This window comes from Gracilinanus agilis, chromosome 1 (assembly GCF_016433145.1).
Source record: "Gracilinanus agilis isolate LMUSP501 chromosome 1, AgileGrace, whole genome shotgun sequence".
NCBI classification, from domain to species: domain Eukaryota; kingdom Metazoa; phylum Chordata; class Mammalia; order Didelphimorphia; family Didelphidae; genus Gracilinanus; species Gracilinanus agilis.
Window position 1 is genome coordinate 229,215,585 of NC_058130.1, and position 72,089 is coordinate 229,287,673.

Genomic DNA, 72,089 nt, shown 5'->3' on the forward strand with positions numbered 1-72,089 from the left:
CCTTTTAGTGGAGAGGCCCAGGACTGTCAGACTTTATCTCTCCTGGCTGTGCTCCTGATTTCAAAACCATGCTCATGTGCTTGGTATTAAATCCGCTTTTCAGCTCCCTTTCCTATGTTTTCACCCCCTATTAGAATGTAAGCTCCTTTACAACAAGGACTTTTTAAAGATTGTAATTTGTGTCCTCAGCCATCCTTCTTTCCCTTCCTCCCTTCATTCCTGATACGATCTAATTTTGAATGGAAACTTTTAGTGTATGTCTTAAATTTGTCTCTTTTAATGCTTCTTGGTTGAAGTCAATTTTGGCTGAAATAGTTATTGCAAAAGTACAGTAACTATATACAAAATTTTATCAAAAGACGCACCATTTAATTCAATTACAACCTTGCTACTTCTGTCCGCATACATAGAAAACAGATGAAACATTTATAAGGATCAAAAGAATAAAACTGAGAGGCCAAAGAAACAACTTCAAAAATAACTTTTGTCTTCCCTTCTCCTCATAGAATATAATGGACACTTACCATCCTCAAATATGTAGAGGTGGGTCCAGTCATACAATTTTTAGTTGTTCTTTATTGTAAATAATAATTAACTTCATGAAGCTACTGATTAAAATCTAATTTTACAACTCTAGGCATGGGGACTTAAGCTAGTAATGACGTGTTGAGGTCTTTTTCTTATCAAAGGCTCTAATATCTCATGAAGAAAATGAAAAAGGGAAGCAACTAAAAACAACCTCAAATTTTGGATATTAATATAAACAACCCTTTTATAAAATTCAGAAAGAATGCCATAGACTTATTTGGCCAAACTGTTAACAACCATAACCACCACATCAAAGAGAAAAGAAGTCAAGCTTAACAACTAATTCATCCTGTTAGATCCATACAGTATGTAAAGAATATACATTTATATCTGAAAGTGCTTTATGCTTCTTATGGCAAAGTTTAATTCCTCGAAACATCGTCACTGGCTAAGAAGTCATATTATTATGACTGTGGATAAGTCAGTCAACTTCTCTGCATGCTCCAGTTTACTATAAAATACAGATTTTAGATTAATGATGAATGTTTGAATACTTATGGTACCTAGAGAGCACTAAGAAAATTTTGCTCAAAATACCCTACAAAATTCCATAGAAAGATTCAATTCGAACTTTTAACTCCACTTTTAGTGTTAATCATTTTAAAAACGGTGGAGCTCCAAATGTTTTATAACCTTGTAAGCAGTCTTCTAGGCAGGTAGGTGGCACAGTAGGTAGAGTGTTGGGCCTGGGAGTCTGGAAGACCTAAGTTTAAATCCAGCCTCAGACACTAAATGTATGACCCTGGGGCAAGTTTTACCTCATTTGCTCAGTTAGGCAAATCACTACAGTATCTTTGCCAAAAAAACCCCCCACTAAAATTACCCAAAGGGGTCACAGAGGCAGACATGACTGAAAAACAATAAAAACAAAGAAAAAAACCAAATCATTCTTCTAGTCGAATGCCTCATAAATACTCACTGTGCAGAGTACTGAAGGGAAATGTTAAGAATTAGAAATATTTCCTGCAACCTAATGGGAGAGATTAAACACACGAAACAGGCAAAAAAAAATCACATACAAAGAAAGCAACCCAAAGAATAAACTAACCAAAGTTGTCAGAGATTGGTTTAGTTTGAGATTGACAGATGATGATGAATGTATCTGTTACCAAACTTCTTAAGATATGAACAGGAAAGGATGGTAAGGTTAATATGCATGTGACAAGGACTTCTTTTGGCAGTATGGTGAGGCCTACTGGTCTCTTCTCAGAATAATGCTTTATTAAACATATAAAACTAAATTTATTGGATTGCAAAAGATTTTCACAATTGCCAAGGGTTGTTGTTGTGAAAGTCAAATGAAAAAGTTTTTGCAAAGCACAAATCAATGTGCCTTGCACATAGTAGGTGCTTAATACTCATCATCCACCCCATTCCCTGAAACTAATTATTTTTGAATACAGCTAACAAAATATTTTTACAAAAAGTTTATTGATCTCAAGATCAAGTCAGAACACTGATCTCATCTAGTCCTTTATTTTACATATGAAAAAACTGAGGCCCAAAGAAATTGAAGGATTTGCCCCAGGGTCAACTAAGTAGTGAGTAAGTAGCAGATGAATGGAGATCTCCTAATTCAAAAGGCAATGTTTTTTTGAGTTACCACATCCCTAGTGGAAAGGTTTCCTCTTCCAATTCCACCATTGTGTGTGGGTACAGGTACAAAGGGGAGCATATGCCTGCACTTTTTTGAGAGCATTGAGGGGCATGAAGTAGTAAGGCTGAATGTTGACCTGGGTGGTTTTGAGGTTTTGATCCTAAATGGAAAAAGGCAGTGGCCAGGACGAATATGTTCCCATGTGGACAGAATATAAATAGGAGAGGCAGTGGTAGCAGTTAAAATAGATATTTCAGGAGTGCTCTAACAGATGAAAAGGAGAATGAGGGCGAAGGCTAGGAGCCCTTGGCACTATGGAACCACCAAGGAGATGCTAATTCAACATGGACCTCTAGGTTTATGTACTTTGAGGTAAGGCCTGTGGCCTGGTTGTCAATGCCCTTACCAAAAGTATATCGGTACGGAATGAAAAATGATGAAAGCCAGAAGATTAAATTTAAAAAAATATATAACTAATGTCCAGCTTCAATAGCTGAGACTACTTTTGGGCATGCTTCAGTGGGAGGTTTCCTGGGGAGGGAGATAGGAGGGAAAGGAGGTACCTTAAGAGTCAGAACCAGAATTGTAGTTCTGCCATTTACAATTTGTGTGACAATGAACAAGTTTTAACTTTTAGTTTCTTCTTTTACAAAATTAGAGGGTTAAATCAGAAGAATCTCTTTCAGCTCTAAAAATATGATCCTGTGCTGAGAAGGATGTTAGCAAGAAGGAAGGGAACAAAACTGAACAATGAAGAGTGGTCCATAGGTAGGATCCACATTTGGCCATCTTCCATACCTAATTATCTTCCTGGAATATAATGACATGTTTTCTTTTAAATTAATTCAAAATATTTGGAATATTAAATAAAAAGAGTAAATTGATGGATTTGCCACTATTTTCTTGTCTTTACCTAAACAGAAATATTTGTAGCTGGTTAGAATCCTGGGCTAAAACTAAGGTCATGAATTGGAACCCTGGTTCATCACTGAACTTTTTTACATTCCACTGCCACAGATTATTCCTCTTACATGACCCAGTGATCCATGTTGCTTGGATTCAAGAATCAAAAATTACTTGAAAAAGGGAGCTCAAGAGCTATTTTAGATCTTGCTACATCCTACACTTTCCTAGCAAGCATATTGGATAGGAGGTCATATTAACTTTGTAACGTTGGATAAGTCACTGAACTTCTCTGCATTCCCCAGTTTACTATGAAATATGGGATTTAGAATAATGATGGATGTCTGAATTCTAAAGGTACCTAAAGTCCACTAAGAAAATTTTGCTCGAACCACTCTACAAAATCCTGCAGAAAGATCTTACTTTAATTTTCATCTCTATCTTTAAGAAGAAAAGAAAAGAGGTGAAGTTGGCATACTAAATTTTAAGCTAGAACTGGAACTTGAGACTTAGGTCCTATGACAATGGCATTAATAAATAACAATATACAACTCTTGAGCATAACACCAAAGTTATTGTCACAGCAGCTTTTAATATCATATGTGTTAACATCATTTACATAAGCTTCATATTTAAGAAATACTAAAAAGAGGTATAATATTAGTTTGTAATTTAGTCTAACTTCTCTCTTCTAGGATTAAAATTGAGACTAGGAAAACCAGAGATGAGGCCGCATAAAAGATTTTGGGACTATTTTCTAAACCAATTATGTTGAAGAATATGAATTCAACAGGTACATTAATAATAACAGTCTGATAAAACATCAAGAGGAATGATGTTTTCTATGGCCAACACCATTTGTTTAGAGTGGAAAATGGCAATTCCTTCAAGTTAAGTTTTTCTATTTTCTAGCCTGGTCTTATTGTGTACTTCATCCTACTTAAAAGTAAAAAAATATTTAAGGGAGTCAAACATGTTGGTATAAATAAATGAAGTGCATTACAGAATGGTTACAGACTGGATAACATGCACCATTTATGTACATTTCACCTGCATAGATGTAAAGTGCCTTTCTTGAAAGAAGGCATAAAATACAAAATCTCACGCAAAAAAATGTGAGTCATTTCTTAGCACAGAGTGAATCAGAATGACAGTAACTTTGGCAGTTCATTTTACAAAGCTATTTTTTTCCCATTGTAAATATTTCCTTCATTCTGGGTCAAGTCGAGGTAAAACAGGAAGAATGAGATTTCCAAATGCAGAGTCCTGAGTTATGAAGTATCCCGAAGAATGTGCATGAGCATGCTGTAAAAAAGAAAGGGAAGATTAACAATAAGAATTTCTCTCCAACAAGATAAAAACACTTGTCCTATATGAGGAATTCAGAAAAAACACAGAAAGACTAGTATGAACTAAAGTGGTGATGTACTAGTAAAAGTAAAGAAAGACTAACCAGAAGAACAATAGAAACAATGACCTGTGATAATTAGATTAAGTCGGACACTTCCCATCTTTAGATTTAATCACCAAAGGTGAAAGCACCTTCCAATTCTGGGAGGTCCTAACCCCCGTGTGCTAGAGTGAGTGATTGGACACTCAGGCTAGGGGAAGGCACAGGAAGTGATGCATACGTGACCCCTTTAAAAGACGGAGTTGAGTGAGTGAGGCGGCTTCTGGTTTGGTGAAGGGGACCTGAGGGAGCTTTGCTGGTTCGTGACTGAGTCTATTCTATGTGGTGAGTCGAAAGACTGAATCTTCCTGAATTTCTATTAAGAAACTTCCTTTTATAGACTCTGTGAATGAAGTTTGCTCCATTCACCTCTGGGCCTCCGGCCCTTTAACCCTTGGCTGAGGGTTAAGATCTACCTGGATTAATTAGTGAGACAGATTCTTATTTTCTTCCTCTCTCTCTTCTCTCATGTAAATAAACTTCCATAAAAGTCAATTTTGATTTGAGATTATTCTTAATTGAGGACTGATAATAGTTCAATCCTCTGGCGACCATCTTTAATATATTGAACCCACAAAACCCTTTTTTCACCCTTACAGACCACAATATACCAAAAATTATATAACAGTAGTTACACAGTCTCAAATTCAATGTAATAATCAATCTTGGCCCTAAAGAATCAATGATGGGACCAGCTAGGTGGTTCAGTGCATTGAGAGTTAGGCCCAGAGATGAGAGATCATGAACTCAAACCTTAAGACACTTCCTAACTGTGTGACCTTGGACAAGTCAATTAACCCCCATTGCCCAGCCCTTACCACTCTTTTGCCTTGCAACCAATATATAGTATTGATTCTAAGATGGAAGGGAAGGGTTAAAAAAAAAAAAAGGAATCAATGATCAAACACCCTTCCCTCTTTTTCAATGGGGACATGGCAGATTATGAGTACAGAATGTTATAAACAGTCATAGCCACTGCTGTCTGTTTTGTTTAACTTTTTCTTTGTTACCAAGAAGGTTTTGGAGATGTGTGAGGTGAGAAAGGAAAGGAACACAGAGTGAGTGTATAAGGAAGCAACAATGGTGTAAAGTCCAAAGCCATCAATAACATTTTTTTAAACTGTTACCTTCTATCATAGAATCAATACTGTCTATTGGTTACAAGGCAAGAAAGAAGGGCTAGGCAATGGAGATTAAGTGACTTGTCCAGAGATCTCAAAGTGGCCAAATTTTAACCTAGGACTCTAGGCCTCGCTCTCTACCTAGTGAACCACCAAGCTGTCCTCCAATAATATTTTTAAGATGAGAAAACAATCCATCCTTTCTAAAATGAAACGATATTTTTAAAGGAGTTTTTGTTTTTAAAGTTTTTATTTAAAAATAAAATAAATTTAACAAAAGCTTTTATTTAAAAAAAGTTTTAAAAGCAATATTTACTTTACCAATAAAATTTTAAACAGACAGCAGACATGTTGCAATCTAGTCATAATGTTAATCAGCTGAACTAAGTACTCATCTAATTACCCTTGTGATCCAAGTTGCCAAAGGAGTAACATATATGCTTTGTTCTCAAAATGGGTACATTTTAAAAAACACAGATCCTGTAGTACCACCTCTGGGGTTAGGAGGTCAGTCTTGAGTTCATATAACAAGATTCTGGATTTGCACAGAAAATTTTCTAAGACAACGTAGTAGTAGCAAAAAACAAAACAAGCAGAAAAGTGATGATTCTGAAAATCAGGGAAAGGTCTGCTTTAGTCTCTCCCTCGTTCTTTAGAATCTCCTAATCTATTGGTTGCTTCCCATCTACCTTCAAATATGATCAGATAATTTTTAGAAGAGCATTCACTAGACCCTACCACCCTCTTTCCTCCCTTTCTCTATTTTCTGGGAAAAAGTTCTCTATACTTACTGTCTCTCTCCACTATCTTTCCTCTCATTGATTTCTTAATCTTTTGTAGTCTGGCTTCCAGCCTCATCTCTCAACTGAAACTGTTCTGTATAAAGCTACCAATTTGCCAAATCTGATGTCTCTTCTTAGTCCTCATTATTTTTGACCTTTTTGATGGATTTGACATTGTTGCCCAAAGTCTCCTCCTAAATAATCCTCTCCTCTCCAGGTTTTCGTAACATTATTCTCTCCTCCTCTTTCTACATGTCTGGTCACTTCTACTAAAGCTCCTCTACTATTTCTTTAAAAACAACTCCTCTTACCTTCTGTTTTAGTATCGATTCTAAGGCAGAAGAGTCACAAGGACTGGGAACAGGGGTTAATGACTTGCCCAGAGTCATATAGCTAGAAAGTGTAGGAGGTCATATTTGAACCCAGGTCCTGATTCTAGACCAAGTCCTCTATCCACTGAGCCACCTAGCTGCCCTGCCTTTATTAATTCTTCATTCATATCACACCAAACTCTGGGTATATTCTAAGGTTCTGTTCTGGGCTCTCCTCCTCTATCTCTACACTGTCGCGATGGCCTTACCAGCTCCCATTGGTTTGATGATCATTTCTATGCAGATGACTCCCAGATTTTAATATCAGGTCTTGATCTCTTTCCTGATCTGAATCTTAGTACCACATCACATTGGATATTTCAAACAATATCCTAGAGTAGTGACAGGCAAACTTTTTAAAGAGGGGCCAAAGGAAAGGAAATGCTCATCTGTCAGTCTGTTTCTAAGGCAACTCTTTCAAAGTTTCATTGTATTGTATCCTATTCATTGGATTCATCAGATTAGGAATAATGTTGTGTGGCCAGATAGAACATTTTGGGCAGCCGCATCTGGCCTATGAACCATCACTGTCCTAGAGGCATCCCAAATCCAACATGTCTAAAACAGAACTCATCATTCCCTGACCCCTCCATCTCATCCCCTTCTACCAAACTTTCCTATTTCTGTTAAAGGTACTGGTTTCCTATTTCTCTTAATGTCAATGACTTATTAGAGGTCATTGGGCTAGTCAATGACTGAGCAAGGACTAATGGAGTTTTCCTAATTCCAGAACTAGTACTCTAGTATAAAATGCTATTCGGCAGTATCAATTGAGAGAAATTATTTCACTAAATTAAGGAATATGGAATAATGGAAAAATTAAATAGCAAAAAAAAGCCCCCCAAAAGGGTAAAAATAGCAAAAGAAAAACCTGTTTAAAAAAAAATTAGAATGGAAATGAGATTATTGCCAGAAAGAGGAAGGATAAGACTTATTGTTAGACCCTTCGATTAAAAAAGAAAGGGGACACACCTGACAAAAATTAGGGAAATTGAAAATAGTTTACGAGTTATACAATTATATATACATTGGGAAGTATACATTTATTGTTTTAAAATACAGTTTTGTCTAAGACTTCAGGACACCTTAAATTAACTGAGATCAAAGTGACATTAAATAACATCAGTTTATTACTTTGAAAATAATGACCAGATGTAATAAAATTTATGTTTCAATATTACTTTTCAACCTGTGCTAAGAACTAGTACTCAAACATCTGCCAAAGAATAGGCTATACCCACTATTTTTAAAAAATCAAACCACAACAGTAAAGCCACAGAATATGATAAATTTGTTAAGAAATTTACTGTTCACATTTCCTATTTTAAAGTTATTAGCTCCTTTCACGTAAGTACTGTGAACTCTCAATATCCTGTTTTCTAAATGCAACACAGCTTGGTCCACCTCATAATGAAATTCTAGGATCAGAGAATAATTTATTAGAGTTGAAGAGACTTTTAATTCCTTAGTCCAGTTCCCTAGTATTACAGATGAGGAAACTGAGGTCCAAAAAACTGCCTAAAGTCACAGAAGTTGCCTTGTAACAGTTTCATCTCTATGACCAAAGACACTTTCATTATTGCAATACTGAGGCAGCTCAGTGACAATAGATAAAGTTTTGGACCTAGAGTCAAGAAGACCCAATTTCCAATCCTGCCTTAGTCACTTACTAGCTGTTTTACCATGAGACATTTTACCTGTTTGCCTCAGTTTCCTCATTTGTAAAATAGGGATAGTAATAGTATCTACCTCTCAGGGTTGTTGTGAGGAACAATGCAATAATATCTGTCAAGTGTTTTGCAAACTTTAAAATGATCTATAGAAATGTTACTTATTATTATTAGATATTATGTATACCTGGGTACAGGTACTTTGGGCCTAACTAAACGTCAGTAAAGCTCCTGGAATTATAACCTCAAATGGAAAAATTACCTAATATGCCCTAAAAAATTGAGGAAAGTACAAGAAGAAAAGCAACTTGAAACAGCATCTTCACAGGCTGTAAGTAATATTTATGAAACATAAAGGACTTTACATAAGCTGATGTCTTTTTCTGAGTATCCCAGCTAAGCTTAAGGAATATACTGAAGAATGGTCCCTGCCCCAAGTCCAGTGAGATCCAAATGCTCACCTGTAAGGCAGCCTTCTGCTGCGCTGCAATATGCTGCTGTTCAGCATGATCACGAAAATCTTTGTTAAGGGGGGGCCTGGAGAGGGCAATGCTGAAAACAAACAAAACAAAACTTACTTGGTTTCTTTTGAGGCACAGAATTAGTTATGATTCACAAACCACATTTTTCACTACATTTGTTATGTTTTTTGTGGGGATGCAAAAGATCTTTCCAGGACAAGGATTTTTTTTTCTAGTTTACCAAGCCAATGTTAGTATGGTCATGAAATCAAAACCACATGAAATTATGGGTTTTCAAACTATTACTAACTCTACTGAAATTATTTTTAAAAAGCAGTTCATAAATAGTTCTAATATTCAGATAGAATAAAATAACATGTGTATTTGTGTGTACTAAGTTGTATTTATAATATGACAAAGAATTTAGATGCTGAAGAATCTATTAGGAATAAAAGCCAATGAATGAGCAGAGCCTCTCTCTCAGCAACCTGAATAACCATCTCTATTATAGTGACTATGACTAAATTCCCATAAACTCTTTTCTCTTCTGAAAGAAAACTAGTAAGATGGAAAAAAATGTGATGAACTTTCTTCAAATTCTACTGGAGGAAAAAACTCCCATCATGCTACTGTCTGAGTTAAAAAGCTCAAAAATTCTGTATTCCCAAAATATGGTTAGAAAATGCCCAAACCATTCAATGAAACCAAAAATTCAATGTTCAGGTACTTTAGCTACTGAAGGGCAATTAACCAGAATGACAGACTTCTTCACAAAAACTGACCAATTATACACACATGGATGTGTATATGTTCTTTATTCCTGTATTCCTTCTTAAAAATCTGTGTGGTTGGGGCAGCTAGGTGGCTCAGTGGATTGAGAGGCAGGCCTAGTCAAATCTGACCTCAGATACTTCCTAGCTGTGTGACCCTGGGCAAATCACTTAATCCATTGCCCAGGCCTTAGCATTTTTTTGCCATGGAATCAATACAAGTATTGGTTAGAAAATAGAAAGTAAGGGTTAAAAAAAATAACTGTGAGCTAAACATAGTATCTTGTTTCTCAAAAAACATGAATTTTTTCAATTTTTGTAAAGGATCACAATAACCTACTGTAGATCATGGTTTCAGACTTTGACACACACCGGCATTCAACAAGTATATATAATACCTGGCTCCAGGATGATTTGTTGAAGATTGGTTTTGCATAAGTAATTTTCTTTTCTCCTTGTCTAGTTCTGCCAGGATTGCTACTCGGTTCTTATTTTGAAAACCTAGGGGAAATAAGGAATAAGAAAAATTTCAGTTTTATTTTATGACCCCAGGCCACCTGTAAACTTTGAAATTAAAACCTCTACTCTTTATGACACTGTGATGAATTCATTATTCTAGTTGGCTCTGCTTATATTAAACTTGCCTTCCCTAGGCAGGTATTATGTTTTTTTCTTTAAGATGTAAAATTTCTTAGCAATTTCAGTTATAAAACAGACACATAATCTATATGTACATATATAGTGCTTTGCTCTGCTCTGCTCTATTCTACTATATAAACTTTCCTCTTCAAGTTAAATTTTTTTTCTATAAGTTTTAATCACCAAGGTAGCAATCATGCCATTTGTGTCTTTGGTTCTACGTAACCACTACTAAACCTATCTCCTATTCCCCACTCTCAAAGAGATCAGAGAAAAAAAAGGGCCCATATGTACAAAAGTCCTTGATCTCTCTTTTCCCCTTTATTAAAGTTTATTTGTTTAATTAATTTAGAATAATTTTCCATGGTTACATGATTCATGTTCATTCCTTCCCCTCCCTCTGTAGCCATTGAACAATTCCACTGGGTTTTACAGGTGTCATTGATCAAGACCTATTTCCATATTATTAATATTTGCACTAGGGTGATCATTTAGAGTCTACATGCCCAATCATATCCCCATTGAACCATATGATCAAGCAGTTGTTTTTCTTCTGTGTTTCTACTCCCACAGTTCTTTCTCTGGGTGTGGATAGGGTTCTGACTGACATCTCTTTTTGTAGTGGCAAAGAACAAGAAACTAAGAGCAATCCCAGTTAGGGACTGGCTAAACAAATTATGGTATATTAATGTAATGTAATATTTTTGTGCTATAAGAAAAGATGAAAGGAACAGTTTCAGAGAAACCTGGGAAGACTTGTATAAAATGAAACTGAAGTAAGTAGAAACCAGAGAACAATTTAAATAGTAACAACATTATTAAGACAACTCTGAAAGACTTAAGAACTTTCATCAAAGAAATAATCTGTCATGTTCCAGAGGACTCATGATGAAGCATCCTACTTACTTTCTGACAGGGCGCTAGCTGATGGAATAAAGACATTACTATACGGGAAATTTATTTTCTTTGACTGTACAGAGTTGTTACAAGGGTTTTGTTTTTCTTCTTTTTTTTTCCAACTGGGTAGCAGAAGGTGGGAAAAGAGAGGAAGAATAGAGACAGACACCACTCCCCCAGATCTGAGAACAGAAGAAAGGTCAGAAGGAATCAGACAAGCAGACAGCTTGAAAGTTTATGTTGAAGATATTCCATGTTTAAAAGGAAAAGCAAGGCCTACATAACAGATTTGTAGTTTCATGTACAATCTGCTTCTATTCTGCAATGAATATGATAATGCTCATTTTATGTGGTGTTTATATTCAGAATTTTTAAAATGAAAAAAAAATTTATGTTAAATTCTATGATTTCATGATTCTGGAGGTTGATAAAACACAATCCTCTCTCCCAACTCCTTGAAGACTAAATCTTAATTTTGTTCCTCCTTGATTCCTTGTTTGTCTCTATAACAATCAAATAAATGCCAATTTCAACAAATCTGGAACTAAATGGTATCTGGCTTGCCTCCAGGAAGCCAGCTATGTGCTGTTAATTGTTCGGTTCATTTAGGGAAATCAGTCTTAGTTGAAAAGTAACTTACATCACAAATATTGGATCAGAGATTTAGAGCTCTCCACAACACTTTATAGATGAGGCATCTGAGACCCAGAGAGGTGAAGTAACTCAGCTTAAGAAAATAATTCTTGCCCATTCAACTAACTTTTTTGCAAATGCTGTTACTAATCAATAATCAAAAGAGTACTACTACTTGAAATGCAATGCTGAAAATGTACTAACATCCAGTAAAGGAACTCTGAAGTAATCTTTCAGTTACACTGAAACAGACCTTTATTAGAATACTATTCAATGTGGAGTTCTACAATTATGCAAATTCTAATAAAAAACTACAGAAAGGGAGACGATCACATGACTAATAAAGATAAAGAAATTATTCTACAAATGTTTCCAACTGAAAATGTAAAAAGGGGGAAGCAAAGTGGAGGGGTGGAGATTATATGCTATCTAAAGTAATTAAGAATTGAATCTACAAACAGAAATACCATAAGGAGCAAAAATTCATGAAATAAGATCAGAGAAAGAGTATCGTTAACCTCAACCCCCAACTCATTTTATACGCAGGTCCAATGAATATTAAGCATAAGCAACCTTTAATTTTTTCTTCAGGTTATAGCTATGGTTGGTCCCCTCCTGCAAAGCAATGCCTAAATTCTGCCACTGATCACCCACATTGAGCTGTAGACACTGATTCTGCCCAGTCACTGAAAGGAAAGAAAGGGAAAGGGAGAGTTGGAAATGTGATTGGGAATATAAGAGCTTGAAAGATCAAAAAGTCAAGGAAAAGGCCTAAATAACCTAGCTCACAAGCATATAAACCAGTACAGAAACTTTTTCAGGGATGGACATGATAATTACCCAACATTCAATTTGGGGTTTTGCTATCAACTTGTTGGAGACATTTTTATATATTGCTTCAACTTCTGTGCCTTCCTGTATTCTTTGTATTCATTTTCTTGATAGCAAAAATCTCACTAAAAATATTTAGCCATTCTAAATCAATGAATATCTACTTTTCCCCACTTCATTGTTACTGCAGTAAAGTGATGCTACAAATATTTTGTCATATACTGATTCTTTTTATCTTTGACTTCTTGAAGATATTTGCTTGGCAGTAGGATCTACCTAGAGGTTAAGGCATAATTCTAAATAAGCTGTCTTTTAAAAATAAAAGTAGATAGATGTCTGGGCTTGGAATCAGGAAGATCTGAGATAAAATCTTACTTCAGACATTTATTAGTTATGCAAACCAAGGTAAGTCATTTAACATTTCTCAGCCTCAGTTTTTTTAATCTATAAAGTGGGTTTCTGTCTTCTCATTTGTAAAATGAAGGGTTTGAACTTGATGGCATCTAAGATCCCTTCTAGCCCTAAATGTATGATCCTATTAACTGAAAGGAAAAAGAAAGATCAAGGGACATACATACATACTTTTAGAGATTTTGACAAAAAGGTGAATCAAAAATGAAAATAGAAAATTCTTTAACCACAGACAGAAAAAATATTCAGTGGTTTCTAAATTAAAGCATGATCAGCAAAACACCTCCTTACACTAGAAACTAGTAATATTCTAGAGAATATCAATTTTCCTCAAAATAATTTTGAGAAAAATGGTTTTGAAGATTACTCTCAGTAATTACCACAGTTGGAAATTAAGTATTGAAGCACACCAAAAAGGGAAAGGAGAATTAAGAAAGCTACATAAAAAGTTAAATAAAAAAGTATTTCAACAATATTCATATGATCATAACTGAAATTTTTCATTTATATGAAATTATGCAAAAAAATTCTTTGTATGAAAATAACACTTCTGCCTTTGCAAATTTACTCTTATCCATTCTGGCACTAACACTTAATTCTCCCAGAGCACTTTAAAAACCACCAAGAAGGGGCAGCTGGGTAGCTCAGTGGAGTGAGAGTCAGGCCTAGAGACAGGAGGTCCTAGGTTCAAACCCGGCCTCAGCCACTTCCCAGCTGTGTGACCCTGGGCAAGTCACTTGACCCCCATTGCCCACCTGTACCAATCTTCCATCTATAAGACAATACACCGAAGTACAAGGGTTTAAAAAAAAACAAAAACAAAAACAAAAAAAACAAATAAAAACCACCAAGAAGTAAACTGCAAAAACTCATAAATAAAATGAGGAAGTTATTGCCTTACCAAAATTCTTTAGTTCTATATTTAAAAAATATTAAAACTCAGTATAAAAAAATTAAGATCTAATGGAGGAAGATATGACACATAAAAAGCAGCAGAAAAGAGGGGAGTGGTAAGGAAGGAACACATGGCAGGGGCAAGGTAAATAAGCCTAGAGTCAAGCTCATAACTGGGAGAAAAGTGAGATATGGATAGTACTGATCCTTCCTCAAATGGACTCACCAGTGGAGGAAATCACCATGGCCATCTTCTTGACATCTACTGCATCACTTTCTCAGGTAACAGTTATCAAATCAATACGCTTGCTTTATGAAAGAAAAGTACCCGTATCAACTGACCTAGTGCTCTACCAAAAACTTTCCTGGGACATTCCATACCAAAACACCCTTCCCTGACTACTATTTCCCTACATGCAGTTATCTTCTCCCATTAAAATACAAGTTCCTTGGGGGTCGTGGAAGGGGGTGTAGAGACTTTTGATTTTGTATCCCCAGCACTTAAGCCTAGTGCCTGGCACATAGTAATGCCTCAATATTTTTTTTATTCATTCAATTATTTATTCAAGACACAAAGCAGAGAAGAATAACAAACAATGGCTAGCAGAGTCAGAATTAAAAAAAAAAAATCCTAAATGGCTAGATTCCTGGGTTGAACCTAATTAAATTAAATAAAGACAAATAGAAAAGTTTTACACGGGTTCAAAAATCAACTTCACAAGTACTTGATAGGGGAAATACTTGATAGGGGAAGTTAAATAAATTTGTCTAAAAACATTTATGATAGACCACAAATTCAAAGTAAAATCAGTAAGGTGATGTGGCAAAAAACTCTGGCAAAACCCAAAAAGCAAATGTGACCTTGGACTGCATTAAAAGAGGTATTGCTAATAAGGTGGCAGTTCATATGTCTGTTAAGAGAACCCTAAATGGGATCATGAAGAGTTGTACACAGCAGAAATGACAAAAACAACAACAAAAAGATTATTTATATTCTTCCCTGGGAAAAAAAATACATTCAATTCTGGGTGTCATTTTAAGAATGGCAGTGATAAAATAGAGAGTATCCAGAAGAAGGCAACCAAGACAGTGATGGGCCATAAGTTTATGATATATGAGGATTAAAGGAAAGAGCTAGGCATGCCTATCCAGAAGAAGAGAAACTCTAGACTAGGGGATAAGCCTTCAAAAATCTGAAGGTTCATTACAAAAAGGAGGGATTAGACTTATTCTGTTTTACTCCAAAAGGCAAAACTAGGAGTAATGGATGTAAATTGCCAAGAGGGAAGTCAGAGTTTGATGTTGGGGAGCAAATTTCCTAACAATCAGAGCTGCCCAAATGTAGAATGGGCTACTTTGAAAGATGTTGGATTCCTCCTCCTTGAAGGGCTTCCATGTTATAGAGAGGACTGTTTGGCAGGTGCAGTTTGGACCACTAATTTCTCTCCAAATTGTAAAATTTTATGATTGTGTAATAAAGAATGTAAATCTAAGATAAGGAGCTAGTTTAAATATAGCTTGTGGAATTAGCATAATTATTTTATAGTTATATCTCATGGTAATGGTGTCCTGGTCATTTGTGTTATGTGATATTTATTTACATATATAATGAGTTTTATTTAAAACATGACCACCAGTTCCATCATAATAAATTAAAGGTAATTTTTCCCAAGATAGGGTTAATGTTGGTAGGTAACAACAGCTAATATTTTTATGGTACAAGGAGCTTTACAGTAAGATACACATACATGCGAAATCTCCTTTGATCCTCACAACAACTCTCAGTTAATCAACTATCATTTATTAAGTACTTAGTATGTGCCAGATACTACACTAAATGCTAGGGTTGCAAAAAAAAAAAAAAAAGAGCTAGTCTCTGCCTCAAGGAGTTCAGTCTAAAGGGAGACATGACATACAATTATGTACAAACTACATTCAGAATAAACTGGAAATGTTCAATAGAAGGAAGGTGCTACCATTAAGAGGGGTCAGGAAAGGCTTCTTGTACAAAGTGGGGTTTTAATTGGGACTTAAGGAAGCCAGAGAAGCTAGAAGATAGAGATGAGGAAAGAGAGTTCCAAGCATGGGGCATAGCCAATGAAAATCCCTGGAGTTGGGAGATCTAGCATCTACTGCAAGGAACAGCAAGGAGGACAGCATCACTTTATCACAGAGTATGTGGGAGTTGGGGGAAGTATAATGTACATAAGAATACCAGAAAGGTAGGAAATGGCCAGGTTAAGGAGGGCTTTTACTGAAGGGGGAACAGCCAAGAAAGCAGAGAAGGCATAGGGACCCACTTGATTTCTACCAAATTATCCTCCAAAAAGCAATGATATAATATCTCAAAACATAGTCTAGAGCAGCATAAACCACAAAAAGAAAAAGTGAAGTAATTTTCCAGCCCAAAACAACTTGGAAGGTTGACATGAAGGATCTAGTGCACGGTAGAGGTGAGTGCAGCCAGTGTGCCAGGGCAGGCCCCACCAAGGCAACAGGTTTTAGGTACAGCTGAAGCAGCAGCTTCTAGAACTCTCAGCTATAGATAGTAATGGCAAGGGAGGGAGAGGGAGAGGTGTCAAGACAACTGCTCAGAGGAAGATTACATGGGTCCCTTTGCTGGCTCTGACATCTGTAGATTTCAATGCCAGTTCTGAAGGAAACTGCACAAATAACTTGAAGCTTGGAACAATGCTCCCTTCACCATAGTCACTTAGCCCAACTATAACAGTTTTTTAAACTAAAAGAAAAGAAAGAGGCAGGAAAATGAGCAAACAAAAAAAGAAACTCAGTGTAGAAAGTTGTTTTGGTGACACGGGAGGCTCAAACTCACAAGAAGACAACAAAGTCAATAGTGTTGCATTCAAAGCTTCCAAGAAAAGTAGGAATTTCTCTCAAGACCAAAAAAGAATGGAGGAGCCTAAAAAGGATTATAAAAATCAAATAAGAAAGGTAGAAGAAAAATTGGGAAAAGAAATGAGAGTGATACAGGCAAGTCATAGAAAAAGAGTCAACAGTTTGGCAAAGGGGGCACAAAAAAAATACTGAAAAAAAATTAATACCTTAAAAAAACAGAATAGGCCAATTGGTAAAAGAGAAACAAAAACCCAAAGAAGAGAACTGCTTAAAAAGTAGAACTGACCAAATGGAAAAAGATATATGAAGAGAAAAACTTCTTTAAAGTCAGAATTGGCACTTTTTAAAAAAGGTATAAAAATTCACTGAGGAAAAAACTCTAGAGAAAGTAAAATTGGCCAAAAGGAAAAAGAGATACAAAAGCTCACTCAAGAAAATCTTGCCTTAAAAATTAGAAATGGACAAGTGGAAGCTGATTCCATGAGACATCAAGAAACAAAGTCAAAAGAATAAAAAAAATAGAAGAAAATGTGAAATATCTCATCAGAAAAACAACTGACCTGGAAAATAAATCCATTAAAGATAATTTAAGAATTATTGCACTTCCCAAAAGCCAGCTTAGACACCGTCTTTCAAGAAATCACAAAAAAAACCAAAACAAAAAAAAAAACTGCACTGAATATTCTAGAACCAGAGGACAAAATAGAAATTGAAAAGAATTTACTGATCACCTCCTCAGAGAGATCTCAAAAAGATAACTACCAGGAATATTCTAGACAAATTCCAAAACTCCCAGGTCAAGGAGAAAATATTGCAAGCAGGTCAAAAGGAACAATTCAAATATTGTGGAGTCACAGTCAGTATAACACAAGACAGCATCTTCTACATTAAAGGGTTGGAGGGCCTGGAACATAATATTCCAGAGGGCAAAAGTTAGGAAGTCAACCAAGAAAGAGGAGCATATTAAGGACAAGAGGGTGATCAATAGCATTCAAGTCTGAAGAGAAGTCAAGAAGGCTAAGGATTGAGAATAGGTCATTGGATTTGGAGAGATTAATTTCAGTAGAATGATGAAGTTGGAAGTCAGACTACACAGAATTAAGGAGTGAGAGGAATTGGAGGCATCAACTGCAGACAGCATCCTCAAGGAATTTAACCAGAAAAGGGATAAGAGATATAGGAAGGAAGAAGAGATATAGGAAGATGGCCAGCAGGGAAGGTTTGATGAAGTAAGAGGTTTTGGAAAATAGGGGAAATATGGGTATGTTTGTATGCAGTAGAAAAGCAACTAATAGATAGGAAAAGACGACTTAAGATAAATGGTAAGAGTGAGATAATAACATCAATAACATGGAGAAAATAGGATGGAATGGAATTGCTTACACTTGGCAAAGAGAAGGACCAACTCTTCAGGTTAAACAAGACTAAAAGGGAAAAAGTGAAAGACTGCATCTTAGTGATGAGAGATAGGGAGGAAGGAAAAAGAGGAACTCCAGGCAAATGTTCTCAATTTTTTTCCCCAGCAAAATATGAAGCAGGATTCTCAGCTGAGAGAGTGAAAGGAAAGGGGAACCATGGGAGATTTGAGGAGAGATGAAAAAATCAATTTGGTAAAAAGGAAAATGAGTTAATTAGGGAAGAGTAAGAGGATTACTTTTCCCCAGTATGGATCAGTTGAATTTAACAAAACTTTGCAGTGGAGGGGGCAGCTGGATAGCTCAGTGGATTGAGAGCCAGGCCTAGAGACAGGAGGTCCTAGCTTCAAGTCTGACTTCAGACACTTCCCAGCTGTGTGACCCTGGGCAAGTCACTTGACCCCCATTGCTACCCTTACCACTCTTCTGCCTTGGAGCCAATACACAGTATCCATTCTAAGGTGGAAGGAAAGGGTTTAAAAAAAAAAAAAGAATTTTGCAGTGGACACAGGCAGCATAGTTTTGTGATCTTCTCCAGCATCATTCAATAGCTCTAGAGGCCAGCAGATAGTAGGGATAATCTAAGGCTGAGGCTTGGCAGGGCAAGATTTTTGTAATGGGAAAGGGAAAAGAGATTTGAGAGAAGATTTGAGAGAAGAGGCCTGTGTCCAGGAAAGAAATGAGAGGACTAGAGATTGGTGATCACGGTAAGGTTGAAAAACAAGTTTGAGGATAGCAAGATGGAGGAAAAGGTAGAATTACAACAGATTGTGATCAGATAAATTAATTTCAGAATTTTATGATCATGGAAGGAGAACATTTGTGAATGATGGCAAGATCAAGAGTATGACCATGTTTGTGTGTATCTTAGGTGAGGTAATGGAGAAGGTTACGGGGAATGAGTAAGTTGAAGAACTTGGAGGTTGAGATGCTTGTGGGATGATAATTGCCCTAGGATGAGGGAGGGAAGGAGATTTGAAAAAGAGACTGTAAGCCCAGAATTGAACTCACTGAGGAAGGAGAATGTCGTGGGGATTGATCAACAAATACCACCAGAAACTTGCTTGGGCGATAAATATGTAATGTATGAATGAATCTTAAAGGAAGAGACCTACTGACTAAAGTGGTAAAAGAAGAGTCTGGAAAAAGTAATGAGGATCAAAGAGTATTACAACTCCCCCACCAGGGGCAGGCAGTAAGGGGGTAGGTTATGAATGAGAGTATCACTAGCATTAGAAAGGGTACCTAGGGAAATCATGATAGGTGTGACAAGTACTATTATCACCGTCTTTATAGATGAGGAAACTGAAGCTATGAAAGGTTAAGTGACTTATTCAAAGTAAGACACTAGTGTCAGTTTGAATGGAGACATTCAATGACTTCAAGTACAGCGACAGTAGGCATCTACAATCTCCTTCTTCTTTGGTCTCAACATCACAATATTCATAATTGTAACACTCTACTTGTGTGAGAGTACAAGTGCATGCTGTGGTATGTATCCTTTCCAACTACCAATAAAGCTATGCTCCTTATATAAATGTCTGAACTGTTTGCCCCTTTTGTTTCTTTCTATTAAATGTTCCATTTCCTCAATGCTACTTTAAAAAACGACAATTCAACTCTAGAGAACTTATTAAGGTGGAGTGGAATAGACTAGGTATACAATACATGGTAATAAATGATAATAGTAATCTACTGTTTGATAAACTCAAAGATTTAAGCTTCTGGGATAAGAATTCAATCTCTGAAAAAAAAAACTGCTAGGAAAACTAGAGTAGCTTGGCAGAAACCAGGTATAGACCTAGTTTCACACCATTTACCAATTATAAAGTCAAAATGGGCAAATAATTTGGACATAAAGGGTAATAATAACAAGAAAACTAGGGGAGCATGGACTATTTTTCCTGTCACATCTATGATTAAGGGAAGAATTTATGACTAAACAAGAGACAGAAAGAATCATGGGAAGTAAAATGGATGATTTTGATTACATTAAGTTAAAAAGGGTTTGTACAACCAAAATCATTGAAGCCAAGATTAGAAAGAAAGCAGGGGAGTAGTTAGGTGGCTCAATAGATAAGAGAGTCAGGCCTAGATTTGGGAGATGCTGAGTTCAAATCTGGCCGCAGTCTCTTCCTAGCTGTGTGGCTCTGGGAAAGTCATTTAACCCCCAACTGCCCAGCCCTTACCATTCTTCTGCCTTGGAACCAATACTTAGTTAGGGAAGGGAAGGGAAGGGAAGGGAAGGGAAGAGAGGGAGAGGGAGAGGGAGAGGGAGAAAGAGAGGGAGAGGGAGAGGAAGGGAGGGAGAGGGAGAGGGAGAGGAAAGGAGGGAGAGGGAGAGGGAGAGGAAGGGAGGGAGAGGGAGAGGGAGAGGGAGAGGGAGAGGGAGAGNAAATAAAATAAAATGACATCTTATGGGAGAAAACAATGAAATTTAATTTAACAAGTATTTATGTGAATATGTGGAATGTTCTAGAATTACAGACATTAAAACAATATACCCTTTACTCAAAGAGTTTAAAAACCTGCTGGGAGAAGGAGTGGAATAAGAAATGTGCATAAATGAATATGTACATTGTATTCAAATATGATACAAAATAGAATGAAACAAGAACAGAGACCCAGAGCATTCTACAAAAATTTGAATGAGAAATCATTTTTAGCTGAGCAACTGAGAAAGGTTTCAAAGAAAAAATATGCTCTGAAGGGTAAATTTTAATATTTCAGGAATGGGGAATGACCTGGAAAAAGCACGGAAGACAGGGAATCATGAGAAATGAGCAGTCTAGCTTGTCTGAAATGTATAATGCATAAGGAAAAGTAATGTGAGACATAATTAGATAAAAGGTAAGAGGTAAATTAAACATACAGTTAAAAAGTTTTCATCCTCTAGACCAGTGATGGGCAAACTTTTTAAAAAGGGGGCTAAAGGAAAGGAAATGCTCATCTGTCAATCTATTTCTAAGGCAACTCTTTCGAAGTTTCACTGTATTGTATCCTACTCATCATATTCATCAGACTAGGAATAATGTGGCCTGGCAAGATAGAACATTTCAGGGGGCCCCATTTGACCAATAGGCCATAGTTTTGCCCATCACTGCTCTAGACCCTTCCTTGTTGGCAAAGACATGCCCCAGCAACATGGAGGGAGCTGCTCCATTCTCCATCTCCACTGCACCTGGGGAAAATGTTCACATGCCCCCACCCCTCGACTGAGCAGCTTGAAGGTGCAGTTTGGGCATGTAATCTCTAAAAGTTTTGTCAACACTGTGGCCAATGTTCTCCAAACTTGATTGGTCATGCATCACTGAAAACTTCTGGACAAATTTCTTCAATATGTGTGTATTTACTTATTTAAAAGAATACACATGTGTTACTGTTCTAATATTACAAGTATATTATAAAGCTCAAACAAAAAATATAAACTCTTAAGAGGATGAGATAAAAATGAAACAATAAAGAGGATGAGATAAAAATGAAATAATATTTGATCCTAGAAAAGGATCAAATCAAATCAAAAGGAAGCCACTGAAGTTGAGTAGGAAAGTGGCATAATTACTCTTGACCTTTATTTGGTAGATGTGTGGAAGATAGATTAGAGTGGGAGATCCAATAAGAAAACTATTGTAATAGATTTAAGTGAGAAGTAATGAGTTTCTAAAAGTGGTGACTATATATGCACAGAGAAAGGCTTGATATAAGAGTTATTTTGAGGGTAGAAAAACAAAGATTTGTCAACAGAATGGATCTGTAGGGTGATATTCTAATTTGTTTATGATGTGACTTTTATATCTACATCAGGTATTCATTCTGAACTTATCTTAGTATATGGGGTGTGACATGTTGGTCTAAATCTAATTTCTGACAGACTGCTATCCAATTTTCACAACTTTATCACTAATCTCATCACATTATTTTTTGTCAAAAATTTACCCATCTTTCTAAATTTCAAATGTAAAACCAAGCTTCTAGGCACCAAGGTTCATAACTTCATGTCACCCTCATTTATTTTGTCCAAATCACCCTGCAAATTCATATCCAAGTGGCCAAATCCTGTTGTTTGTATCTTTCTAGCATTAGATTTCTATTTTGTTTCTCTAATTCACCTGTCCCATCTTCAACCTATCTTCCACACTGCTGCCAAAGTGTTTTTTCCTAAAGCTCAGGTCTAGATATTTTTTTAAGTGGATCTGTTATTTCTTCAGAGTAGGAAGTTCTTGGTGAGGAACCTCTACCAGTGACAAATAGCACCTAAAAATAAATAAATGCAAATACTGGGGGAGGGAAGAAACCCAAGAATATTTTACTGAAACAACTGCTTGATCACATGGGTCGATGGAGATATGATTGGGGATGTAGACTCTAAACAATCACCCTAGTGCAAATATCAATAATATGGAAATAGGTCTTGATCAATGACACATGTATAACCCAGCAGAAATGAGAATCGGCTATGGCAGGGGGGTGGGAGGAGAAGCAGGAAAGAACATGAATCATGTAACTACGGAAAAACTTTCTTAATCAATAAAAAATATTTTTAAAAAAGAATATTTTACTGATAAGAGTACATAATCAAAAAGTTTGAGGACATGCTCTAGACAAACTCAAATCCAAGATCATTGGGTTTGAAGTCAAAAGACCTGGCTTCATACTCCAACTATACTACTTGTATGGCCTTAAATCACGTAACTTCTCAGTTCAGTTTATTCATTTGTAAAATGGATAACCACTGAATGGTGGCAAAAATCAGACCCATTCAGTAAGCAGGTATATGAAAAAATAGATTGAAGGAAAAACTAAGCTACTAAAATGCTAAAGATTTTATTATATAATCAATTAGATGGCTTACAATGTTTCAAATTATCACATTTATTCAATAATTATTTATTAAAAACTCAAGATATGGAGTTTGCTTTTGTGCCAAGATAAATAAAATCCTTGACCTCAAGAAGATTAAAATCTAGTCATCACTCTTTTTCAGATGTTAATATCTAAATATGAATCCAAGAAATCACAAGAACAAAAACTATAAGCTATCAAACTGTATATGATACTTGGGTAATTATACATTGTTTCAAACTTTGGATAGGAGCTTTAATCACATGATATAAAAGCATTACTTTCTAAAATGGCAAGATTTTTTTCCCACAAGATTATTCCATTTTAAATCCAAGAGAGATAGATTATCATATCCCTACACTATGACTATTGTTTCAATATTTAATTTTAAAATAATAGTTTACATTTATATAGCACACTAAAGTTACAGAATGCTTCACATAAGATATTTCTTTTGATTTTTCCCAAAATGGTAAAGTAGGGAGTAATAACAGCAAGAAACAAAGACTAGGGTTAAATGTCAATACCATTGATGACAGCATCAGGATGAAAACCCCTGTAGATAATTTTACTTTTAAATATAAAACCTTCATTTCTTAATATGTCATACTGTTACTCACATGTATGCTAAGTATTCTAAAGACCTTACCTCCAAAGTGATTATATTCATTAAAAACTGTCACAATGAATCATGCCTTCTTTCATTCTTAGTAGTATGAGGGTGTTGAAGACAGAGATAACTTAAGATATTGCTCATACAAAAGAAGAATTCTTTGACATTCCCATGCAAGTAACCGGCTTAAAGTTAGCTTTCATAAAATGTTATTTGAACTCATTAAGGTAAAACAGTGCACACAATATGCTTACCTTTTAAAAATATGTCCATTTGCTCATTATATAAATCTACATTAAAGCTTACATTAACAGTTATCTTTAATAAGCTTCCACAATTTCCTTGTATAAACTAGTTCAATGAATTACACATAAATATTAACTCTATCCTAACATTACTTTACTTAAAAGAAAGATTTCATCATGTCATAACAAATTCCTGCTATTAGTTAAAAAAAAACCTATATGTGGCACTATCTAAATAGATATTTATCCTTCAAACTCTCCTATTCACAATCTTATGAAAAATCAGATTTATCTTTATTATTATTAAAATCCTTACCTTACATCTTAGTATCAATACAGTGTATTGGTTCCAAGGTAGAAGACTGGTAAGAACTACGTAATGGGGATTAAGTGACCTACACAAGGTCACACAGCTAGGAAGTGTCTGAGGCCAGGTTTGAACCTTGGATCTCCTGTCTCTATGTCTAGCTCTGAATCCACTGACTGCACCACCTAGCTTCCCCCAAAGTCAGAATATCTTTAAGACACTAATGTTCAGTATTAAGTGAATAATAAATGAATAATTCTGAATTTTAAGGGGAAGTAGAACATTCTCTATAGATGACTTTTGGGTTTTTGATGTTTTTAATTTCTTAAAAAACTTTACCTTTAATTTTAATAGTATAAGAAATTGTTGGCGAGGAAATTTTCTCTTCCAGTATAGATGAATGCCTACTCTGTAATTCTAGTTTTAATTGCCTGGGGCACTGAGAAGAGGAATGTACAGGTTTTCCTGACTCAAAGATTGGTTTCTCTATCCACTATGCCATACTGCTTTTTGACCCAATGGAAGTGGAATTCAAGATTCTATTCAAGGTGGAAAAGTTTTGAGTACTAATAAAGAATCAAATTATGCCTGCTATCTTAGGATCAGCCTTGCCAATTATCAAATACTCCATTGCCAGATTATGAAGACTTATTTTTCTCCTGATTCCACAACATTAGGTCACAGGTAGGCAAAAAAAGGGGACAGAATCATATACAGTTAGGTATAACTGTTGGTGCTTTTTTAATGGTTGTTAAACAAAGATCTCATGGCAGATGCCCAAAGGAAATGAGCCACATTTATGTTCACATTCTGAAAACCAAGTTTCTCTGTAAAAAAGGCAGGTAAAGGAGTCAACAGAATTGTTTCTTTCGTGTCTTAAGAATAGAAGAAACATAATTTCATAAAATTTTTGGTCGTCATGTCTAGCACTGCTTACAAGAAGTATGAGGAAACAGACCATTATAAAGATATGTAAACAATGTATACTAAGATTTGTTGGATGATGAAGAACTTGACAAAGTTATCTGATCTAAGTCAAAATATACCTTACAAGTACCTTGTGAATTCAATGAGATATTAAGCTTAGGGGAAAAGGGCAAAAACTATCAGAAAAAAAATCTGAGATAAATAAAAGAGGCTTCAAGTCTATATATCATGAATACTTTTCTTTAAAAAGAAATATGGAGGGGCAGCTGGGTAGCTCAGTGGATTGAGAGCCAAGCCTAGAGACAGGAGGTCCTAGGTTCAAATCTGGCCTCAAACACTTCCCAGCTGTGTGACCCTGGGCAAGTCACTTGACCCCCATTGCCTACCCTTACCAATCTTCCACCTATAAGTCAATACAAAGAAGTTAAGGGTTTAAAATTAAAAAAAAAAAAAAAAGAAAGAAAGAAAGAAAGTAATATGGAGGGGGCAGCTGGGTAGCTCAGTGGATTGAGAGCCAGGCCTAGAGACGGGAGGTCCTAGGTTCAAATCTGACCCTCAGACACTTCCCAGCTGTGTGGCCCTGGGCAAGTCACTTAACCCCCATTGCCTACCCTTACCACTCTTCTGCCTTGGAGCCAATACATAGTATTGACTCCAAGACGAAGGTAAGGGTTTAAAAAAAAAAAAAAAGAAATTTGGAAGGTGTTCTAGATGATGATTATAGAATATCAAATAAGTGATACTGACAGATACAATAAGTTGTCTATATGTAGGCAAATCATCAGCTGGTTGGAAAAAGTTTCAAAATTAGTAATGAATTAGAAGAGACGATACATTCAATCAGCCAATAAACACTTATTAAACACTTACTATGTACCAGGCCCTGTACTAAGCAGTATATTTTTAAAAAGGCAAAACAGTCCCCTGGTGGAAGCAACAAAAAAAACCAGATATATGCAAAGTAACCTAGATAAAGGATAAGTTAGGATTATTATTTTTTAAAGAATAGCATTAAAATTAAGAGGAGTTAGGGAAGGCTTCCCATGTAGAAGTTGGGCCTTAAAGGAAGCCAAGGAGGCCTGAAGTTGGAGTTGAGTGGGGAAAGCTTTTCAGGGATGGTGGAAAATCAGATAAAATGTGCAGGCCTGAGAAATGGACTGTCTTATTCATTGAATAGTCAGGAGGCCAGTATCACTGGACTGGAGAATACATGTTGGAGAGTAAGGTGAAAAGAAGTCTACAAAGATAAGAGAGGGCTAAGATATTATGAAGGGCTTTGAATACCAAAGAAAGCAGTTTGTATTTGTACTTTGAAACAACAGGAAGCCACTGGAGATTACTGAGTAGGAAGGTGACATGATCAGACCTACATTTTAAGAAAATCACTTTAGTGGCCGAATGGAGAATGGATTGGAGCAGGGAGAGACTTTTGGCATGCAAACCCACCAGCTGGTTATAGTCATGAGGTGATGAGGACCTGTACCAGGATGGTAGCAATGTCAGAAAAGAGAAGGGAGTATGTTTGGGAGATGTGGCAAAGGTGAAATTGACAGGCTTTGGCAACGGCTTGGATATGAGAGGTGAAAGAAAATGAGGAATTCAGTATGACTCCTAAATTGCAAGCTTGAGGGACTGAGGAGATACATGGCTCAATACGCAATTACAAGCTGTTGACTCTGGAAAAAAGGAAAGTGAAAATCATAAAGACAATGACAATCATCATTCATAGAAGAGTTTCGCTGAAGCAAAATAGTCACAAGGAAACCCCCCAAAAAGGGCGGGGGGGCAGGGCGGGGTTTGGACAGAAGTAACCTGATAGGCAGATATTAAATTCATCTATTAGTAAAGATACTTTGGACAAGTGTCTCTAAAGAAGCAACGAATTTGGCTTAGATTTGAAAATGAGGAAGAGATTAGGTTGAGTCTCATTTGTGAAACTGTACTCTTAATGATCCCAAGCAGCTCACATTATTGCGAAAAGTCTATTTCTTTAGCTGATGGTCTTACATATATGAATAAAAATCACTGAATTTTTATCTCAGAATTTCAGGTTACTAGTGACATAAAAAAAAATCAGCAAAGGGGGCAGCTGGGTAGCTCAGTGGATTGAGAGCCAGGCCTAGAGACGGGAGGTCCTAGGTTTAAATCCGGCCTCAGACACTTCCCAGCTGTGTGACCCTGGGCAAGTCACTTGACCCCCATTGCCTACCCTTACCACTCTTCCACCTATAAGTCAATACACAGAAGTTAAGGGTTTAAAAAATAAAAAAAAAATCTTATAAAAAAAATCAGCAAAGATAACAATCAAATGTGACAATTCTGAGGGACTTATGGAAAAAAGAATGTTATCTACATCTAGAGAAAGAACTGCTGGAATAGAAATGCAGAAGAAAACATGATTTTTTTCACTTGTTTATTTGAGTATACGTTTGGGGGTTTAGGTTTTAGAAGATTATTCACTTACAAAAATGAATAACATGGAAATAAGTTTTGTGTGATAATACATATATAACCCAGAAAAAAAATCATCAAAGATGTTATCTATTTATCTATGTATGTATGTATCTATCTATCCCTGTCTTTGGTGATTTTTTTTTTATGCCACTTCCCATACACAACATATTATTGCTAAAATGCTTTAAACCTATTTATACCTACCATACCTTTTTCCATTTCCATTTGGGTAACATGCAACAGTATGAACTGCCTGGAATCATTAGGAGAGCTGCACAATTTCCTAAATGAAATCCAGCTTAATCTCCTTATTTTCAATTCTGAACCCAATACATTGTTCCTATATGATGATATAGCTATGAATATCTGTATTTATATAACTGGAAAAAGAAGCTTGTCAGTCATGAATCAAGAGTGAGAGATGAGATGAACAGTCCACTGCAATGCTACCCATTTTCCTCACTAAAAATAAGAAGAGTTATATAGAAAGATTTACAATATGATGGATTTTCATGAAATATTTACGGAAAACTATCAGCAAAATTGTACAATAGGAAATATCATAGAATTGTGATTTGTACCAGTGTAGGAAGTAACCATAGCAATAGTTCCATGTAAGGAATTATTTATTTTTTACTATCTAGAACTTTTTATAGCTGCAGGGTATCCCAAGTTGCCATGGGATCATAGGTTCTGAGTCAAAAAGGAACTGAGTTTTCTGAAGCCCAAGGAAGATACAGTAAACATCAGAATTAGGATTTGAACATAGTTCTCATGACTCAGACAGTGTTCTTCTATACTATGTTAAATTTTTTTTTACAGTGAACATAATCTTGAGAAAACTTTTTGACATAAACAAGAGGCACTTAAATTCTCTCTCACTCTGCTTTTATGAGTTCAATGATTATATCTATGTAAATGATTCCCACATCTACGTATCCTCTTTTTTCTGAGGTTGCTAGTTGACCCAATGGATAGACATTTACTAGCTGTGTAATGTTCAGCAAGTTACTTAATTCTATTTGTCTAAGTTTCCTCAACTGTAAACTAGAGATCATGAGACCATAATGACACCTAACTCCAAAGGTTATTGTGAGAATCAATAATATCTGTAAAGTACTTAGCTCAGTGTTTGGCACAGAGCAAGTACTAAATAAATGTTTCCCTTCCTCCTCTTCCTTCTTTCTCCTAAGCTTGCATTACCAACTACCTCCTAGATACCTTCATTTGGATACTCCATAATATTTCAAACTTAACATGTCTAAAACAGAATTCATTATATTCCCTCTTAAACCCACTTCCTCTATTTCTAGTTAGGGCAATAACAAACTTATAGTCACTAGGTTCAAATCCTTGGAGCAAGGATTCTTAACTTATATTCAATGAACTTAAAAAAATTCAGCAACTGTATTACAATGTAATTTTATTTTCATATATATCTTATTTTGTAAATTTAAAAATATTCTAAATCAGAGTCCAAAATTAAAAACCAAACCAAACCTTAAGAACTCCTTTCTTAAAGTAATCCTGGTTTTCTCTCCCTCACTCATCCTTCAGATTATCAAGTTGTCAAGTCCAGTGAGTTATTCCTCCAAAACATCTTTTATATCTGCTTCCTTCTCTTCATTCAAATAAACACCATCACAGAGATGGCCCTCAATATCATCTAGGCCAGTGATGGCGGACCTATGGCATGGATGCCAAAGATGGCAATAGAGTGCTCTCTGTGGGCACTCAGCCACTCCCCACCTCCCCCAGTTTGTTACTAGAAAGAAGAGGGACTCTGGCAGAGATGCTCCCCTCCCCCTCCTTCACTGTGCCTGACATCTTTTCACATTCCTCGCCCCTCTGCCCAGCAGCCAATGGGAGAGCGCAGGAGGGAAGGTGTGGCTCACAGGCAGCAGAGATGGAGGGGGGAAAAGTGTTCAAGCCACTCCCTTTTCTGTCTCTACATTCACTAAGGACATTCCTCACTTCACCGACCCCTCCATGCAGCAGCCCAGTGGGAATGCTTTCTCCCTCCCTGTGTAGGGTAAGGGGGTGAGGGTGGGAGCATACCCAGCAAGTGGGGATGGGAGGGACCAGCACAGCACTTGATCTGAGGGTTAGGATGGGGGCGGGGCCCAGCAATTCCTCTCTAAAAGGTTCACCATCATTGATCAAAGCTATTATAATTGGTAATTAATTGATCTTCCTGTTCTTTCCTCTCCTCTCTCCAATCCGTCCTACAAAACTGATGAATTAATTACTAAAACACAAAAGTCACCATATCATAGCTAGGTAGTACAGGGGAACAATGGACTTGGAGTTAGGAAGACCTGAGTTCAAATCCTACCTTAGAATCTTAATAGTTGTGTGCCCTAGGCAAGTCACTTAACCTTTGCTTGTCTCTGTTTCCTTATCTGTAAAAATGAAAATATTAGTACATCTACCTCTCAGAGTTGTGAAAATTATGAGATAATACTGTAAATCATTTTGCCAACCTTAAAATGATAATAAATGCTAGTTATTATTATACCACTCTCCTGCTCAAAAAGCTTTAATGACTTCCTGTTACCTCTGGGTTAAAATACTAATTGCTCTATTAAGAATTTAAAGTCCTTGAATGGCTGAGCAAATTGTGGAATCTGATGGTGATGGAATACTATTGTGCTCAAAGGAATAATGAACTGGAGGAATTCCATGTGAACTGGAATGACCTCCAGGAATTGATGCAGAGTAAAAGGAGCAGAACCAGGACAACATTGTACAAAGACTGATACACTGTGGCACAATCAAATGTAATAGTTTTTTCTACTAGCAGCAATGCAATGAGCCAGGACATTACTGAGGAACTTTTGAGAAAGAACGCTGTCCACATCCAGAGATAGAACTGTGGGAGCAGAAACACAGAAGAAAAACATTTGCCTGATCACATGGTTTGATGGGGGATCATGAATCATGTAACCATGGAAAAATATTCTAAATAAAGAATTTAAGGCCCTTAAAAATTTGGCCCCCAACTGTCTTTCTGGACTTATTTCATGTTACTCCCCTTCAGGCAATTGTTGTTCTAAACCAAATAGTCTACTCAATGACCCCCTTTTCAAAATATTCTATCTCTCATTTCTATGCCTTTGCACAGGCCATCTTCCATTCCCAGAATGCTTTCTTCAGCTCCATCTCTTGAGATCCCTAGTTCCTATTAAGGCTCAGTTCAGGTGCCATGTCTTACCAGAGTTGTTCCTGACACTCCTATACCCAACCTTCACCTTAGCAACTAGTAATTCTTCACTCAAACATATATTTTATATGTACTTTATGTGTATATATATCTATCTCTAAAAAAGATGAGAATTTCTGGTGTATATATTTTGTTGTATATTTCATCTAGTGATACCTCTTGCATAGTACTGCAGTACTCTTAGATTATATACTACAGTTGGGCAAATCATTGACTTATCTAATTTGCGCTGCGGTCTATTTAAGAATCAAGTCTTTTTTTCCTATTGTCTGGATATATATGTTCCCAGCTACCCATTTTGCATTTATACAGTTAATTTTCTGAATCCACTAGTAGGACCTTATATTTACCCTATTACATTTTATTAAGTTTGGATCATGACTCTATCCCAGTGATGGCCAACCTTTTAGAGACCAAGTGCCCAAACTGCTATCCTCATACCACATGAGAGCCATTCCCTATCCTAGACGAGGGAGGGAGGAAACACTTCCATTGGGCTGCTGGGCAGAGGGGCAGGTGATTAGAGAAATATTCTCAGGCATGGTGGAACAGGGGAGAGAGGCAGCTCCCTCCAGCATGTGTGCCATAGAGTCAACATGGCTCTAGCCTGTCTAGACTTTTTTTTTAAAAAATCCAGATTCTGTTACCAAATAAATCTATTATACGTTCCTATTTCAAATCTTTATTAAGTTGATCAGGATGGAACTTTTTTCTTCTTTTTAAAAATTCTTTATTATAAGGGACAGCTATCTTGGGAAGGGTACAATATACTAGGAAATATGGCTTACATAAATGAAAAAAATTACAATAAATTTTCATTTTTTTAAAGATTCTTGATTGGCATAGCAACTCTGACTTCATTCACATCACTAAAAAATTACTGACTGGAACAATGTCAAGGCCAGATCCTCAATGCATTCTATTAGATAACTCCCTTCAGAATAACATCAATCTATTAATCATTACTCTTTAGGTATGGTCATAAAAAAAAAATGTGGTGACCCAGGAAGTCAAGTAATTAGCTCAGAACTAGCAAAGAATTAGCTAAGAAACTTCTATGTAAGTGATATTAAATAATACAGGTCACAATCTCAGATTTTGGGGGCATTCTAGATCTCCAAGCCTCTCATCTTCTGTATGTGTGAGCTATATCTTGGATTGGATATTAGTATTAAAGGGCAAGGGAACAAAGGGAAAAAATACTGAGTTCATAGCAGTGTAGAGAGAGGTAGACAAAGTTGGTACACTTACATGCTATCTTTTAATATGTATATGGTTTATTTTTCCAAATGAATTGTAAATTAATTTAAGGCAAAAAATACATTTTATACCTCTTTAGGTCCCATATTGCTAAATAATACTTTATACAAAGTACATGCAATAAAAATTTTTAATAGGCCAAAAGAAAAGAAAAAACTATTCTATAGTTTCTAAAGTTCTGGAACTGTTAACTAATTTTCCACTTAGTTCCTTAAGAAAAATTAATTTCATAATTGAGTGCCAATTTGAACTGTTACCTTTATTTATGCGTTTCTGTATACAGACACACAGTTAACAGTATTAAACATAGTGAACAATATGTATGTATGTGTATATAAAAAAATTCAAAAGCTTATAAAAGTTCTAATTTGAGTCAAGTGTCCAAGTTGCCAAGATTTGCAATAAAGGTATATTATTTTGTTTGATAAGTTTTTTAATTTCTTTCCAAAGTTGTAAACTCATCTTATGTCTGCATTCTATTTCTTCTCATTCTCCTAAAAATACTTTTTAAAATCTTTTATCTTGATCTACTCTGCTATACTTTGAAATAGAGGGTGCTTTCTAACTTAGGAAATATTGCCTTTCAATGTGGAGTAGTCATTTATTTTTCAAATTTGAAGAAATATAAAAACTATAGAGCTAAGAAGAAAAAAATCTTCTAAAATAATACTGTAAAAAGGCAGATTTTAATTTTGAAAGATAGAAATAGAGAAAGAGAAATGGAAGGAGGGACTTTTCAGGAAAAAGGAATAACATAGACAAATGCATGTAAACAGGAAAGAGGAAGGTATGCTTGGTTAAGAGCCCAAAGTCAGTTTGGTTATGAGTATGATAATAATAGAAGAAGCATGAATATTCTGGAACCAGCTTTAACAGGCTTATAAGAGCATTTACTAAAATTTCAATGTGATCATCTACACCAGTGGTTCCCAAACTTTTTTGGCCTACCACCCCTTTTCCAGAAAAAATATTACTTAGCCCCCTGGAAATTAATTTTTTAAATTTTAATAGCAATTAATAGGAAAGATAAATGCATCTGTGGCCATTACCACCCCCCTGGATCGCTGCAGCACCCACCAGGGGGTGGTGGTGCCCACTTTGGGAACCACTGATCTACACAAAAGAAATCAGCAATTGCTACAAATAAGGATTTGATATATTATTTTGTTGATTTCTTAACTCAAGGAAATGTTAAAAGTACAACTTAAAAGTGTGAGAATACACATTTCTTTCAAAAGTTGTTATTACCAGTACATCCCTGTAATGCTCTCTAAAAACTTAGTACTATAGAAGGCTCAGGGAATGAAATCATCAACAGATGGGAAGCTGATGAGAATCATAATAATTAGCATTTATATTGTTCTTGAAGATGTGCCAAATGCTCTATACCTATTATCTCACAACACCTGGAAAGACCACTAGGAATTATTAAATACCTATTAGAGGACAGACCCCATGCTAAGAGCTGGGAACACAAAAGAAAAAAGAAAAGAAAAAGAAAAAACCAATCTCTGTTGCACTCTTAAGATATCATAATCCAAAAGGAGAGCCAACACACCAACGCCATGTACAAAACGGAGGTTGTCTTGGAGGGAAAGCATTAAAGTTAAGGAAGAATGGGGAAAGGTTTCTTGTAGGAGGTAGGATCTGAGTTGAGACTTGAAGAAAGCTAGGGAAGATAGATGGCAGATATGAGGAAGGGAAATGCTCTTGAACACTGAAAACAATCAGGAGAGGGAGTGTCATGTTTGAAGAATGACAAGGTCAGAATAGAGGATGGATTGGTATGAAGAGAGTTAAATGAATTGAGACAAGGTGTGAGGTGACAAGCCACTGACAGAGAAAGGAGAGATGTTATAAAAGTAGACAATGACTGAATGGATATAGGCTGAGAATGAGAGATAAGGTGGAAATGATGGGCTATGGCCAAATTGTGAAGGAGGTTAATTACCAGGCTACAGAATTTAAATGTTTACTCCATAGGCAAAAAATAATAATAATAATAATTAATAAGTCATGTGGATACAGGGTGCATTAAAGTTTAAAAAATGAAAGTAAATAGGATGAAATGGATGTGGGAGTCACTGAAGGCAGGGAGGCAAATTAAAGAGGCTATTTGAGCAGAACAAACAAGAGGTAATAACAGACTAAGCCAGGGTAATCTCAGTGGGAGTGGACAAAGGAAAGAATGAATTCAAGAAACTATTTTTAAGAGATTTAATTACATTTGACTTTTGTTCAGAAAGAATGGAAATCTACATTTCAGGCATCTGTTTTAAGATCAGAAAAAAATGGCATGTCAGATATTTTTGCTTCAATAACTCTTATTGTCTGTCTTGTCAAGAAACACTGGAGTACTACACAACATGGTCATTTGGTCGTTTTCACTGAAGTAATTATTATTCTCTGATGTGTCTAAAACCTCTGGGATATTGACTGAAATTACTGTTGATAAAATTTGAAGGAGGTCCTTCTGTGCAGAAACAAAGAAGACTTTCAATTACCCATAATTGTTAATTATCCAATAGATGATAAAGGAACAGGATATGTTCTTGATGTTTGTAATAGGTAGAAAAGGTATGGTTGGGTAACTGCCACTCCCCTCCCCACCACATGTATTCAGTTTTTTGTTGAGATTTTTTTTGGAGGGAGTTAAACAGAGATGGTAGCAGAATACTAGTGTGAAAGCAAGAGATAATCAATAGCAGTGTGAGCTTAAGATGACAAAGGCTGTAAGCAGGTATGCCTAATTTGAGCTTGCCCTTAAAAGTGAACTTTGATGAGGAAGGAAGTAATGATTAGGACAATCAATGTTCAGAGACAGTACCCCCCCCAACCCTGTAAAACTAGCTCACACTACTATGTGCATACTGGATCACAGTGCTCTGTAAATAGAGTAATCCCACTATCCAGGGAATAACCATATATTCCCAGGTTCCAGATTTGTTGTAATGTGTTTCATCTTAACAGAAGCCTTTTCAACATAGAAAATAAATTTTTCAACACCAAATAAAAGGAAGCCTACGGTTGGATGAAGATTAGAGTTTGGATGAAGGAGGATGACAGACCAACAACTTAGAGAAGGATTGAATGAGTTTTAATTAATTAAACAATATCTGCTTGTTAAGAGCTTACGAAATTTTAAAAAGAGAAAGATTCTTTACTCTGGGGGGGAATTTTGAGGTCTCCTACTGCTAAATATTTTTGTTATGGCAAGTTATCTTTGCATATGCACAAAAAATTACAATGGCAATAAAAATATGTTCAGCAGTGAGCAAAAATGATATGAATGCTATTCAAAACAACTACAGAAATAATGATTCCACAACAGAATTCTAGTCTATGTGTTTCATGTAAAAATGTCACCTCTGACAAGTCAACTCTGAATAGACTTAAATTTTCACTTTATAGAAAATGTCAATGCCATTAATAAATCTTAATTCAACAAACTATCATGTATGAATTTTCTATTTCACTATATAAATGAATAAAGATAATACAAAACTATTAACTATTTTCTTTTTAAAAATTTATATCACCCCTTTAGCTACATTTGTTTTTTTTTATATATACTACATATTTTATGTCAAATATTGTCAATTAAATCTATCACAAAAGATATTTGTTCTTATTCAGACAAATTAATCAAAGATTTTTTTGGATTTATTGTTTTTGGATACTTGGGATTTTCTTTTAACATTCTAAATCCACTAATTGTTCAAGCACTGATTTCCTATATCCCAAAAGGATGTCAGAAAAAATATATTTCTTATAAAGCATAAGTAAAAATAATGCCTATTTTATATTTAGAGTATCTTCATTTCTACATTTATTAGTTTCACTCTTTGCAGTGACCCATTTTCCTTCAAGTCACTTAATCTCTCTGGGCCTTAGTTTTTTCCTCAGCCATAAAATGAGATTGGAACAAATGATTTCTAAGGACCCTTTCCAGCCCAGAATCCTATGACATCCATTTTAACCTGAGAGATACAAATCAGTTCCCCACCCCCACCCCCCAGAAATCTGTCTTTGCTTTTACTGATCAATTACAAATTATCCCCTGCCATTCTCCTTTTCTTTGTCTTTCCATTTGCCTTTCTGAAAAGGTAAACCATGTTACACAAATACAAAGGATTAAAAATTATAGTAAATTCTTGTTTCATCAGCAGAAATTCAAATCATTGATCCATCTTCAATGTATGATATACAAAACATAATTGAGGACATGTGTGACAAGAAAAAGGGAAGGGTTAACAATGTATTGGAAATGAGAGACAACAGATGAAAGAAAGTCCCAACATAGTACTTGGGCTAGATGAATCCCCAATGAAGCACTCATGAAAAGATACATTCAAGAATCACACAGGATAAGATAGCATATAGGGGTTGCAAAACATATTAAGAGAAAGAAATATCCATATTGAATCACCAAATCACCAAAATACGGTTATATTGGCAGGAAAAATACTAAATGAAAAGTTTTCAAATTAATATAACACATAGCAAAGGTTTGAATAACAAATCTGGACTTCAAAAGGCATGGACCTTTAACCAGTACTTGGCTCCATGATAGATTTAAAAGTGGTTCCATAATAATTAAGAAAAATATTATTAATAAAAACTGTAGATATGAATATAGCTTTACATCCATTTGTTCACTTTATCCTCACAACAATCCTGTGATGAGTACAAATATTATTATACCCATTTTGCAGATTAGGAAACTGAGCCCTAGAAGCTTGCACCTGATTATACAACTAGCAGGAATCAGAAATCACAACTTTAAGTCAGATCTTTCACAGTAAAACAAATAGTTTTCTTGCTACAGGTTCTGGACCAGGCATAAAGCAAAGTTCCAGACTATCCCTGAGACAGACATTCCACCACTGCCTTGTACTTGGGAACTATCTCACCAATCAGAATCTAAAAATAATTCACAGACTGAATTATATATACATATATTAAATTTTATTATATATACCTAGTAACTACTACCATGCATGCTAACTATATAATAAACAATGTCATTAAAAACAGCATATTATATATATGTATATACTTAACATACTTCCCCCACCCTCACCTCCTTTCTAAGAGCTACTATCCTGTTCAATTTTCTTTTATTTGCTACCCAAAGTCAACTAATTACAGGACTTCAGCTGAATAAAAACTATTCAGGTTCTGTTTCAAAGGCTCTGAGTATCATTAGGGGTAATGCAACTGGTACCAAAGCGGACTTAAGAAAGCCTCAGCAAGCCACATCCAAGTTGGTATTCTGAGAAAGGCACACATTAGGATTCTAAAGGTTAAATAGGAGCAGAGTATTTGATTCTAGGCTTCCCTAGAAATTCTAAACTACTTCAGAAATGTACAATGAGGTTATTCTAATTTAGTTCTACCAAGGGAAGAGGAAAAGAAGAAAGATAAATTGTGCCCCATCCTTTGAATGTATGCTATCATTTTTATCATCATAGAATTTAAAAAATAAAATATTATAAATCATCTAGTCCAACAACACAATCAAAGCAGGAATCTCCCCTATAGCACCCCAGGTATTATTAAGTTCCTGGGATCAGAATCCAAAAGTGTTTAGAAGAAGGCCCTTCACCAACTATTCCGCTCTCTATAACAATTCCTAAGATTCTGATTTTCCTAAATTAGTCTCTAGTTCTCAAACGTTTATGATAGATCTCTACAAAGGATCCTAGATTTATTTTGCAATGTCAAATGTCTGTCAGGTGACCCCAGATCCCAGCATGTGAGGAGGCAAGTGTGACCTGGAAACATGAAGGGGTAGGGAGGAATCAATCAACAAACATTTATCACTATGTGCAGGGGACTTCACTACAAAAAAAAGAACGAAACAATACCTATTCTCAAGGAGTTAACATTCTAATGGGGAAAACAATAAGAACATAAGCAGAGACAGAAAATAAAGAGAATAAACACAAGGTAATTAGGGAAGAAGAACACTTAGTAGTTGAGGGAGTTCAAGAAATGTTTCTTGTAGAAACTGTTACCCAAGTTACATCTGAGAAAAAAAAAGAAGTATTGAATGAGGTGAAGATAAGAAGGAAGTAAATTCAAGGAAGGAATGAGGAATGACCAGTGCTAACACATAACGGCAGGAGATGCAGTGTCATGTGCAAGAAACAGAAAGAACAGTTTGGTTGGATCATAAAATGCTGAAAGGGGAGTAATGTAAAATGAGATCAGGTTGGCTTTAAAAGAAATGGAAAACTTTTTATTTCATCCTAGAGGTAATAGGGAGCCAAAATAAAACATAAAGAATTACTTCATAAAAACAAACCAACAATCATGTAATTTCTTTGCTTTCTCAGCACACAGATTTGTTATGATAATCATTCCTGAGATAGGTAGAATATTCAGTCAGTCAATAATTAAACACCTAACCTATATATGTGATAGGCACTATGCCTGTATTGGGGATACAAATACAAATTTGTTCAAAATTATTCACCATTCAAATTCCATATTAAAACTTCATATACAAAAATAGTTTAATATATTAAAACAAATGTGGTTCAACTTGTCAGATTCTGATAAATAACAAATACATTTAAAAAATTATTTCCTAGGAGTCATACAAAATGTACCATAGGCTCCCCCTACTGGTTATGAAATTCTTTACTGAAGAACAAAAATTAGGCAAATGTTATGTTAAATATAAACTTGATAAATTTTATTTAAATAAATATAAATCCCTGACAAATAATAATAAATAATCAGACCACAGGGTAAACTTTCCATTAAAACCTAATATTTAAACTACTTACATTTTAAGAAAAGATAAAGAACCTATAACAGTGATAGTGAACCTCTTAGAGACCAAACTGCACCCTCATGCTGCATGTGAGCCACCCCCTTATCCCAGACAGGGGAGAGAGGAAATGCTCCCATTGGGCTGCTGGGCAGAGGGGCAAGGCATGAGAGAAATGTCTTCAGGCATGGTGGAGAGGGGGAGGGGAGCAGCCCCATGAGTGCCATGGGTTCGCCAACACTGCCCTATAAGCATGCTTTTAAACAAAATTTTTATAAATAGATTTGTTCTGTTTTCTTTTGTGAATCTGGCTGTGTACTTATGAAGCTCTACTGCCTTGGTTAAAATGAGCATAGTCACTGTATATGCTGCTTTTATTCTTATGATTTTTCATTTAAGTCTTTCCACATTGTCTTGTATTCTTTCTTTTTCTTATTTTTATACCATAAAAGAGTACTGGTGGAACAGACAGAGACAGTTTTGGAGAGAAGTGTTATTTTTGGAACATGTTAAGCAATTTTAGGCCCATGAGTAATTTAGAGAAGAATTGCCAGTCTGCAGTGGTAGATTCAACAGGAACTCCCTACGCTATTAAAATCACAGGTCTGGGCAAAAAAAAAAAAAATTTCATATACTATAATTTAATCAGTCATTTCTTCATAGTCAAATTTACTGGTTGCTTCCAAATATTCAATAACACAAATAAAATAACTATGATATGTTTTTGTATATGTTGGCCTCTGATTTCTTTTCATTTTAATAGTCTTTATAATATCCTTGGACTGCTGGGTCCAAGGGTATAATCACTTTATGACATTCAAGGTACAATGCCAGATTGATCTCCAAGAAGTCTGTAGTGAGGCAGCTAGGTGGTTCAGTGAATAGAGTGCCAAACCCGGAGAAAGAGGGTCCCATATTAAAATCTGGCCTCAGGCACTCAGATACTTCCTAACTATGTGGCCTGGGACAAGTCACTTAACCCCACTGCCTAACTCTTACCACTCTGCGGCCTTCAAATTAATACTTAGTACTGATACTTTCTAAGATAGAAAGCAAGGGTTAAGGAAAAAAAAAGAAATCTGTAGCAATCTATCCCATCTAGGTGATACAGTATATGTTATACCAAGCCTGAAGTCAGGAATATCTGAATACAAATCTAAACTCAGATTCTATCTGTGTGACCCTGGGCAAGTCACTTAACCTCTCTCAGCCTCAGTTTCCTTAACTTTAAAATTAGATTAAAAATAGGGCCTTTCACAGCATTGTTGTGAGGATCAAAAGAGATATTTGCAAAATGCTTAGCATTGGTGGTTGGCACATAATAGGCACTTAATAAATAAATCCATCTATCCCTCCATTCTTTCTTCCTTCCTCCCTCCCTCCCTTCATGTACCAACAACAAAGAATTAAAGTGCCAAATTTCTTGTAGCCTTTCTAACAATGAATAACTTTTTTTCTATTTTGTCCCTAAATAGTATTAGGTGATCTCTTAAGGTCATCTTGGTTTGGATTTCTGTGATTATTAAGAAATCTCAATTATGTTTCATTTAGTTATTGTTTGTACGTGGGAAGTTTGAACTGATAAGTTAAATGGGTGGAATGAAGACAATTTACATAATTACTTTAATGAGGTAAAGGAAAATAACTATGAAAGGCTATAGAAATCTTACAGAAACAAATCATGATTTAAAAAGACTGATGATGAAAGATGCTTCCTGGCTCTCGACAGAGATGACAGAATAAAGGGATAGAATGAGCCTTACATGTTGGGACACGCTCAAGGTGTTGGTTTATTTTGTTTGATTATACTTACTTGCATAAAGGGTGGGCTTCTGTGGTGGTGGTGGGGGCTAGTGATTATGAATGTGTATAGATGCAAAAAACAAACAGTTAAACACTAGACAAATAAAACAAAAAGATTAGGAGACAACTGGCTTCTATATTATTAAATTTAATAGATGCTTAAAAAAACATGTCCATGATTTTATACCTGGTCTTTTTTCGTTGTTCTTTTTTATATAATGAAATGATTGTGTCTTTTGATGATTAAGTCCAGATAAAAACGGGGAAAAAAACCTTTGTATTTCTTCCCTCAAAAATTATCTGTTCAGGGGGCAGCTGGGTAGCTCAGTGGCTTGAGAGCCAGGCCTAGAGATGGGAGGTCCTGGGTTCAAATATGGCCTCAGACACTTCCCAGTCATGGGACCCTGGGCAAGTCACTTGACCCCCACTGCCTACCCTTACCACTCTTTTGCCTTGGAGTCAATACACAGAATTGTATTGTAATTGTAATTGTAATTGTAATTGTAAAAGACGGAAGGTAAGGGTTTAAAAAAAATTATCTGTTCACATTCTTTGGCCATTTCTAATGGATGGTATTACTCTGATGCATATATACATTATATAAACATGAACATCAATTCCTCACAAAACCTGGATGTTAGATCTTTAATCTATTTATTGCAAATATTTTCCTCAATGTTTCTTTTCTTTACAATCTAGAAATTTTGCTTTTTGTTGTACAAAATGCACAACTGGGCATAGAATTAAAGAGGTAGAAAAAAAGCAGCCTGGTCTGCCTATGGAAAACTGCAGGGCTAATTTACTGACTCCAAATTTCTTCCTGAAATAAGGGTTCATCTTTTTAATACAATACATATATGGCTGCCAAGTCATGGAACACTTTTAACTCTGAAGAATTAAACCAAAATCACACAGAGGACAACGAAAAGATTCAAAGTGGGTGTGAGCAGACTGTAATATGTAATAACTGTAAAGATGTGGAGTAAAGGATATTATTGAAGATGGAAGATGGGCTACTCAGGAGCTGAGAACAAAGAATTACTGTTGAACAACATATGTGCTTCACTGCTATCTTTACAATGTCAAAAGAAAGTGAAAGACTTCAGCACAGTAGGTAAACCTCTATTAATCAACTTATGGGAAGGCATGGCCAAAAAGTTGCACTGGATGGGCAGGTATAGATGGCTATAATCTATATCAACAGCAGAAACATTCACATTGCTAAGATTGCAAATACATTCGAGTAGGTGAGTAATGCAAAAAAGATCTGTCTGTATATATTCCAAACTAAATGATTTTGTCTCCAAAATTCTTTTGTTGAAAAAACTTTTTCCCCCTTTGTAACTGAAATATTATTAATTTTTTTCTATTTTATTGAGTTTCTTTTTATACTTATATTACAGATCCAGATAGTTTATTAATAGTATGTATTGTGAGATATGGAACTAATGCAGTAATTCAATTTTCCCATATATTTTTCTTTAGATTACTCCATTTCCCAACATTTGAAAATCATTAATTTATCTAACTCTAATCTTTTAGATTAGATATTACTGTAGGTCTTACTTTAAATTTCTCTATTCTTTCCCATTGATCTTTTACTATGTTTTTGCAGGTAACAGATAATTTTTATCATCAGAATATAAACTCCTTGAAGACTATCTGCTGTTTGTCTTCATATCCCTAGGCACTAGCATAGTGCCTTACCCAAAGTAGAGTCATAGTATTTGGTAAATTGAACAGAATCATTACTTTTTGACATATTCTGAAACTTGGCAATACAATTCTCTCTCCATCTATGTTCTTTTTCAGAGTTCCACTGGATATTTTGCGCATATAAATTTCATATTAATTTTTAAAGCTTTGTCTAATTTTATTAAGTGAGATCTTGGCATTTTGGTTTATATTACATAAAATCTTGAAGTAAATTTGAGAAAGTGAAGCATTCATTGGTAGAGGCCTTTAGTGTAAGATAGATAGGATGTTATTTCCTGGCAACAGAGAGTAGGGGGAGCTGCTTGATTCTTAATTTGTTCTTCTATTTTCGACAAAGGAGAATGTTCTTTATCCTAGAAATGTCAGGACTAAAACGAAAGTCAGAGTTGATGTCCAAGATAAGGAGCTAGTAAGAGAATACTTAACTGCTCTTAATGAATTCAAGTCAATCTGGACCACATGAACTATATATATCCTTTGGTCTGAAAGAAATAGCAGGTATGATTGCTGAGTGACTATGATATTTCCAAGATTATAGAAAACAGGAAAAGAACCTTAAAAATGGGCAAAGGTGGACATGATTTTCAAAAAAGGAAATAAAACCAAGTCTACAAATTACAGACCAATGAATCTGACTTCTATTCCTGAGAAAATTCTAGATCAGGAAAGAGATGGTCGATAAATATTTAGAAAAAGAAGTGATAGTTTTAAAAAAATCTACAAGTTTCATTGATAATAGGTCAGGCCTAACTAACTTTCATTCCTCATTATAGAAAAGTTAAACTAATAGAAGAAGGAAATGCTGTAGATAGAGTTTACTTAGATTTTAGCAAAGCCTTCTCATAAAGTATCCCATATCATTCTTGTGGAAAAGAGGTCAGAAAATGAATTAGATAATAGTATAATCAGATGCAATCAAAATTAGTTGGACGGCTGGACTCAAAAAGTAGTTGTGAATGATGCAATGTCAATATGATAAGAGCTCTCCAAGGAGTAGTACCCCAAAGATCTATGCTGTTTAAAATTTTATCAGAGACATGGAGAAAAGCTTAGGTAGAATGCTTATCAAATTTATGGATGGCACTAAGTTGAGAGGGAAGGCTCACACGGTAGATAACAGAATCAGAATCCAAAAAGCTAGGACACTGGCTGAATCCAAACAGATGAATCAAGAGAGATTTTTTTTTTTTAATTCTTACACTTGATACAAAAAAATCAATTTCACAAGAAGCATGGTTAAATACTAGTTGTTCTGATAAGGATCTGAGAGTCTTAGTGAACTCTAACCTCAATATGAGTTAGCAATGTGATGTGGCAAACCAAAAACCTAATTTGATTTTGGGTAGATTAAGAGAGGCACAGATTCTAGGAAGAAGAGTAATCTAATATACTATGTTCTCATCAGCCCTCATCTGAAGTACTGCATTCAGTTTGAGGCACCACATATTAAGAAGGACACTAATAGAAACTGGAGAGCATACACAGAAAAGAATTATCAGGTTGGGGAGGCCTTGAGTCCAAGTCACTTAGGTGGCATAGTAGAGCACTGGGCATGGTAAATAAAGCACTGGAAATAAGGAAGACCTCAGTTCAAATTTAACTGCAGAAACTGATTAGTTATGTGACCCATGGCCACTCATTTAACTTGTGTCTGCTTATGTTTCCTCAACAGTAAAACAGGGATAAATAACAACACCTTCCTCACAAGGTTGTGAGAATTAAATGAGATGAGATCTGTAAAGGGCTTAACATAATGCCTGGTATATAGTAGGCATTTAATAAATGCTTGTTCCCTTCTCTGTCCTCTTGTATGAGGAACCATTGAGGGGACTGAACATATGTAGTCTGGAAAAGAGATAATTCAGGAGACATGACAGTTGTATTCAAATATGAGAAGGCCTATTAAGTGGAGAAAGGATTAGACTTGATCTATTCCATCTAAGAGGAGAGAATGAGGAGCAATGCAAGGTAGTTGCAAAGATCAATTTAAGGGTGACACCAAGAAAAACTTCCTGACAATCTGAGCTGTCCAAAAGTAGAATGGTCTTCAAGTGCAGGCTGGACAGTCACTTGTTAGGTATGTTATGATAAAGATTCTTTTGGCCATTGAGGTCATCCAACTAAAACATATTCTAGTGCTTAAATTACATAATTTGGTATATGACTGTCACAAGAGTGATTATGGAATGAGCATGAGACTCTGGCCCTCCTGAACCACTCCAGAAGCTATTAATTCTTCTACTGTCCTAAGTAATACCCAAATTTTATTATTGAAAGTACCCTGTACATTTCTCTTTCAGCTTTTTTTTTCTCAATTTTAGCCATCAAAACCATTTTGTCTGAGAGAAATTATTGGGAAGCCTATTACTTTTCTCTGTTTTAAAACATTCTACTATATAATAATTATTTGTTCTTGGACAATTTGGTAGAATTCATTTTGTGAATCTGCCTGGTTCTGGAGCCTTTCTGCAGGGTAGCCTTTTTAACAGCTTGTTAAATTTATTCTTATTCTAATAATTCATTATAAATTGTTATATTTAGGAATCTACTTCCTCTATGTTGGTTTTTAATATTTTGTTTTTAAAAAGTCTCCCATTCCTTTAAAGTTTTTAAATTCTGAAATTTACAAACATAACCAAATTAAGCCTACTTCTGATTTATTTTTTCCTCTTTCTTTATAATTTTGGTAATCCGCATTCTCTATTCTGTTTATGACTAGACTGCTAAGTATTCAAGAATTTTGTTTTTCTTTTTTAAAAGTTTGGTTTTCAGGGCAGCTGGGTAGCTCAGTGGCTTGAGAGCCAGGCCTGGGTTCAAATCTGGCCTCAGACACTTCCCAGCTGTGTGACCCTGGGCAAGTCACTTGACCCCCATTGCCCACCCTTACCACTCTTCCACCTATGAGCCAATACACAGAAGTTAAGGGTTTAAAAAAAATTAAAGTTTGGTTTTGTTTAGCTTTTAAATATTTGTAAATTTTCAACTTGAGAAATTGCTGTTCTTATTTTTATCTTCTTTTGCTCAAGTACTGTTTTGTTTTTCTTCTAAATTTAAGTATAGTCAACTAACAAGGTTTCTTTCTTAGCAATACAGTATTTGTTACTGATTGGTCTCTTAGTATAGCTTTGAATCTTATAAATTTTAATATGCAATATCTATGCTGCCATTATTACTGATATTGTTTGGTTTTTTGCCATTTCCTTTTTCACCAAGGTACCAATTTAGTTATTACTACATGGACCTACATATTTTATTCAAAGTATCATTCATTTCTAGCTTTATTTTTACTCTTTTAATTAAATTTACCCATTCTTCTATGTGACAGGATATGTAATAAAATTCCAAAAAGAATGTATAATCATTTTTTATCTCACTGTATTCTCTCGCTATATATGTTAGGTCTAGGTTGTTTAGTCTTTAGCAACTCCAATTTTTAAAATTTTTTGTTGGATACACCTAAATAGTGTGATAAAAATTAGTAACATAATGTTGGGAAAATTTATCTATTTATTCTTATAATATCGTAAGCTTTTTATTTCATTGTCTAATTGGTCCAAATACATTTAAGATTGATATTCTCTCATTTGGAATGAAACCTTTTAGCATCATATGATGTTCTCGTTCATCCTCTTAATGCTTTCTGATTCGCTTTAACTTTGTCCATTAGCACGAATGCCACTCATATTTTTCATAAATTAGCAAAGGTATTAAATGTTAAGTCAACCTTTCAAAATAGAGCTATGTAAGTCAATAAAAAAAGTATGTTTACTATAAATATCACTGTCATGGTGTGTTTTACAATTTTCCTCCAGAGACCTTTTTTCTTTGAGATTTCAGGATATTTACAATTTCATCATGACAATCATTTAAATTTATTTTTACTCTACCATTCTTTATTCAAATATTATTCAATTAAAAGAAATATAGTCTTTCCTATTCATATTAACATTTACCACAAATTAAACAAAACAACTCTAAGCAAAATATCTGGGCCAAATACCTATTTAAGTATTTATTTTAAGTAATAAATATATATTATTTATTTAAGTAATAAGTATATATTATTTTTCTTTTTTTTTTAACCCCTTATCTTGTGTCTTAGTATCAATTCTAAGACAGAAGGGTGGCAAGGGGAAGGCAAATGGGGTTAAGTGATTTGCCCAAAGTCCCATAGCTGGGAACTATGTGAGGACATATTTGAATATAGGTCCTTCTGACTCCAGGCCTGACACTCTATCCTCTGTGCCTGCCACTTATGTAAGTTTTTTCAACTCTAGGATCTCTCTTCAAAATTTAGGAGCTTTGCTTTGTAATAATTGTATCTTTCCCCTCTTCCTCACTTTTCTCTATTTCTTATCTCCAAAATTATCTAAAATATTCACTGAATTAGTCAAAAATTACTCTGAAGGTTCTTGAATTTAATTTCCAACTAGATTTTCCTTATTTAAAAAGTGAGATCTATTTTAAATAATGTCTTTTTCTGCCTTAAAACCCACCTGATTTTCAAGGGGTTGAAGATAATATCTTTTCATGAATTCTTCAAAGTTTATGAGATTGACACATATTTATCTCTTGCCTTCAAATGATACTTGGTTATATACAAATACTTGGTTTTGCTGGATAGATAATTCTGAATTCATGACTCATATTTCTAAAACTGTGTGTATATACATACATATATATTCATGCATGGATGAATGTATGTGTATGTATGTCATGTTCTTGTTTCTCTAAATAATCTGTATTCTCCTAGTAAAATCTGTTGATTCAGAATAATGTCCTTTGGAATGCCAAATCTGTCTTCTTCTTGAAGGAGTCTTTCCTCATTATGGAATATTCATTCATGCTTACCAAGAACATTATCAAGAAGATTTAAATTTAAAATTCTCTGCTCTCAAGCCCCTATTTGCATTATATCTCTTGGGTTTTTTTAACTGAGCATTTTTATTGAATAAATTCCTAAATTATATTATTACTCAGATTTTTTCTGAATTATTCAGGATTTCAGTAATCCTACAGTTGTTGTATCTTGACCTAGTCTCTACCAAAAAAAAAAAAAAAAGGAAAAACAGCTCAGAAAAACATGGAGCCAAAATTAGCCAAAATGCAGAGCTAGGAAAATTATTGATAAAATGAAAAAAATACTATGAAACATCTGAAAAAGCTAAAAAAGCAAATCAAGCGGGAAAAATAACGTAAAATAGTCTTAGATATCTTAAAATGGATAAATGACATCTTAACACTGGAAAGAAAATCATGATCAGAAATAAAAGAATTTGATAGCAAGCCACTAATGCTAGAATTAATGGATTTCTTATGAAAAAAAATAATGAAAATGTATTAAGAATCAGATAAATGTCTAAAATGACAAAAGAAATAAACAGTAATTGTTACATCGAAAAAAAAATCAAATTATACTCAAAAAGTGGGAAAAAGAAACTCAGAAAATAACTCAAATGTTAGGAAATTTATAATTCATATTGAAACAAATAACAGATCTGAAGTGGAATGGAAATACAAAGATTATTATGAACCTGACTTCCTTTCACCTTCTCTTTCTACCACTTTGACTGGAAACCACATGCTATTTAAATTCTATTATATTAGCAGGATGTATTGTCATAATAAATTGGACAAGTCCATAAAGGGAAATATTTTTGACCCAGGAGTGAATACTTAAAAAAAACTATAGGGAGTATGAATTGAAATTATAGTGAATCTTAAATTATTTTTACTAGTGGAAAAAAAAGTATAAACAAAAATTCTTTTTTATTTTAATTTCAAATGCTTTACATGATTTTTTTTGCATCTGTAGATTTGCTTTTTTAACTAAGCTTCATTTTGGCTTATATTAAAAGTAATTTTTTTTCTGATGTCACAAGAACTCAAAGTGAGGAGGCACTGCCAGGGACTAGGATGTGCAGGGTGGTGGAGAAACTTGAATGAATGGGAATTAAATATTCCTCACTAAATTCTTCACATTGCTGATAATTCAATGTTGATTCCAAGAGGAAGTTGAGAGAAGCAAAGGAAACTTTTGCAATTAGGTGATAAAATTGATATCAAATGCAAGTGTTGGCAAAAACTGAATTGTCCTAAAATTTCTCTAACTTTAATAGCTTTTCCCAATTAAGCCATCATCCTCAATTCAAAGACAGTAAGCAGTAATTTTCCCTATTCTATGCCAACATTAACTGATATAACATTATACTGGTGTTAGAATGGTACAGCTGCTAATTCTCAGTATAGTACTTGGTATATGTATTGATGACCAATGTAAATTTTAAAATGCAAAATAATTATCCAACTAATGCTTCAATGTTTCACCTAAATATCACGTTTATTTCAGAGCTAAAGACAAACTAAATTTCTAACCACTCTGCTGATAACCCAATGACATTCTACAAAAGGTAAGTTGACCAAGTTTCAACTATTTTATCTAGGCTCTGCCTATCATTTCTCCAAACAATATTACAACATGATTTTTCTTAATTACCTTCTGAGAACAGTTTGGTTGGTACTGAATGACTTCTTCCTGGGGTTGGTCATGAGCTAAATCGTCATTCATAATCTACAAGACACCAAGATCGCAGAATGAAAACTGCCACATCTTGTCATGAGTTTTCCAACCAACCCCTTCAATCAAAAGCTTTTCCACCCCCTTCTCTATACCCTCTTCACAATTCCAAATTTTCACCACAGTTCTTTATGACCCGACCAAAGAATAGTGATTAATGAAATGATATTAACCTGGAGGAAGGTGATTCTAGCCATTGCCTTCTTTGTGCAACACTTGTATCCATGACTTCGATGAAGGCATACATGGCATGTTTATCAAATTTGCTGATGGCATGATGCTGAAACTTATAGGAAATACATTGGATAAGAGAATCAGGATCCCAAAAGATCTTAAAAGGCTTAGAATGGTGGGCCAAATCCAGTAAGAAAAAGTTGAAAAGGGAAAAAGTAAAGTCCTACCCTTTGGTTAAAAAAAAAATCAACTTTGTAAGTTTAAGATGGGGAAGACATAGCTGGACAATAATTATGAAAAAGATTCTGGGGTGTTAGTAGACTGAAACAAAAACTCAATATCAATTCACACTGCCACATGGCAGTCCCCAAATCTAAATGATTGATTCTATAAACTAATCATTTTTTAAAGTAAATTTGTTATACTCATAAGAATTCATTGTGAAGTAGATATACACATTTATAGAACAAGCAAACAAATGACTTTGAAAATCAGAATAGAATATTCTGTAAAAAATCAGTTTCCTACCCTCCCCAAACCTTCCTTCTACTTAAAACTACAATGCAAATACATGATCCTATAAAATCAGAAGATATCAAAAAGGAAATAAAGTTTCAGCCAGCACCAAATAAACCCTGACGTTCACAACAATAGAATAATGATTTCCATATCTTTGGTCCCAAATATCACTTTTACCAGGCCCAAAGACTTCGGAAGGAAAAGGAGCAGGAGAGAAAGTTTTACCTTATACCTGCTCCTTTTCTCTCCTTCTCTATGACCATTATCTTGTGGCTGGCTCTTGGACCGGATGTCTAGTCTGGGAGAAGCAAAGGGGAAAAGGTTTGGGAATAAAAGGTGAACAAATTTATGTATGAACAAATCCTTATCCTCTTACCCTCCTTCTTCAATCTCCCTGTACCATTCCACTGGGGCTCCTTGGTCTATTAAAACACAGAAATTGAGAACTTCTAGCCTAACATTAAAGTATACATTCAAGAAGTTGAAATATCCCCAAAATTCTTGATGACAAAGGATAAAGATTATAAAGAATATTTATTAAATTAAAATATAAAGGGTTACAATAAGGACTTGAACGATATGTAAAGTGGCAATTGATAATTCAAGTGAGTGGCTGAACCAATTCATGAAATTCCAAATGAAAAGTCCAAAATGGCAGAAATTTTTCTTTTGTTTTTCAGATTAGAACCAAAATTCCAAAGGTTAAAAAAATGCACTAAGAAATTATTACAATTATAAACCTATATTTATTTATTTCTTACCCTTCAAATCCAGAAATCTACTTTCCCTAAAAAAATAATAATAATAATAAATGGGGAAGGAGAGTAAAGAAAATTAGCCATAAAAACTTTAGGTTGTAATTTATCTCTAGGAATTATTTTCACTTGGATTATTTCCATTCTAGAATATATCTCCTTGAGACCAAGGAACATGTCTATTTGATTCAGTCAATCAATGGTTACTGAATAAGTATTTATCAAGTGCCTACTATATGATAGGCACTGTGCTATGTACTAGGGATTCAAAGAAAAGCAAAAAGCAAAAAAACAGGGTCATATATGTGCGGGAGCTTAAAGATTAGTAATACTAAGTTTCTGGATGCTGCCTAATAAAATTATCTTCTTTAAACAGCTAGGTTTGCAAACAGAAGACATGAGTTCAAATCCTAGCTCTGCCACAAACTTTAAAATTTATAAAGTTAACATTCTTAGCCTATAGATAAAAGTGGGTATTGGTGGCATTGAATATAATGTCAATATAATTTAGGGGGCCTGGTATAACATACTAAATCAGCTTTAAATGCAGTTTTACTTTGCTCTTTTTCCATCTTAGACTACAAATATAATTCTAAGTCCCTTCCCCCTTACTCATACATACATAGAAAAAAAGATTCAAATATGATTTTACCTTGTCCAGGGGGATTTGTTGCCATGCTCCTAGTTGCTGTTTAATTTTCTTCAATAGCAATTAAGGCAGTTAGGTTTAGAATGTCCTGTAAACAAATATATAGTAAGTCATATTTCAGCAACTGTAAGTATCAGATCTGCTTTCCATTGTCTTCATTTAGATGACCACTAATTGCTTGATCTCTTGCAACAATAGCAGTTCTGTGGACTGGTGTTTTTGGTTTTGTTTTACTTTTTAGGTACACCTGAGATCCTGTCCAACAAAACTTTTATTCATTCACCCAAACTTTTCACTGACTACAAAGAATGTAAAGACAATTAAAACTTACTTGGGTTTTTTTGAGGATATTCAACAAGCTCAAGTTTAATGCACATCTGTGCTGGGTGATATAGTCTTCTGGTCAATGAGGGAGGGACCAGCAAAGCAAACGTCCACCCATTCACACGTTGCCCCAAAACTGAAGCCTTTGAATAGCTGCAGTCTGATCAGGAAAACAGTCAGTCAGTTAAGCAGCTATAAGTATTTTATCCCTTGCCATTTACTTAAATACTTCGATTTGAACATCTAGTAGTAAGAATTGTACTATTTTACTCTAAATCACCAATTACTCTTTAAGCAGTTGTTATCACTTAAAACAAGGCATTTATTTATATCCTTTATCATGAACATCTCTTAGTAAGTGTACTATTTAATACTCCAAAACTACAAGCAGCTATAAGTCTCTCATCAGGTGGCATTTGCTTATTACATCCTTCGTTCGCCTTGAACATCTGCCATTGTTCTATTTTATATTCTAAACCTTAGCACCACCACACTGTCAGCCAACAAACATTTATTAAGCAGTGGGCGGAAAAAAGGGTTAACTGTCCATAGTCCATAGACCTCCCTGGGTCCACATATCCATCCTCGAAACATTCTTTTATATAGCCAATAACGTTTATGCAAAGTGAGCACAAATTAAATTCAATAAGCACTAACCATGCTCTAAAGACATGCCAGACATTATACTGGGTAAACAGGTCATAAAGAAAAAAACAAACAAAAAAAGAGTGCCTGCCCTCAAGGAGCTTCCACTCGAGGAGGGCATTCTTCTCTCCTCCCCTTTGGACAGCGACAAGGCCCGTCACTGCGGCACGCCTCCAAGTCCCTTTCTTGGGGCTTTTTTCCCTCCTCCTCACACGGGCCAGACTCGGGGCACAGACAGGACCCAAGGAACGTGTTCTGCACCATTGATAAGGAAACAAATAATAAACAGTGGCGTTTTCCGCTTTTAATTCCTTCTCTGACCCCCAACTCTATTATTCACACATCCCTCTCCTTCCTTGAAGAGCGGTTTTTTTTAAGAATTTGTGATAAATGATATCACTCCAAGCAGGGGAGAACCGGGACAATTTCCTACTTACAAAGAGGTGCACGGCGGAGCCCCGGAATGCCTGCTCCTTGGGGAGCCAGATTTTGGAGGGTCTTATTGCTCTGCACCTGCCGGGACAAGTCCCGATCCCTCCACTCAACCCAGTTCAGCGTTTCCAGTCCCTCACCCCGCCAACAGCCCGGCTCTTCCGGCTCCGAACGGAAACCGTTGCAACAAATGGACAAGAGATATCCTGTCCCCCGCCCCTTCCCTCTCGGACGACCGCGCGCCGCGCGTAGGCGAGCGAGGTCACGTAGGGACGTTCCCACGCATGCACATACGTACGCAAGCACGCGATACTTTGAATGTGGTTTTCACAACCTCACTTATTTAATTTGAGAGTAGTTAGTATTGCTAGTATTTTTTGGTAATTATAGGCGTGTGAAATATGCTGAGAATCCTAGAGCAAAATCCATGATAGCCCAGGATGGGATGCGCCAAAAAAAAAGGAGGTGGGTTTGGAAGAGGGGAGCTGCGGCTGGCTCTGTTGGCCTCAACTCCGTGTAACTAGCATATTTACCTGTGAGAAGTAGCAGCTAGGTGGCGCAGTAGGTCGAGCAGAGAGCTGAGTCTGGAATCGGGAATAATAATAACTGCTAACACATAGCGTCGTATATAAAACATTTATTATTATATTAATTTAATTATAGACGTAGTTTATGCATATACTAATAATAAAATTATAACAAATATAGTAACATTTACTATGTTAAATATAATACTGTGTGTCAGGCTCTTTTCTAAGCACTTTACAATTATTCTCTTATTTGACCCTCACAGCTCTTAGAGATAAGTGCTATGATTATCTCCATTTTACACTTGAGGAAAGTGAGGTAAACAGGTGAAGCGACTTGCTAGGGTCAAACAGCTAGTAAAGGGCATGAGGTTGAATTTAAACTCAGGGCTTCTAGACTCCAGACCCAAACCTAAATTAAAATAATGCCTTAAACACTTAGTAGCAGTGGGCGAGTTGCTTAACCTCGATATTTGTTTCTCCATCTCCAAAATGGGGATCGTTTTTAAGGATAAGAGGAGATAATATGTATAAACTGCTTTGTAAACTTTAAAGGGCTCTATAAATAATAGTTATCAGGATAGCAATGGTGGCAGATCTTATTAGCCCTTGAGGGATTTCTCTGTGTTTGCCCTATTGCCATTTCAGTTGTGACTGCTTAGTCTGCCAGGGACTGCAAATAATTGCTTGAATAGGGGACAGTGTCCCAAAATCAATCTGTGATGGCACACCATCCTTACCTCCTCTTAGAATCTTTGTTGGCTTCAGAATTCATTCCAAAATCAATATGAAGAATGAAATATTTTTGGTTTTAATAGTATTGTTAACATTGTATAAATCTGGTTCTGTTCATTCCTCAAAATTGTACATTTTTATAATATTGATGTTATAGTATAAGTTGTCCTGGTTCTGCTCAATTCACTGCATCAGTTCACTTAGTACATGTCTTTTTAAAATCACTTATTTCCTGCAAAAGCAAAACATATGATAACACTTACCATATATATATGTATATATATATATGGTTATGTGATTTGGGATTTAGGCCTTTAAAAAATCGCTCTATGAAAAAATTAATAATATGGAAATAGGTATCAAGTGACAACATTTGCACAAACCAATGGAACTGCTTGTCAATTTCTGGGAGGGGGGAGGGAAGAGGAGAGGGAAAGAAAATGAATCATGTAAACACGAAAAAATATCCTTTTAAAAAGAAATAAATAAAATTTAAAAATAAAATAAAATCACTTATTTCCTTGGTTTTTATAGCATAATAGTGTTATGGGGGTGCAATGGTGACCCCCTGGGTTCGGGAAGGATAACTGTCTCAAGAATGAGAGGACTCCGAAACCTAGCTTAAAAGTAAAAAAGAAAAATATATTAGTAAAATAATTAATGGCCAGCAAGATAGCATGAATGGAACAACTATAGGAGTTGCCCCCCCAAGACACAGCACAGCAGCCTGAGCAGAGCAACTATAGGAGCTCCTCCCCGAATGCCTCAGTTCAGGGGTTTTTATATTCTTTACAATAGTGTTATGTCATAGTGTAGACTTAGCTCTGGAGTCGTGGGCACTCAGGTATTTGGTGGGGTGAGGGGTCTTCCTGAGACTCTTAGGGTGTAGGATATCAAGGTATGGCCTGGAGATGTAACTCTTTGTCTATCTCAACCTAAAGGATGATCCAAGGATAATAGTCTTTGACTTGTGAATCACATGGACAGGAAGAGGGAAGTGAATTTCCCTGTTCACAGCCTGCCTGAGTTAAGGGGTACAGTGTCCATGCCACCTCTGCCTAATGCCCATGACAATAGTATCTCATCCTTTTCATATAACACAACCACAGCTTACTCAGCTATTCCTCAATTAAGGGGTATCCCCTTAATTTCTGGCTTTGAAAGCTGTAAGAACTCAACAGAATGACCATTCATGCTAAAGACCAAGAATGAAACATGCTCTTTATTACAGAGAAGTGATGGTTTTAGATTATATAATAACTATACATGCTTAGCATAAATTTTTTTATAATAGAGTAGTGTAAGATTAAAAATTAATATCTAGTACTCAAAGTATTATAATTTTATAAGATTTATTAACAATATCTTGAAGTAGAGGAAAGTGATAGCCTAAATAAAGAGAAGCTCCCCAGATCAAACACAGAAGAGAGAGAGCGGTGGAGTTACACAAACTTATCTTCAAAAGGTAAGGATGCAAGTGGGAAGGAAGGGAAAGAAATTCTGGGAAATGAAGTCTAGAGGTACAAAATTCTATTTACACATTGGGAAAGAGAAAAGATTATTTAAAAAAAATTTTTTTAATAGATGAGGGGTGCTACAGATGTGAAATGCATGTACTTTCAAATGTTATTGTATTACTGGCTTTACTTAAATGTTTTATTTCATTACAAGAAACTTCTAAAGTGGGAATCATTCGTAAATGTTCATAATGGAAAAACAAAACACATCAGTAAAACTTTTAAAAGATGTTTTTGGACACAACTAATATGGGAATTTGCTTTACTTGACTATGCATATTTGTTACAAAGATTTTTGGTTTTTTTTGAAGGGAGGGAGGAAGTGCAAATAATAATAGCTATAATAGCTAGCATGTATATAGCACTTTAAAGTTTGCAGAGCACTCTCCAAAAATTATCTCATTTTATTCCTACAAAACTCTGGGAGAGAGGTGCTATTATTATTCCCACTTTACAATAAGGAGATTGACTTTAAATGACTTTCCCAGGGTTATATAGCTAGGGTTAAGTGAATATTAATGTGTGATTAAAAAAAATTAACCTCAAACACCATCCTAGCCACTTGGAAACTTTTCTTAATTACTTTCTCCCATTCTGGTTAGTAGTAACTCCCCCCTGCTCATTACCTCATATTTGTTTTTTTAATATATGTTAATATATTATATATATAGGTATATATATATATATATATATATATAGTCTTTGTGTATGTGAACATGTCTTCTGGTATTGGAAATTCCTTGAGGCCAAAAACTGTTTAATTTCTGTCTTTGTATCCATCCCCAGGGCCTTGTCCAATGCTGGCTTTTAATCAATAATCATTTATTTAAGTTCTTGCTACATGCTAGGCACTGAGGTAAGCACTGAGAATACAAAAACATATTGCAAAATCCAAACTTTAAAAGGATTTACATTTTTTTCCTGGATTATACATATCTTGTTATGCATAACGTATTTCCATAATGGTCAGTGTTGTAAGAGACTACTCACATAAAACCAAAACCCCAAAATAAAATGATAAATGAACCAATGTGGAAAATAGTATGCTTTGTTCTGTATTGGACTCCAGCAGTTCTTTCTCTGCAGGTGGATAGCATTTTTTGTATTAAGTCCTTCAGAGTTGTTCTGGATCATTGTATTGATGAGTGTAGCTAAATCTTTCACGGTCGATCATATACAATCTTGCTATTACTGTGTACAATGTTCTCCCAGTTCTGCTTATTTCACTCTGCATCCATTCATGTAGATCTTTCCAGCTTTTTCTGAAATCATCCTGCTCATTGTTTCTTATAGCACAATAGTAGGGAATTTACATCTTAAAAGTAAATTTATTTGTTTTTATGTGAATTTATAATGTCTCTCCCATTACTTGCCCCAACTGAACCTAAAAGAAAAACAAAAACCTCATCATAAACATATATAGATCATCAAAACAAATTCCCACAAATTCCCAAAGTGTATTTTTCTCTGCATTTTCTGGGTTTCATTTTTAGTTTTGTGGACTGAGTTTTATCATTTTTTCAAAAAAAAAATTTCCCCCTTCAATATTATCATTGTACAAATTTGTCTGGTTTCTCCATTCTTTGCTGTGCAACAGCTCATAAAAATCTTCTTAGTTTCTTCTGAAACTCCATTTCAGCATTTCTTATAGCACCATAATATTTTATTATATCCATATGCCATCTATAATTTATTGAGCTGTTCCCCAAAAGGATGACAGAGGATTTACATTCTAAGTGAAGGGGAAGGAAGACAATAAGAACATTAAGCAGTGATCCCTCAGGGATACCTGCACAGCCCTTACCTCTTAAGGTCATCATACTCCAGCTCCAACTGCTAAAGCTATATCTCCTGAGCATCTACCTTAATATTTACCTTTAGCCAATTGACACAATATGCTTAAAGCAAAGAAAGGTATTTACTGAGATATCGTAGTAAGAACAAGAACAACAAAATCTCACCGTAGTAAATCTTGGGAATGTTTTTTCACTATGATACAATGTCGGCGGTCAAAGTGGGCACACAAAGCGCATGCTGATACACGCATGATAAAATTAACTAATTCCTCCCTCACTGCAGAGCCGCCACGGTTTTTTCCCTCCTTATGCTGCGCCCCCTAGAGGCAGCATCTCTGCAGGGCCAGTGACTGGGCTCACGTGACCAGGCTCACGTGACCTGTATCCCTCCACAGCTCCATTCCTCATAGCAAGTGCTGGCTCTCTTCTCTGTTGTCAGCAGTAACATTCCTCAGAGCCACCTCCTCTGGTTTCCTAATATGGAAATAGATTCAGAGTGATGACGGATGTATAACCCAATGAAATTAATTGCTTGTCAACTATGGGAGTGGGGAGGGAGACAACAAGAATCAGGTAACCATGAAAAATTTAAATAAAAAAATTTTTTTTTAAGAATTAACCTTGCTTTTTTAAAGAGCCAAAAGAACCAGTCAATACCTAGCTATACTCATTAAATTTTTCCAAAGAACTTTATACTTCACAAAACTATAAATATTTGATACCTTAACACCTTGTCTCTCTTTCCGGCCTCTTTCTTTCTTCAAGCTTGGGAGAAAATCAGTTGACATGAGGTGACTCAGTCACTTCCCCTTCCATTACACATAAATTGTTTAACCATTCCCCAAGAGGATGACAGAAGAATTACACTCTTAAGTTGAGAGGATGGGAGACAACAAGATGTATGAAAAGTAGACACAGGGTAACTAGGCAAGTGGATGGAACAGTGGATTGCCTGCTGGACCAGAGAGACAGTAATACCTGAGGTGAAATATGGTTTTAGATACATACTAGTTATGTGACCCTAAGCAAATCACTTAGCCTTTGCTTCAGTTTCCTCAACTGTAAAATGAAAATAATAATGGAATCCAACTCTAAGAGTTATTGTAAGGATAGAGTGATAATATTTGTAAAGTATTTCATAAAGCAATATATAAATCTTTACTATTGCTATTATTAATTGTTTTATGTGGGAAGTTGGGAATGGAAGGGAAGGAGAGAACCAGGAAAGACCTCCTGTAGAAGGCAATATTGAGCACTGATATCTAGTAGATGCTTAATAAAAACTTGTGAGTCACAGTTCTCATGAGAATTACTCAAGAAGATTATATAGTTATACCAGAAACTATTATAGCCCTACTGGAGAACTGATTAGGAAGTACCAGGAACTGTCCTGGCTTTTGGTTGGGGGAGGAGGGATTATTTAAGAGATCTCTATAAAAATCCATTAAAGTTATAAAAAATAATATTTTATTTTCCCCCAATTATATGTAAAATTTTTAACATTCATTTTTTTAAATTTTGAGTTCCAAATTCTCTCCCCTCTCTCCCTCCCAACTTCCCTCACTGAGACAGTAAGCAATCTGATATACTAAAGCATAGAGCATCTACAGATTACACTTAAAAGAAAATTTCAATATAATTTGGAGAAACATTACATAGTATTGGCTAAACATAAGACAATTCTCACATATTTGGGAAGAATTCCAATGAAAAGAAAATCTGATAAAAATATTTAAGCAGTTCAGCTGGTTTCCCTTTAGACAAGAGCTATTAAAAAGGCTGCCAGGGTTCACTCTAGGTCTTCTGACCATGTTTATATTCACAGAACTGAGAATAGAAAAGGGAACCTGGTAGGAAGGGTAGAAGAGTGATAATCCTCAGAAGATATTCAGGTAGGACCAGCTAAGATCCCAGAAAATGTTTAATATTATTGGCTCAAGAAAAAAATAGCTTGGATCAAAGTAAATTTTCTTCTCTGCTCATGAAAATTAGGTAGTCCAGGAAAGGACTTGCAGAGATAGGTATAAATTGTAGATAGATAGGGATTTAGCAAGTGCAGAGGCCAGTTCTTTTCTCACATGACTTCTTGACCTGATTGCATTTGGCAATATTTAACTTCTATCTGGTAATGGCACTGAATGAATTTAGAGTGACCAGGTTTTAGATGCAAGTGCAATAAATGAGGAGAGAAAAATTGTCCTAACTGTTCAATGGGTGATCAGGGATATTTAAATTGGGGGATTGGCTGAGGAAAGTGGAAAACAGAGGCTGGGCAGTGGACAACAGGACAACAAAGTGAATTTCCCATTAAAATGGAAATGAATGGGTTATTCTGTAAATAAAATGGAATATAAAGGAAGAAAGGGGACATAAGAGAATGGGGATTCAGCAGGGAGAACATGAGACATCAATTAACAGGTATTTATTAAGCCCCTATTACAATGCTGGGCATGGTGGGGGGGAGGTTAAAAAAACACTCAATGGAGGACAGCTGAACTTTGGACTGCAGTGGACAACCTTGGCTTCTTCATTGTATGATCAACCTCTAAAGTCCCCTATAGCAGCTGCTTCATCTGATTTTAAGGATGTTAACGTGTAAAACGTATTGACTATATTTTTAAAAATCAAGAAAGATAAAATAAGAAAATTATACTTCAATTTGTACTCAGTTCATCAGTTCTCTTTTTTTATTCTTCATGAGCCCATTGGAATTATCTTGGAATCATTACATTAATAGAATAATAGAGTTTTTCAAAGTTGATCATCATAACAACATTATTGCTACTGTATAAAATGATCTCCTAGTTCTCACTTCACTTTGCATCACAGTTTGCATATAGTTCTTGCCTTGGTTTTCTGAAACTACTCACCTTGGCTTTTCTTATAGCAAAAGAGTAATCTGTCACAATCATATGCCATTTAAATCAGGTTGAAGGTGACAGGTTTCAAACCTGTCTGGGAGTTAGGGTGGTGTCTACCTGAAGCATGTGAAAACTTCTCCTAGTGAATTGGGAAGATAAGAATAATTTGTTCCAACATCCTTAAAATCAGATGAAGCAGCTGCTATAGGGGACTTTAGAGGTTGATCATACAATGAAGAAGCCAAGGTTGTCCACTGCATCCCAGGCCATCGCCAGTTGTCCTGTCTTGCTCTTGGTCTTTGATGACTCTGGAAAAGAGAATTAAGTTGATGACTTTGTGCAATCCTGTCTCATTTAAAGCCATTTTACCCTGTGATGTTAGTGGTCCTCTTAAAAAATGAAGGACAAATAACTCCATCATAATCATAAGCCACAAGTCATTCAGATATTCCTTAATTGATGTGCATCTCCTCAATTTTCAATTCTTTGCCACCACAAAAAGAACTGCTTTAAGTATTTTGTACATATAGATCCTTTTCCTTTGATCTCTATAGGTTACAGACCTTTAAGCCCTTTTGGCATGATTCCAAATTGTTCTCTAGAATGTTTGGTCCAATTCTGCCAGTTCATTAGTGAACTTATTATTGAATCTATTTTCCTCTTAACTCCTCCAGCACTTGTCATTTCTGATAGGTTCAAGGTGGTAACTCAGAATTGTTTTAATTTTCATTTCTCCATTCAATAATGATTTAGACTTAGAGTGTGTTTTCATGTGACTATGGATAGTTTGGTTTATTCTTCTGAAAACTGCCTGTTTATATCCTTTGACTATCAATTAGCAAATAGCTCTTATTTTTAGAAATTTGACTCAGTTCTCTAATCAGTTCATTTTTGAGAAACCCTAACTCCTCATGATTACCCCCCTGGAACCTTGAAAAGAGAAGCGGTAACTATTCTCCAGGGACCCAAGCTGCCAGTGAAAATTAGGGTTGGAGATAATAGCACTGGAGCCTATGCTCCATTAGAAAATACTTTCTTATATCTATTCTAAATACATCAGATGACCTTCTTCAATTTTGTCCACCATTTGGGGGATTAATTTAATTTTGGGACCTCACTTTTGTTATAGAATAATAGGAGAATATGAAGGAGCTAATCAAATGAGGCTTGTACTTGAGGGCACTGGGTGGTGTCAGCTGGGTCTCTGGGCAGGGAAGGCGATCTCTTAATACAGAGCAACTTAGGTCAGCCAGAAATTGTGAGAGCCTGGCTGAAGATTTATTCAGCCTCCTGTTGTTATTCTAAGCTCCCTTGAGGGGAGGAGTAAAGAGCCCCTCCCTTCTGGAGAACAAATCCCAGCATACAGGAAGAAGAAGCTAATCCACTTCCTGCCCAAGATGGATGTCTGATTTAGCCCTCAAGAAATAAAGGAAAGTTGTTCTTCCCTCTTCAGTCTTAACCCTAGTCAATGGTACAATGATTCACCAGAAGCTCTTTGTATAAAAGCCAAAGAGGTTTATTATTGCCAAGGGTAAGCTGAGGGAAAAAGGCTTTGAGGTGGTTTAAAGACATTAAATTACCAAATAAATATGAACCAATGTTATTGCTGAACTTTTCTAATATTTCCTCAGTACTTTTACTTATCCTCAAATAACTTCTCTTGTTTTAACTCAGCTGAGTTGGTTGATGAATTTTCTGTACTTTCAATTAATATAGTTTCTTCTCTTCTTTCTCATCAGAAGCATTTGGTTTTTGATTCTGGACTTTTGTACATTGAAGTATTCCATCTTTGAGTCTACTTTACCCAGTCAAGTTTTTGGCTATGGAATTCTATTTCTTTAACCTCTTTGAAATCTATTTTTCCAATAACTGGTCACACTCCCTATAATGAAATCTGAGCAGGATTTGGTCAGGAGATGGGTCTGAGGCCTAGCTCTAACACTTATAATACATGAAACTCATCTAGGTCCCCATGATATAGAGATAAAAGTACTTGCACTCTGACTTCATAGGGTTGTGGTGGAGGAAACATTTTCTAAATTATTATTATTTTTAAAACCCTTACCTTTTGCTTAGAATTAATACTATTTATTGGTTCCACAGCAGAAGAGTAATGTTGGAAGCAAATTTCTCTCTCTCCAATGTTGTCCTTTTTTTAACGTCATCTCCCAGTCACTGAGTAAATTCAGGTATAGAAGATTCTCAGAAGAGGAAGTTAAAGAACCAAGGAACCAACGAGACAGGAACCTGATTCCACAAGCACTGCTTCCCTGGGTGGCCCAGGCAAATTAAGAAAATTTGATTGACTCCTGAGATGTGACGTGTGAGAGTTAGTGGGTGGAGAAAAGAGTTTATAAACTGAGACCAGCAGGAAGTTTAGGTCTTTGTCCTGCACATGGAGAAGCAGAGGGGACCCTTGCTGGGTTGCAGCTGTAGGCTCATTATGGCAGCCAATAGATTAGAAAGCTAAGTATCTCTCTAGCTCTCTCCTACCTTTCCCTCTCTTTACTACTCCTACTCCTACTTTGATTTAATAAAGTTGCTAAGCTACAAACAGCCTCATAATTTTAAATATTACAGTGGTAAGGGCTAGGCAATGAGGGTTAAGTGACTTACCAAAGGTCACACACCTAGGAAGTATCTGTGGTCAGATCTGAACCTAGGACCTTCCATCTGACTCTCAATCCACTGAGCTATGCTGCTGCCCCCTCTAAAATTATTTTTTAATCAAAGATATTTTATTTTCCCAGTTACATGTAATAATACATTTCAACATACATTTTCCAAAATAATAAGATCCAAACCTTCTCCTTCCCTCCCTTCTCTTCCCCTAACTGGTAGATGGTAGGCAATTTGATTTGTGGCCATACCTGTCTTATCGTGAAAAACACACTTCCATAACTGATCATTGTTTTAAAAGCATACTCATACAAAACTAAAACCCCCAAATAAAACCATAAATACACTGATGTGAAAGATAGTATGCTTTGGTCCGCATCCATCTGACTCAACAGATCTTTCTCTGGACCTGGATAGCATTCCCAGGTCATAAGTTTCAGAATTGTCCCAGATCATTGCATTTCTGAGAGTAACCAAGTTTTCACAGTTGATCATTATACAATATTGGTATTACAGTGTACACTGTTCTCATGGTTCTGCTTATTTTGCTCTGTATAAGTTCATGCAGATCTTTCCAGCTTTTTTAAAAATTGTATCGCTTATCATTTCTTATAGCACAGTAGTATTCCATCACCAACAATTTCCAAAATTTGTTCAGCCATCCATCAATTGATGGATATTCCCTCAATTTCCAATTCTTTGCCACAACAAAAAGAGCTGCTATAAATATTCTTGTACAAGTAGGTCCTTCCTCCTTTTTTATTATTTCTTTGGGACATAGTCCCAGTAGTGGTATTACATAGTTTTGTAGTCCTTTGGGCATAGTTCCAAATTGCCCTCCAGAATGGTTGGATCAGTTGATAACTCCACCAAAATTGCATTAGTGTCCCAATTTTGTCACATTCCCCTCCAACATTTATCACTTTCCTTTACAGTCATATTGCCCAATCTGATATGTGTGAGGTGGTACTTCAGCATCTTTTTGATTTGCATTTCTCTAAAAAAAGAGTGATTTAGAACATTTTTTCGTATGATTTTTGATAGTTTTGATTGCTTCATCTGAAAACTGCTTGTTCATTCTGATGAATAATAAGGTTAGGAAATTCTTCCCAAGGCCCCTCTAGTTTAACACTCAGTTTTTCCTGACTGGTCAGAATCAAGTTTGAAATAGCAGATTCCTGGCAGAAATGTAGAATACATTACTAAAGGGGCCAGGCTCAGTAATAATTTGTGCTTGTAATTGCAGAATTACTGTCAATGATCTCTGAAAAATCATGGGGAATAGCAAAGACACCACAAGCCAAGAGATAAACAAATGTCCCACTTTCCAAAAAGGGAAAAGAGGAATGCTTTATGAGCCCTTAGGAAGTAAAACAATGATCATCAAAATTAGGTCATGCCAGATTAACCTCATTTCCTTCTTTGACAGAATTACTAAATCAATGGAATGGTACAGACATGGACATTTGATAAAGTCTTTTGTATAGTAGTTAGGAAAAAGAGATATGGGTTGAACAGTATTACACTTTTGTGGATTTGAAACTAACTGAATAATTGAACCTCAAGAGGAGAATCATGTGATTGCAGATTTCAAATCGGAACTTCAGAAGTCATCAAAGTCCAATCTCCTCATTTTATAAATAAAGATGCTCAGAGATAATATGCCATATATGGCCAATCTCACATCAATAAAAAGTGTCAGGGGAAGAGAGGTAGCACAGAAGCTAGAGTGATAGTTCTGGAGTCAGATCCCTGGTTTCAAATCTGGCCTCAGACATCCTAGCTATGTGACTCTGGACCAGTCACTTAACTCCAATTGCATAGCCCTTATTGTTCTTCTGCTTTAGAAATTATATTTAGTAACAGAAAGTAAGGATTGAAATAATAATAATATGCAGCAGAGGTAAGCTTTGAACCTAGGATCTCTGACTCTAAATCCAGTTATCTTTTCATATACATATTGAGGAATGGATGGGTGTTAGATTTGAAGGATAACACAAGTGGAATGACCCAGGGAGGTGTCTTTGGCCCTGTACTCATCAGCAATTTTTATTAATGATTTGAGTAAACTCTAAAATGACATCCTTTTCAATTCAGAGATAATTGGAAAGGATAGTTGATACATTATATGTCAAAGTTAGGATCTCTAAAGATTCAACAGGGTTGAACAATGTCCTGACTCAAATTAGATGAAGTTTAATAGGGATAAATGTAAAAGTGTTATGCTTGGGTTCCAAGTGGCAATTGTACAAGTACGGGATAAGGAATGCAGTAGACAGAAACAAATCTCCCTAAAATAAATGAGTGTTTCAGCAGACTACAAGCTTCATATAAATCAATAGGGTGACATGATAGTTGGCAAAGCTAGATAATACACTACGTTAATAGAGTCAGAGTGTCCAGAAACCATTGTGTTCTTGTGGTTGGAGCAATAATCTAAGAATGTATCCCATGTAGGTTATTAGTTTTTTCCTGAAAAAGTATTAAGAGAGGATATTCTAGGGAAATGACAGAGAGTCTATGGGTAGTTGGGTTCTGTTTTAATTTAATAATCCAAGGAAAAGACAAAAAAAGAAAGGACAGGGAACTGTATTGTGGAAGACAAGGGGAGGAAGGAAAGGAAAATTGCATAATACTGGTACAGAATATGGAAAGTACATAATCATGGAGAAAGGAGTGGGGAATGGATATCTCATAAATCTCACTGTCATTGGAATTACATAAAAGAAGACTGAGTTTAATTATAGAGAGATAGGCAGATACACACACAAAGGGAACAGTGGTTAATTGACAAGGAAGGGGAAGAGAGGGTTTAAGGGTAGGGAAGGATAATTGAGGGAATAGAAATATACGAAACAAAACTTGAAGGGAAAAAGAAGATGGTGAAGGGAGATTAAAAGGAAAGGAAGAAAGAATAGCCTTGGATCAGGGGTGGGATAAGGGAAATAGAAGAGCTTCAACAGGGATGAAACAGGCTGTTTCCCTAATAATATCCCAAGGGTCAGGTAAATTCCCTCTATTCTATCACCTTCTTGTTTTGTCGAAGGGGGAATAGAAGCAAAAATAGAAAAAAGTACAAGAAAACAAGATGGAGGGAAATAAACAATCAAAACTGAATGTGAATGCATGAACTCATAAAATGGAAGAGAGCAACAAACTGGATTAGAAAGTAAGTCCAACAATATGTTGTTTACAAGAAATATGCTTGAAACACAAAGATTCACAAGGAGTTAAAACGTAGGATTAAGCAAAATCTATTATGCTTTGGCTTAACTAAAAAAAAGAAAAAACAATAGAGGGGACTGCTGTGATTTCAAATAAGACAAAAGTAAATGTAGACATGATAAAGCAGGGATACTGCATTATACTATAGATAATGAATGCTTAGTATGTAGAGTGATTAGCATGATGTCTAAATAATTAAAGGAAATGTTAATTGAACTAGAAAGAGTAATAGCTTTAGTAAAGCTGTGATAAAATATTTTTTCTTTTTTATCTAATTTTTAAATATTTTCCCATGTTTAAATGATTCATTTTCTTTCCCTCCCGTCTTCCCTACCCCCTCCCATAGCTGACAAGCAATTCCACAGGGTTGTACAAATGTTGTGTGATAGGATCCTAATGTTTCCCTTTCAGATCCAGATAAATCTAAGAGAAAAAAAAAAGTTAAGAACTTTAATATAACTTTAGAAAAAACTAGAGATGGTAGTTCTCTAGCAATTACAAAATAAGAATAAAAAGGGATTTACATATTTTTCAGCTTTACATAGCACCTTTACAAAAATTGACCATATATCTGGATACAAAGACCACACCAAAAGTAGAGAAAATAAAAAATACTAAACACATAATTTAGTGGTTATTTTGCGATAAAAATCATATTGACCAAAAGATCATTAAAGAAAGAATTGAAAAACAATTAGAGATGTCTAATGTCTAAAGAACTAGTGGGTCAATGAAAAAATTACCAAAACAATGGAAAGTTTCATTAAAGAAAATTATAATAATGAGATAAAACACCCAAACTTGTGGGATAAGCTAACAGTTCCAAGGGAGGGAAAATTACATCTCTAAATACTTTCTTTAATAAAAAAAAGAACAAATCAAAGAATTGGGCATCCAATAAAAAATTGATTAACAAATTTTAAAATCTCCAAATAAGCAACAAAATAGAAATTTTGAAAATTAAAGATATTAATTAAATTGTAAGCAAAAGATTATCACATTAATAAATAAAATTAGTGGCAGATTTTAAAAAACTAATGAAATAGATTGTCAGCTAATCTGATTTTTAAAAGAAAGAAGAAAACTAAATTGTTCATATCAAAATGAAATAGAACTCACAACTAAAAAGGACGTTTCCCAATTTTATGCTAACAAAACTAGTAATTTAAAAGAAATAATTGAATAGTCACAAAAATGTTTGATATTGAGATTAACAAAAATCTATTTAAATAACTCAATTTTTAAAAATTGAACAAATAATTTACTTCTTAAACAAATAGAGGGGAAGGGAAAAATCATGGCATAATGAGTAGAATGTTAGATTAAGGTCAGAAAAAAACTAGGTTTGAATACTGGTTCAGACTCTGATTAACTAGGTACTATTAAATGACCCTGTGCAAATCATTTATTTTTTTTAACTTTCTTTTTTTAAAAAAATATTTATTAATATTTATTTTTAGAAAAGTTAACATGGTTACATAATTCATGCTCTTACTTTCCCCTTCACCCCTCCCTAGCCCCCCCCCCCATTGCTGATGATTTCTACTGGTTTTAACATGTGTCATTGATCAAGACCTATTTCCAAATTGTTGATAATTGTATTGGTGTGGTAGTTTCGAGTCTACATCCCCAATTATGTCCACATCAACCCATGTGTTCAAGCAGTTGTTTTTCTTCTGTGTTTCCACTCCTGCAGTTCTTTCTCTGAATGTGGGTAGCATTCTTTTCCATAAGTCCCTCAGAATTGTCCTGGGTCATTGCATTGCTGTTAGTACAGAAGTCCATTACATTCTATTTTACCACAGTGTATTGGTCTCTGTGTACAATGTTCTTCTGGCTCTGCTCCTTTCGCTTTGCATCAATTCCTGGAGGTCTTTCCANATGCGCATTTCCACTAGTTTTGTCATGTGTCCTTGATCAAGACCAATTTCCAAATTGTTGGTAGTTGCATTGGTGTGGTAGTTTCGAGTCTACACCCTCAATCATGTCCACCCCGACCCATGCGTTCATGCAGTTGTTTTTCCTATATGTTTCCTCTCCTGCAGTCCCTCCTCTGAATGTGGGTAGCATCTTTACCATAAATCTCTCAGAATTGTCCTGGGTCATTGCATTGCTGCTGGTTCAGAGGTCCATTACATTCGATTTTACCACAGAAAGCACCTACTTTTTAGGATTGTTCTGAGGATCAAATCTAATATGTAAAGTATTATACAATTGTTCATTGTTTCTGTTCATTTTTTAAGAACAAGAAATGAACAAAACATTAAGAAGGTTGTTCTACATGCCCTTCTAAATCTGTAGTTGATTACCTTTAACGTGTATCTCCAGTGTTTAGCAAAGCCCGTGGCATATAGTAGATACATAATAAATACTTATCAATTAACTAATTGACTTTATTCTCCCTCTTTGTGTGTCTTTTTGTCTCTGTCTCTTCGTCTCTGTCTGTCCTTCTATCTCTGTCTTTTTGTCTCTGTCTCTGTCTCTCTGTCTCTCTGTCTCTTTCTATCTGTTTCTCTCTGTCTGTCTCTGTCTCTGTCTTTGTCTGTGTCTGTCTGTCTTTCTATCTCTCTCTGTCTCTTTCTATATTTGTGTCTGTCTGTCTGTGTTTCTCTCTCTGTCTCTGTCTGTCTCTTGGTCTTTCTGTCTCTCTCTCTGCTTCTTTGTCTCTATCTCTGTCTGTCACCATTTGTCTGTCTGTCTGCCTCTGTCTCTCTGTCTAATCCGTCTGTCTGTCTCTGTCTCCATCTCTGTCTCTCTCTCACCAGCAGGTGGCATCTATGTTTGTCAGCCCTTAGCCTAGGGACCAAAACATTCCACTCCTATCTGCAAGGACTTGTTTTACTTTTGTAAAAAGGGTGTCATATACTCTCAACCCATTTGATGTAACTAATAATTTAACATAGCTTGAGCCTATATATATAAAGAGATGTGAGCAAGAAAACCATTCAAACTTCACCTGTGCTTGGAGGAAATAAAGCCTTGTGACTATACTAGATAAAGCAACAAAACTGGGGAGCTCAAGAAACTTCTCCTGGAAGGAGTATCAAACCTCCCTCCCCACGATCATGATCATTGAGACAGAAAAAAGCGACAAATAATCTGTCCATCCAGGAGCTAAGAAAGGACAAACCAGGCCATCTGAGAGAAGGCAGCTTTTGGAAACATGTACTTTTCAGGGCAGAGAGAAGTATAGCTATAGATGCTGCAAGGACCCCAACTCTTGGAGCTCAGCAGAGAGTAGCTATTAAGTGGAGAATTCTATAAAGGAAGAAAAAGATTTCCAATAGTCATGATCTATGGGTTATCCCTTTGCCATTTGTGCTCTCTAAGCTTGAGCCCACATTCCCCTAGAACAGGGGTCGGCAACGTATGGCTCTCGAGCCATATCTGGCACTTTTGAGGGCCAGATATGGCTCTTTCTGCAGGAGCCATAAAGTCAATTTTTTTTTCAGGCGCTGTTATAGGAGCGCGCACTGTGAGCACTGTACAGCTCTCACGAAATTACATTTTAAAAAATGTGGCGTTTATGGCTCTCATGGCCAAAAAGGTTGCTGACCCCTGCCCTAGACTCTAGAATCCCTTAGAGATTTGGAAGAGTGTACAGCCTCCCTCTGGGGACCTTACCTACTACTATAAGTTGGAATTGACTTAAAATAGTCCCAAAGGGGGCACTCTACTTTCAAACACAGAAACAGGTTTTCTGGGCAAAGGAAAAAAAAAATGTTTTTAAGTCTTAATCTGTTTCAATCAAAGAAGCAGATGAAAGGGTAAACAAGCTAAGACTATCTGCTACCAGAAGAAAACAGAGGAAAGGTGAAACCATTCTCACAAGAGACTTGTTGCTTGGTGTTTCATGTCTGATTGGCACTTGCAGCTCCAGACTGATCTTCCTTTGGAGAGCATTATTTACCATTCTTAGGACTCCTCTTGCTCCAATGAGGGAACCAGCACTATCCTACCTTTCCCCATTCCCTCCCACCAAAAAAAAAAACTCAGCATTAAGAAATCAGCTAGACCTTTGTCTGGGCTCCCAGCTTCTCCTACATTGATGCCATTCTTTGACAATTTTTAAGGTCAAAGTCCCTCTCCTCTCCCAAGGGAGTGAGTAATTTCATCATTCTTCCTAAACTAGTGAGAACCGGAAAACATTCCAGTTGGAAACTCCCTAGCTCTGGCTAGCTCTCCAATCTCTGATCTTTTTTTGGCATCTGGGAGGGGTGCTCTTTGGGAAGTATCATACATATATACATAATATCCCTGAAGATATTTATTATAAATACATCTTTCAGCTTAACTTATTTAGTTCTGTTCTTTCTCATTAAAGTGTTAGACATAAAACAGGTATTTAAACACTTGTTTATAGAAGTCAAAGGAAAATGATTTGCAGTAAAAGAAATTTGTCCTATAGGCAACTTTTAAACAACATATATAATCATATTTTGCAAAGCAAGAATATAAACATAGTACTGAGAGATGTACTTTGAAGGGGAAAGGTGATTCAGAGATCACATTGGTGGTTTGGAGAAATGGGTGGAGTTAAATGGGTAAATGCCAATTGCTTCTGACTATATGATTCAAGATGAAAATTCATGAAAATACCATTAGAAACCCATGATTATATGATTCAAGGAATGAATATATCAAATCTCTATTGGAGTTCTAGCCACTGATTTAACAGAAGGCTTTATGATTTTAAAATGTACTTTTCCAAATATTCCAAATGACGGAATACCCCTAACATTCTCTCTGTTGGTCTGTCTCTCTGTCTGCCAGTCTTTCTTTCATTTCACAAAAGAAGTTTTATTGAATTTGGCTTTGCACTTGAATCTGCCAATGAATAGCTTTGACTTTTAAAATTCTTCTAAATTTTTTCTATGCTATTAAGTCAGAACATCTCTAGAGTACTTATGCGTAACAAGACTAAGTTCATTTCTTAAAAATAATTCATTCATATTCATGTTACACATTTATTGAGTGCCTATTCTTTGCAAAAAAAACCTGTCCTTGGCATGTTAGTATATACTCAAAAATATGTTTTGCATAAACATTAGAACTTAATTTGACAACATTCATTTATTCGAGCAATCTGCTTTCTCAGAATCTCCTTGCGTTTCTTCATATCATTCAGAATCTTAGTTGAAAACATCTTTTGTCTTTGCCTTTCATTTAGTTTAGAAGTGTTGTTTTGAGATATCGTTTATATGAGAGATGTCATGAAATAAAGCTATTATTGTATTAAAAACCAGAAGAGGATAAATCCTGATAACACAAGTATGAGTTGTGTATAAGTACATGTTGTACCAGTTGGAGGGAATGTTGCCAGAAAGAGTCTCATTGTGAATCTGCTTTGTTTTATTGAGGTTAAGGAACTCTCATGTCAAGTGCTCTTAAACCATTGCCTATAAGGATTGTAGGGTCCCCTTATAAAAACAAAGCAAAACAAAACAAAACAAAAAAAAAACCTGCTTAGTGTCTGAGGCCTGGGGCCATGTTTCATTTGATGTTAATGGATCTGATTCCTTGTAACTCAGACTACCTTAAGGACTGTGGTTGGCACTTTTACTGTTGTCTTTTAACCATAACAGTGTCTTTTTGTGATACAGCCAAGATAGGTAGGTACGTCCAAGGCATTTTCACACCTCCTTGGGACTAAGGGCCCAGAATTCACCTTAACAGGCCTTACTTAGACTCATAGTCTCATAGACTTCTGCCCATACATTTCACTGAAGGCCAGAATGAAAACTGATATAAGCAAAAATACCTCTGCATCACTTGCCTTGTTTTGACTTGCCTGTATTTTACCATGCTGGTGTTTAAAAATGGCCAGGATTATAATGATATGTTTTGTACTAATTATATTATTACAAACAATTTCCAGCAACATTATATACAGGGATAAAAGAACAAGTGTATGAGGCAAATAATTATATAACTCTAAGATAAATGAATAGCCAGGCCTTCATCTCAACATGTTTTTTATGAAAACTAATTCTTTTCATTTTTGAATGCTACTCAGTGAGCCACTTTGACTAAATACTTGTCATATGTCAAAGTTTTAAATAAAATGGATTTCATAGCTCACCCATAAGCCAAACAGGAATAATATTAAAGGACAGAGCATCTGAGATCTAGATATTTAATGTCTTTCATTTTAAAATTCACTCTTTTTTTTATCATGGGAGATAGCCCTAGATAGAATCGGACAACTATGAACAAGTAGGAGTGCATGATACATAATTATAAAACAACAACAACCCATTAAAACCATATCTTC

At 35.5% G+C, this 72,089-nt stretch overlaps 1 protein-coding gene across 4 annotated transcripts; it reads right to left on the reverse strand.

Moving 5' to 3' along the window:
- Positions 1-3,642: 3,642 nt before the first annotated feature.
- On the reverse strand, positions 3,643-52,679 carry LOC123231227 (INTS3 and NABP interacting protein). 4 transcript variants are annotated; one of them, XM_044657477.1, is made up of 6 exons: positions 52,541-52,679; positions 51,466-51,618; positions 51,138-51,222; positions 10,112-10,214; positions 8,944-9,034; positions 3,643-4,393 (listed from the first exon to the last, which is right to left on the reverse strand). In XM_044657477.1, the coding sequence occupies exons 3-6, from the start codon at positions 51,160-51,162 to the stop codon at positions 4,298-4,300; spliced, it is 315 nt and encodes a 104-aa protein (XP_044513412.1). In that variant the 5' UTR covers positions 51,163-51,222; positions 51,466-51,618; positions 52,541-52,679; the 3' UTR covers positions 3,643-4,297. The 4 variants fall into 4 exon arrangements, with proteins under 4 accessions (XP_044513412.1, XP_044513415.1, XP_044513414.1 ...); XM_044657480.1 differs by lacking the exons at positions 51,466-51,618; positions 52,541-52,679 and adding exons at positions 48,957-49,031; positions 49,956-50,028 and having other exon boundaries at positions 51,138-51,212; XM_044657479.1 differs by lacking the exon at positions 51,466-51,618.
- Between the last annotated feature and the right edge of the window lie 19,410 nt (positions 52,680-72,089).

Coding starts and splice junctions, on each gene's coding strand:
- LOC123231227 (XM_044657479.1), bottom strand. CDS start 51,162: ATGGCAACAAATCCCCCTGGACAAG. Junction 9,035..10,111: donor ACAAATCATCCTGGAGCCAG/GTATTATATATA, acceptor GTTTGTTTTCAG/CATTGCCCTCTCCAGGCCCC. Junction 4,394..8,943: donor AGCAGAAGGCTGCCTTACAG/GTGAGCATTTGG, acceptor TCTTTTTTACAG/CATGCTCATGCACATTCTTC.